Below are 70960 nucleotides of genomic sequence, written 5' to 3'. Positions count from 1 at the left end.
TCCAAAAACCCCTTCTCTCCTGTGAACCCCTAATTTATAATTTCCCTGTGAACCCCTAAATGGTTGTATCCCTGTGTGCCTTCCGTGAACCTCTGAGTCCCTGCAGCTCCCCGTGCATGGAAGGGAACATGGTCAGCACTTGCTGAGCAAGGATTTGGGTTTCCCAGAGCTCAGTACATTTTGTGCACTTCCCTTTTCCACTGTCAATGTGAAGTATATATGTGACACATACTATGGTATTTAAAGGAAGGATGTACAGGGGGGTGCTAACCCAAAAATGGGTTTAGAGGGAAAAAAAGAAAGCAGGAAATAAACCCCCACGGCTGAAGTTTTTGTTTTGATTCTTTTTAGGGGCCATTTCTCAGTTGGTTCCGTTGCTATCACTTTGAAGAGTGTTTTACACACCCTTGTGAGAGGAGTGTTTGTGTCTCTGGGGAGGCAGATAAGGGTGGGTGAGAGGTGGTGGTCTCACCCCTGACCACACAGCCTTTCCCTTTCCTCCTGCTCTTTGGAGGGGACATCTGGGAGGAGGGATAGCCCTCTCCCCATTATCACTAGGCTGCAGAGAAGCTCTCAGCAACATCTGCCTGGGCTTCACTGCCTCTGTTTGTACCTTGTGTTTCCAGCTCTGTTGTTAAGTGACTTTATCAGCTCCTTCAGGGACACAGGGAGTGTCCACCCAGGGGACAATTCTGCAGCATTGTGGGAACCTCCTGCCCTGTGCAGGCAGAAAGGGATGGCCTGGGGTGGGGGTGGTGGGTTGGGGCCAGCAGAATTGCATATTTTTAGGGATTTCTATCAGTACATTTCCAGGAGAGCAGGTTTCCTTCCAGCGCTTTCCTTCATCAGTCAGGGATGTGCCACAAATACCTTTTAGTCCTCCCACCATCCATCTTCAAAAGATTTACCCTCCAAAGAATATCATACACAAAGCTCAGCTTCCCACAGCTGGGATCCAGTGGGAAGAACAACCAGCTCCCACCCTCCCAGGTACCCTGAGCCTTCCAGGGGAGCCAGTTTGGATGGGCAAGCAGCCATCCCATATTCCCAGTGACATGGCTCAGCCCCTCTAATGTGCTAATCCACTCCCCTAAGCCCCTTCTCTTCCCATAACCTTCTACTCCCACTCACAGGTGGGTTACAGGTTTTCCCCTTCTCTCTGAATATTTCTTACTCTGTGTGGTTGTCACTGTCCTTCTACTGGGTCGCTGATTTTATTTCAATTGCATGTATTTTACCTTTCTTAAATATTCCGCCATGGAAATTCTCTTAAATGCCAGTTTTGATTAGAGAAACTGATGCTCTGCTTATTGGTATCAATATCACGTATGCTCCCAATTGCAGCCATTAAGGCACATAATTATCCAAGAGATTTCATGCAGCCCTATTGAGTTCCGCCCAAATTTTTGCATGTTAAGAGAATTTTGTAGGACTAAGTTTTTGTCTGCAGCTGCTTTAGACCAGCAACTGGTTTTTATGGCAGGCTGGTATAATAGTTGTACACCTGAGAGCTGAAGCCTCTGCTGTGATGATTTGTCACAGAATCATAGATAATTATAGATATGAAGAAACTCAGGGAACAAGGGAGGAGTTGAAACATGGTCCAAGTGACAAATTTCACCCAAGACTCTTCCCTGCTGTCTCACAGACCATGGGAAGGGGATCTGTTTTACTAGGTATGTTTACACATAATCACCCTGCACTAGAAAACCTTTTATTTTCTTCTCAGTTTTCCCTCCCAGGAATCTTCCAAGTATTTCCACAACTGAGCAGATATTTAATAGCCAGGGACAAGCCTGGGATTGAAGAAAAGATATTTTCCAAGTAATTTGGGGGAGCCTGACGAGAATCCCTTACTGCTGACTGCTAACTGGGTTTTCTTCCTCTTTTGATAGATCTGGTTGTGTCAAGGAAAGTCTCCATGGACTTGATCTAACAAAGGCATGATGGATCTGACCCTGTGCAATCTTTGCCAATAAAGCTAGAAAAATGTTATATTTTTCCTCTGTTGCTGTCTTGCCAAGTATCATTTTTGCTCCCAGGAAAGACTGGCTTTGTATCATTCTAGGTGCAATGGTTACCCATCTGGGCTTGTATCTTTTATCCAACCATTTTTTTCTCCTTTTTATTGCCAAAGATTTTTGATTTATTGTGGCCCTGCTCTTTCTGAGTTAACACTATTATCTTGAAAGAAGATTTTCCTGAGCAGTTGCCATGATAAACAAAGGTTTAATTTGCAAATCTGCGTTGGGTGACTGTAGGCATTGAGCACACTTTTGGATCCCTGTTGCTCATGATTTATTATGGACCACAGTGTATCTATGGGATGCATGGGTTGCAAATTCAGAAACAGAAAAAGAGCTTCTACCCCAATTAAGCTGGTGAAACTGCCTAGAGGGGAATGGTGAGAAATGCAGAAATAAGGATGTTATTTCTGATACTCTAATGAAGAAGGAGAATCTGTTCAAACAGCTCTCCCAAAAATTCACTGTTCACCTAAAATGTGCCTGCTTTTAGGATCAACCTCCCAGGCTTGCTGGTACTGCTGTTGGTAATCACTGAGTCATCTCTAAAAAAGGTCTTTGAAGGATTTAGATTCTTTGGATAATATAGAAATCCAGGCTAGAAATGAGTGATGTGTCACAAAGCTTTCTGGCTGAACAGATTCATAGACTGGCTTGGGTTGGAAGGGACCTTAAAGATCATCCAGTTCCATGTCCTTGCCATGGGCAGGGACACCTTCCACTAGACCAGGATGGTAGGGGCTCTATCCAGCCTCTCCTTGGACACTTCAGGGATGGGGCAGACACAGCTTCTCTGGGCAACCTGTGCCAGGGCCTCACCACTCTCACAGGGAAGAATTTCTTCCTAACTTTTAACCAAATTTTTTAGCTCAATTTGTCTGTTATTTTTTAACTCCAGCACGGAAAGTTAGCCCAAAATGATTTAAGGATTTAAAGTTAAGAGTATTAGTGCAGTACAAAATATTCTCATGTTTTTCTAGTCAAACTACTAATTTCATAAATAATATTTTATGATTAATGTTTTCCCTACCAAATCACTTATTTCATTCACTCCTGTGTCCCTCTTTGTGATTCCACTGCTGGGACTGCAGTGCAATAGATGCTGCACAAACACAAGTCTGGGATGGATCCTACACAAACAGTTTCCAAGGACAAGGCAGGCAGAAGGTGGTAGGAAGAAAGCAGTATCATTTGACTATGCAAATGGAAAACTTCCAGAGGCAGACGGAGCAGTCTTCCCAAGAACACCCTGGGAACCTCCGGGCACAGCCAAGAGCTGAATTAACATCTCCTGAGTCCTTCAAAGATGATCCTTCCCCCACCCAGCAGTTTATTTTTTCATCCAAAGCAAATGAAAAGAACCCTTTGATTTCAGTGATTTGAGCAGAGTCCCAAATGCTCCCAAAAATTCATTGCTGTTTTCCCAAGCCAGAGGAGAATTTCAACCTCTACTTCTGCCAAGTTATGCCCAGAAGTTCAGGTAAAGGGTGGTGGCTCAGCAGGAGCTCTGCACCCTCACTGGCAGACAGTGCTTTAAGAAAATGGTTTATTTTTGTCACTGCTTTTAATTAACCATGGGATAAGTTGGTACCATCACTCTTTCTTTTTTTAATTTTGCAGTCTGAATACAGACATGGGTTGGTTTTTTTGCTCAGCTCACATCTTGTATTTAAATACTTAAAGGAAAGCCTTTTTCTGACAAACTCCATGATGCTATTCTTGCAAATCCAATATCCAGACTGCAGCTTACTATTATCACACTTGTACCCTCTGGGGTATTATACAGCAGAAAGTTTTGGGGAATTTTGGTGTTGAAACACAACAGCAGAGCTGTCACAGTATCATCAACATCATTCAGGTTTATGGTGTATAAAAACACCCAACCACATGGTCGGACTCTGCAGTGTAAAGCCACTGCCTCCAGTGAAATTGCATCAGCCATAAATTTTGGTCTTTAGTTTCACCTCTTGCAATGAGAGGACTCAGTTATAATTTTGCATTTTTATCATTCCCAGTAACCAGAAACCAGCAGAGGAAGATGTTAGAATTTGTAGCCCCTCTTTCCCAGAAAAGCAAGTGTTCTCTTCCTCTGTTCTATCCCTATTCTAATCCTTGTTCATCTGCAAAGGCTTTAAAGCAAATGTTCCCAAAGCACATTGAAATGCCCATACTGAGTCTTTTTGGCTATCAGCCAATTTATTCCCAGGAGGAAAACCCACACTGGTGAAGTCATCCTGGGTAACACTGCATCCAGAATGATTTTTTTTTTTTTTTGCAAATAACTTGCTGACTGATAAATTTATGTCAAAATTAACTTATGCAAGAATGTTTTCTGTTCAGTGTGTGTTTCAGAGCTGCAGAGGGACTTTGGACAAGGGCATGGAGTGCCAGGATAAGGGGGAATGGCTTCACACTGACAGAGGGTGGGCTCAGATTAGATATTGGGAAGAAATTCTTCCCTGTGAGGGTGGTGAGGCCCTGGCACAGGTTGCTCAGAGAAGCTGTGCCTGCCCCATCCCTGGAAGTGTTCAAGGCCAGGTCGGACAGGGCTTGGAGCAACCTGGTCTAGTGGAAGGTGTCCCTGCCCATGGCAGGGGGATGGAACAAGATGATCTTTAAGGTCCCTTCCAGCCCAAACCATTCCAGGATTCTGTGGAAGTCGACCTGCAGCCCCTGCTCAGCCTGGCAGTGACTGGTGGCTGGTGCTGAAGGGAAGTGGTGAAGGCAGAGCAGGTTACAAGTGGCCTTTTCTTGTCACGCAATGAGCTGCTCTCCTGTCAAATCAAAGGAGAACAAATGATCCAGTTGTTGCTGAGCTGCTGCCCATCTGTGGCTGTGTCTAATCAGAGTTAATTAGGGAGAGCTGAGTCTCTGCAACGCTCCTGGTCCCCAGGCTCCGAAGGACCCACTGCTTTATCCCGTCGCTCCCACTGCCAATTTTGGGAGCTGCCTATTATCAAGAACCAAAAGGTAGAGATTGTCCAGGATCCCTGGCAAGCTACACAAAGTATCCCAGCTTAATACTAAAGCAATGACTAATCAGGGCATCCCAGGAGGAAGCTTTGCAGCAGCTCTTGCAAGGGTAATGAGGACAATCTTCATAGCTATGACACTTTCAGCCAAGCAAAAGGCAACATTATTTTTATTTATTCTTTCCTGGAGCAGCAGGTAATGCAGATCCGAAAGAAAAGGACTTTTCCTGGGAGAAGGATGGCACCAAGGGTTTTGCAGGATGAAGAGCCACGGTTGTTGTTTTATCATAGCAGGACTAATAGCTAAATTCTATTAATTGCTGAAGGCTGTTTTGTTTGGCAAATACAGGAAGCATTTACATGGCTACGCAAGTGCTCTGGTTCCCAGTCCTTCTGAAATGGTATTATTGTAAAGGGATAACACTGATTAAGGACAGTTCCCCGAGGAAGGAGGGCCTTTTGATGACTGAGTCATTTCCTCTCCCTGCTTGACTTCAGTGAGATAGTGCTTCTCTCACCAGAGACACACACCCTTTGTAGCCAGGGACTTCTCCAGCAAGGGGGTCCAAAGCACATGCCTTAGCCTTAGGTGGAAATGCCTGAGTGCATGAGTCCTAAAGAAAGCCTTGTATCACCACAAATAGTCCAGCAGTCCAAGCAGAAACTACTTTTTTTCCCCAAAAAAATATTTTGCTTGCCAGCCCCTTTTCAAAACTCCAGGGTAACGCTGCCTTTGGCTACACCATTCTGCTAGAATAACCTGTCAGCCCTTTAATCTTTGATTTTTGTTCCCACGGACGTTTGGTAAATTAATTTGAAAATAGTGATGGGTTTGTCAAGATAAAAGGCAACAGCACTTCTGCAAACCACTGAAGTGCAGCCTTCTGCTTCTGGATGTGGTCACCTGCCACCATGAGCTGGTCAAGGCCACCAGGTCAATCAACACAGGTCAGACATCAGTAACAGTAAAAATGTTCACTCCTAAACTAGAGCAAATTCAAATTAAGGATCTAGAGGGGAAAGATTCCATGTTCTCTCACAACTGATGTGCACCAACGCAGTCCCAGCTTCCAAACCACACAAGCACCAGGGGATCTGACCATACAGGAACTTGGCAGACAAGAACAACACCCAGTCACTCCTTTCTCTTTGATTTTTTTCATATATTGCCATGGGAGATGCTTGAATGAGCTCAAGCTTAGTAGGAAAATGTCCCTGTTATCACTTTGGAGCTAAAACTGGGTTCCTCTCCACGTTTTCCCTTTTGAGGTACAGTAATTGCTCTCCAATTAGGAAGGAAACTGTACCAGCATTATTGCTCTAAAGGAGTCAGTGTTATCAAAAAACAACACATCAGGGCCTGTCCTCACAGGAAGGGAATCATAAGTAATCAGCAGAGCTATAACACAATTGGCTGCTGCTCCCTCCATGCTGAGTGCAGAAAAAAACATTTTAGGGCACTTTTTTGTAGCCAAAGCGTTTTAAAAGAACCGTGGTTCCTCTTTGACTCCCTGTCTGGCTTCTCCAAACATTGCTGTGTTTCCTCAACACAACGTAAAAAGTCCTCAAGGATACAATGCAGGGGTCCTTCCACCAGTTTGGGAAACTGGTGCCATCCCTTCCCTGAGGGCTCCACCACTTTGCACTGGGAAAACCATCCTCATTGGGTGACTTCCTCAAGGGGAAGAACTGCCTTAGTGCAGAAAAATAATGATCCTTGGGTGACTCATTTCCAAGTCACAGAAGATGCTGAGTTGGAAGGGACCCACAAGGATCATTGAGTTCAACTCCTGGCCCTGCACTGGACCATGCCCAAGAGTCACACCATGTGCCTGAGAGCATTGTCCAAATGCTCCTTGAACTCTGTCTGTTTATTCCCTTTCAGGTTACCTCCCCTGAGAGTTCTTCCTAAAGTGTGTCCCAATGTGTGTGAATAATCCCAGGAGCAGTGATAGGTGTGAAGTTGGTTCTCTTACACAACTAGTTGACATAATGGCCTCTTAACCCTGTCCAAGTGGTAAGAAAACTTAATTTCATCCATCAGGAGGTTCATCAATATCATTTGACTGTTAGATTGACCTCCATCCATCCATCCACGAACAGACTCACCCACACTACAAGCAGAGTACTTGCATCTGCATTATGTAGCAAGACTCAGCCTGAGCTCAGCATATTCTACAAAAGGAAACAGAAATACTGAATTTGGTTAATACACAGAATCTAACTGGAAGAGATGGCCAGGGAGCAGGGAATGGAGTCAAAGGAAGGCTGGTCAGAAAGGGTTTCCCATTTTTCTGGAACACAGGTGGGGACTTCTTTGTCCCACCCAAGTCAGGTGGGTTTGGGGATGTCAGGTGGTGGTGCAGGAAGAGCTGTGAAATCTGTAAAATTTGTGAAAACAAATTCTCCTGAAGGAGAATTTTAACAGCTCTTTCTATTCAACTGAGTCTGCCCTCAGCCCAGGCCTTCTGACAGTCCCTGATGGATCTGGAAAGAAAGGAATAAAACAGAAAACAAAAAGTTCTGTCAATAGACCACTTCAGAATGTTCCAATGTTTTGCTGTTTGGTGAGTTTAACCATGGATAACAAAAAGGAAAGTACATGAGTTTTGAGCTGTCAGAGAAGAGGCTGGAAAATCAGATAATGTCAGGGAGAAAGCTCCCAACGTTTTATGCTTATCATGTGTCCACAGAAATACAAATGTTTGTCCTTCGATCTCTGCTTTTCCTGTCTGTTTTCCCTCCTCTATTCTACATGGAAGTGCTCGTTGGTTAATTGAGCCCCGGATGAGCTTGGTGTCTGTACACAAAGGGATGTGATCACATCCCCCACACAACCTCCCAACCTCCAGGGCTGCCCAGAGTTCACAGATACAAAGTCTAAAAAGCCAAAGTAGGAACATCTGCTTTGCCAGGAGTCACAATTCCCCCGTTTGGTCTGATCCAGGGGTCGTGGTCCTGCAGACCTTAGCAGAAGGTTTTTACCTCAAGGGGTGCTGAGACTACTGAGCTGCTTTTACATCTCAGCTGCTCTCCCCAAAACGACTTTTGTCAGTTTGGTTGTTTGTTTTAGCGGTGATGTTTTTAAACTAAAGCCTCTCTGCCCAGAAGGCACATAAAATAAGAGGCTTTTAAAAGCCAGAGGATAAATAAAACACAACCTTGAATAAACAACAGGCTTTTGTCCTAATTTCCTGCCATTCCTTAATGGATGCTGATAAACTATCTGAATTTCTCAGCGTATTAATGCCACAATGACAGCAACACGAAACCCACAACCTCACAATAGCAACGATTTGACCAAATTGTTACCTTTTAGACAAGCAATTGTTTAATTCAAAGTGGTTTGTAGGCTATCATGGTCTCACCAGGCTCCTTTCTCTGCCCCATCACAGACTATTTGAGTGGGAGGCATTTATCAAGGAAAATGGCTAATTGGATATGTCCACTCTGGGCTAACACATTTCAGAGAAAAAAAAGTCTTGTTTGGTCAGGTAAGACAGTGCACATCATGTTTCGTTACTGATTTTATACTCACTACTCTTACTAACCAACAGTGCTTATTTTCACCCTCACCATCCCCTGCTGGTGTGTCTGCAAAAGTACAGTTGTGCCTGTCAGTGATTCCCACCATGACCACTTTGCCTTTGTTGTTTCTGGTCATTCAGTGCCCACTGGTCCATCCTGGAAGACTGTGGTTAATCCCTCCCTTCACCCAGGTTTGTGTATTTATGTATTTTTCCCTGTGTGTGATGAGGCCCTGGCACAGGTTGCCCAGAGAAGCTGTGGCTGTCCCATCCCTGGAAGTGTCCATGGCCAGGTTGGACTCGGCTCTGAGCAACCTGGTCTGGTTGAAAATGTTCCTGCTTCTTGCAGGAGGGTTTGACTAAAGATGAGCTTTAAGGTGCCTTCCAGCCAGATCTACGAGCAATAACACATAAGCTGTGAGTGCTCAGTAAGTGCCAAGACCTGTATTTAAGCACAAGAACTGCTCCTACACAACCCTCTGCCACTGTTTCACTGTAAATAACAAGGTGCCTTTTTATCATCTCGGTCCATCAGGATCAGAGCCTGAACCCAGGATTTCTGCTTCCAGCAGCTTCGATCCATGAGTCCACTCACCCTATTTGTGCGCTCGACTTTGTACCAAGGCCAAGTCAAAACAGCCTGAACACCCACCCAATGCTTTGTTTTGAGAACATTCCCAGGACACGTCACACCCAATTCATTTTTCTTTCTGAAGGTCTCGAAACAAAACAGGTGATGCTCGATAGCTTAAACACACCCCCCAAACACAGCCTGAAATAGGCAGAAAGCAAAACAAATTTACAGAAAAATACAAGTTTGGGCATGTCTAGACACAAACATTTGTTTGGTGTGTGTAAGCACTTAATTGGTATTGCTTGGCAATGGGCTACATGCTAGAGAAATTGATTTTTGCCTGTGTTGATCCATTCACTTCTCTTTATTTCAGGACATGTCTGATTTTTACCAAAGGGTGGTGATAATTTTCACAATCACATTTAATTTTGCTTCAGAAACAAGCAAAACATTTAAACAGGTCAATTCATAAAAATATACTGAAATATTTGGCATAAAATGACTCCACATACAGGAATGAAAGCTGAGAATTCAATCATTTGTTACAAGAGGAGCAAGTGAGTATCATCCTAAGGAGCAGAAATATTTGTCCACCTATTGTTTTTGTTTTCCTAAAGAATTATTTTCTCATATAAAAAGAAGAGAAGGCAGACCTTGTATCATCAACTGTGAAACAAACTCTCAGGGTATGGATTCAAGTACTGAAAAGAATAATGGGGGCTTCTTAAACTCTCATTCTAGAGAGCAAAAGGCAGACGATCTGAACTTCTGTGCCATAAAACAGGCTGAAAAAAAGAGATTTTTAATTTATAATTAATAGATATTCCAATCACAAAGGCACATTAAAGTTCTCCTGTGCTCAGGATTAACTCAAAACTAAAACAAATGGGAGCTGAGCCTTCCCCTGCCAGTCACAAGCCTTTACTTTTTCAGCCCTGCAAGTATTCTGGGCATCATATCATGCCCTCAGTCCATCCTAGGAAGCTGTCGCAGCTTGGCACAGGAGCAGCTCTGGGAGAACCAAGCCTGGCTGTGTTATGCTGAATTCCCTCAGTTATAATGATTTTGAGAAAAATATTGTTCATGAGCTACATAAACAATTTTAATTGGCTCAGGCGCCCAAAATGTGCTTTTTTTGTTTGGCTGCCAAGGTTGCTTTCTCGCTTGCTAATTATGTTTCTCTTTAGCTTTCAGCAAAAACAGGAAATAAAGAATCCATTACTCGAATGACAACTTTTCAACAAGCCAGCATTTCAACATCCATTGTGTAACTTCCGAGCCAGAGAGGAGCTAAGTGCCTCCACAGCCACATGTCCCCTCTTGCAAGGGCCTTGCCGGCCCCTCAGCTCCAAAATAACAGGGCACAATGTTTGTGTGGCTGAAACAGGCCAGAGAGATTTCTGACTGCCCAAAGAATTCCCCTCATATTCATTTCATGAATCCTGAAGATCATGTCTTTTTCCAAGGTCATGGAGGGATAGGAATGGTTTTAAACTGATAGAGGGTGGGTTTAGATTGGATACTGGGGAGAAATTCTTCCTTGTGAAGGGGATGAGGCCCTGGCAGAGGTTGCCCAGAGAAGCTGTGGCTGCTCCATCCCTGGAAGTGTTCAAGGCCAGCCTGGATGAAGTTCTGACCATCCTGGTCTAGTGGAAGGTGTCCCTGCTTATGGCATGGGATGGAACAAGATGATCTTTAAGGTCCTTTCCAACCCAAACCAGTCTGTTATCCTGTGATTCCATGTGCTGGGCAGCTGTTGGCTTTATTGAGCCACCAGTCCAACTCACCAGTCTTTTCATTTTCATTCCAATCATTCTTTGTGTCCTTAAGAAAAGTTCAAAATAAATGTATTTGCAGCTTCAAAGTACCATCATCCAAGTCAGTGGCCATGGAACTTGGTACAAACAAAGCACCCCCAAAACTGTGGCTACAGATGTAGTTTTTCTTACTTAAACTCTTCAACATAAACATTGAGGATTTACCTGGGATGTTTGAAAATCAAATTGGTGAGATTTTAGAAACAGATTAAAGTATGGTCTCTTCTCCCTTACATGAAAATATGGTGGTCTTAAGCCAGAATAGGGTTGGACTGAGGGGTGTGTGTTTTTTCCTTTTACATCTCTGTTGCTTTAGTGCTGATGTTGATTCTAAGCTCTGATTTGTTGTTGGGGACTTTTTAACAAGTCTTGTGAGTTAGGCTGTTTTTTCCCTCCCTGTCTTTTGTGGTTTGAAAACACACTTTCCAAACCCCCCAGGATGAATGCTTTGGGTACCTTTTCCCAGCTCATCTGTGGAGGAAAAGCTCTTCTTCCTCGTGTTCAGCCAACTGGGGCGCACTTGGCAAAGCAAGCAATAGGTACGTCCGACGTTGTGGGGATGAATGAGGATGCCCTTTAAATTACCTATAAACCCCTTTGACTCAAATTGCTGATGTTGCCATAGGCAATTTGCTAAGCTTATTGATCATCTTCTGTTTAAATTAAAGTTTGATGTCCTGGAACACGCTATTCAGCACAGAGAGCTAATGGGATGGGATGAGATACAGGGAAACATGCACACAGGGGAAATGGATTGTGGTCAAAAAGAAAAAGAAAGAGGGTTATATGCTGAATAGATTCCATGGGTCAGTTAGCAATAAATATTGTGGTGATAAAAGAGTCCAGTGTGGATATTGGAGGTGATGGGTTTTGCTGTGTAATTCAAGGGAAATGGGCAGCTTGTTAGAAAACTAAAGTTTCAGGGAAAGGAGGTGAAAAACTGATTGTTAAGATTTATTACAAGCTTGGTGATTTCTGCTAAATATTCAGGTTCCCCCAGGTTTTTGGTAAGTTGGGTGAGATGTGAGTCAGTACAGGCAAGAGGTGACAGGCTTCAGGTATATATTGGCCAAGGCAAATTGCGAAAGGTTGTCCCTGATAGATGTGTGTCTGTCTCTCCATCTGTCAATCACTCATACAATCATTCCTGCTCAAACAAAATAAAGCTTTGGAATGAAGACAAATCAGACTGTCATAAAGAATGAAATCTTCCTTGCTGGAGCTGTACCCAGCAGGACTGAGGCTTTTTTTACCCATGAAAATCAAGCTTGATTTAATGGGTTTTGAACTAATTATCAAAGTTTTAAATATTTTCGTTACACAACACCACATATGTCATAATGTTAATGAAACATATGCACTTGCAGGAGGGATATCAAGATTAATTCTATTCTATTCTATTCCAAAAGGTGTAACTGAGAGCACCACTAAGCTTTTCCAACCCAGACACTGAATTTTGCCCACACTGTGCTAGAAAGTAATTTGATAACCTCCAAAGCTTATTAAGGCTGAAATAGTGTTGGTAAATAATGGTCCTGTCATATGTTCACAAGCAACCTAAGCGACCTGATCTAGTACAAGGTATTCCTGCCCATGGCATGGGGTTGAGACAAGATGAGCTCTGAGGTCCTTTCCAACCCAAACCATTCCATAATTCAATGAACATCCCCTCAAGATAAGCTGACTGCTGCTGTTGGTTTTGGTAGGAAGGTGTCAGACACTCCCCTATATCTCCAGTATTGTACTGAATATTTAAGCCAATGGATCCATTAAAAAAGAGAGGTTTCAAGATATGGACTTACTCATGAGCAATCTAAGAATCCAGAATTTTTGTTTCTGACTGAGCCCGTGCACTTGGCATCAATTGCAGGACACACGAACAGCTTTAACTTGCTGGATGGGTGGGAGTCTTGTTCCTCTGTGCTAAAAAGTCACTGAAGGGACCTCTAGACTTGGTCTTGCCTCACGTATGCACCATAAATGAAGATGCTCTCAAGCTGCCTCTTTACATTCAGTTCTTATCTGTTTCTGCTGTCTGGCGTGGTCATCCCTGCTGAAACAATTCCTTTGTGATTTGCACTGTGGGTTAAATTCTCTATATCCTCCTGTGCTGCCTGGGATGACATTCTCCTGGGTGTACATTCATAGAATGGTTTAGGTTGGAAGGGACCTTTAGAGGTCACCCAGTCCCACTCCCTTCCACTAGATCAGGTTGCTCAGAGCTCCATCCAGGCTGTCCTTGAACACTTTCAGGGATGGGGCAGCCACAGCTTCTCTGGGCAACCTGTGCCATGGCCTCACCACCCTCACAGGGAAGAATTTCTCCCCAGTATCCCATCTAACCTAGCTCTCTGACAGTGTGAAGCCATTCCCCCTCATCCTGTCACTCCAGGCCCTTGTCCAAAGTCCCTCTGCAGCACTCTTGTACAGTCACACAGTTCATACCCCACCTGTGCTCACACAGCTCTGGAACAAAGCCCTCACTTGCTCCACACCCACAGTATCCCTTCTGTGGAAACAAAGAAAGCAGTGAGGTTTAAATTGCTGTGAGAAGCAGACAAACCCAAAGGCAAATATTTCACCCAATTTCTGATCCAAGTCCAAGGAGCCCAAACAACCCAAGCACAGGCTCAGCCACCGAACCCTCAGAGCTGCTGCGTGTGAGGCGGGACCCGGCCGTGATGCCCGGGAGGAGCTATCGCAGGAACCATCTGTGCACAGGCAGCTCTGCAGGAAACCCAGCCGGCCCAGCACCCATTTTTTATTATTATTTCCCTCCCCTGACAGTTTTCTCCTTGACACTTTCCCGAAACGGCACCGGGGAGGAAGCAAGTTGTCAATTGAAAATCATCACTCGTTATTAGCCCTGGAATGCAAAGTGCTTTAGTTAAGAGCCAATGTGTATTTAGTGCGCATTTATTTCCTGTAGGCACAGTTAGCAGGAAATCTATTTGAAATAGGAATAATTATAAGAGTACAGTGGGTGCTTTTAGAATCATTTAGATTGGAAAAGACCTTTAAGATCATCGAGTCCAACCCTCCAAGTTTTCTTGAGAGGGGTAATTTTTGTCTGGCCAGAAATTCACGCTCAGCATTTTGGTGAATTCTCAAAAACACACAAGGGTTTGAAATAGGAAAAAAAAAAATCAGTTAGTGGCCAAACCCTCATAAAACTTTAAATGAGTCACAGAAAAGCAATAGTGTACAATGTACCTGTAGGATCTCAGTGGATTCTTCTCTAACAAGGCAAAGCCAATCCCACCTTCCAAATTAAAGTTATATTTTTCCCATGGGTAAATAGTGACTGAAATAGCCATTAATTCTAAAAGAATGGCCATTAATTTTAAAAGAATGGCCATTAATTCTAGAAAAGCCACAGAAAATACAGAAAATATTTCTGAGGTTGCAAAATATCTGATTGTTCATATTGTCAATGCAATATTAGGGCAACTATCCCACCTGGAAAAGGTTTTTCCTCTGCCCAGGCCACTGGCTATATAATTATTACATTTCCTATTATGTGAAATAACCAAAGTATGTTTAGAATATTCCCTGAACAATTGATATTGATAAAAATCTTCCTAGATTGAAACTGTAAATCTATAAAACAAATCTAAAATCTAAAAAAAACGGTAAATAAGGTTTATTGATTCAATGAAGACAATGTTATTTTAAGAGTCTGGTCCTATGTCTAAAAAAAGACCATATTTCAGCCTTTCCCCAAATATAAACTTAGAATAAGCATTAAGTATGTAATTTCTGTCAATTCTGCTGTGAAAAAGACCACTGGATTTTGTTTCATTCCAGGAAGGCAGCAAGAAACTCTTCCAGAAGATGCTCCAGAACAGGCTGTCCAGGGCAGTGATGGATTCCCCATCCCTGGGGGATGTAAAAGCCAGGTAAATGTGGGGACATGGTTTAGTGGTGGCCTTGGTAGTGCTGGGAGAACAGTCTTAGGGGGTTTTTCCAGTCTAAACAATTCCATGATTCTGTGCTGAAGCTTCTAGCTATGGCTACACAACCAGTATTTCGCTGGGACGCTTTAACAGCACTGGTAAATATTCCCTATTAAGGTCTCTCCAGAGCTTTCTACTCAGCAGGTAGTAAAGGAAATAGGAAACCAGACCTCAGGAAGGCAGAGAAGAAACCTCTGAGTCTGGAGGAGAATTTCCCAAAGCAGAAGTCCCTGCAGTAAACTGGAAAGTTGGGGATTGTCCTGCCCTGCAGCCCTGCAAATGCAGAGGAACTTGGCGGCAGGGGGGGGGGGGGGGGGGGGCAGAAATTGTGCAATAAGCTCAATCAGCACCAAAATGAGGAAGGAAATAATGTGTTAAATGATTTAATTCTCTGAGTTCTCTTTGTTCCTCACAGATAGACCCAGAACTGGGGCTGATTACAGTGCCTTGTTTTGATTAACAGAGGGAGATCTGAGAGGGAGACATTTCTATCAGTTTCAAAGAGTTGCCACATCTTGTATTTCATTTTCACAGCAGGGTCATGAATTCAAAGAGCATTTATCTTTCATTCTTTATAGCTAAAAAATTATTCTCAACGATGCCAGTTTAGTGCTGGTCAACTCCACTGACCTTATATATTCTGTGCTTCAGTGGAATTACTCCATATTTACACCAGTGGAAATAGGTGGACTTTATCTGATGCTAAATGAATTTATGAGTTTTGAGTACTCTGTGCATACTCGTTCCAGTTCTTGGGGAATTTGATGGAATTTAAGCGTGATCAATTATTTTAGTTGTGTTTTAGCTTTCCATATTCCATCAGTCAGGTTTACCATGTAATGCAGTCAGAATTTGGAAGTTAATGGGCCAAGTGCAGCCTCAGGAGCAGCCTGGAATGCTGTTGAGATCGAGTCCCCCCCCCCCAGACCATCACTCCTTCTGCCAAATCTGAGCTCCTCTGTTCTGCTGCAGGAGATTAAAGCAACATTTCTTTTGTACTGCCCAGTAATCTTTATGTTTGGTGGTAAAGTTAATGTACAGCATTGTCATTCAAGCCATTTCACAGCAAAGAGCCCTTGGAGCATAAAGAGGGGCTGTTGTTACCAGCCCAGAGCAGCTCTGAAACAGCAAAATGGAAGTGAAAGCATCACACACCCACCCATTCCTTGGTTTCAGAGGATGTGGGGAGCAGAGAGTGGACACTATCCCTATCACTGCTAAATGATTCACTAAAAATTGAGAATTCCTGCTGTAACTACTAGAAAGCACCTCCACCCCTCCCGAATCTCCAATTTTCAGGAAATGCAATTTGGTGAAAAGGGAAACGGGGGAGAAATGTATATTAGACAACTCAGTTCTTTAGTGTGTGTGTTCCTTTTCACAAGGAGACAGGCTTGCAGAGCCTATTAGCTGTTCCACATTCACATCCATTGGGAAGGGGAATTAGTTTCTGGCAGGCACACAGCTGCTGGATAACACAAAGGAGAGACTTCTTTAATCTTCAGCAGCAGCATAGCAGTGTCCAGGCTTGTCAGAAGCTGCAGGAGGAGTGATGGCCATGCTGCTGACAGCCTTCTAATTGGGTAGAAGAAAGAAGCTCAAAAGGATGTGTTTGTGCCAACAAGTGTGGCTTGACATCAAGAGGGCTCTGCTGAGCAGTGGAGAGGGGCAGTGTGGCAGTGCTGGACGTGGGCCGAGCCCAGCAGGGCTGGGGTCTCACAACCAGCAGAGCTCAGTGGTACTGAGCTTGGCTGTGGTGGGGAAAGCAGAGAAGACACTGTTTGAGTGGAATCAGAAGCAATCAGAAGTGGTTGGCCTGGCTGCTCTGCCTGTGTCCTCAAGCTCCCAAATTGCCTGGAATCATAGAATCATGGAATGTTTTGGGTTGGAACGGACATGCAAAATCATCTAATTTCATCCCCACACAAGCCATAGAAGATGGGAGGTGCAAGAGCCACAAGCACTGGAAACCATTAGATTTTCCCATAAGTCTTCCTACTGCTCCTCCAGTTCTTTTGCTTTGTACGAGGTAGGCATCAGCGCTCTCAGTTCTACCTGCTGAGATCCATCAGCCTAGATCCTCTGGGATCCAGCAAGAATCCACCAGGACTAGCCCCTGCTTCTCCAAAGGCACTGCAAAGCAGCAACAGAGTTGACAGAAACTTCACACCGAAAAACACAGACAGCTGTCTAATACTGCCTTCACTTAAATATTAACAGGAGATGCTGAATAATTCCACCCTTGGACCTCCATGGAAGGCTGGCTGATACCTCTGTGATAAGAGTTATTACACCTGTCTGTCACTGTGCTCAGGTAACTCCACAACTGAGTCAAAGGGGAATTGAAACCACAAATTAATTTGAGTGCGCTCAGCCCCTGTGGTTGTGGAATTAAATGCCTGCTCTAAATATAAATAAAGGCTGAAGAGCTCGCTGCCTAAAATGTCTGGGAGAGAGCTGTAGTGCAGGCAGGTCGAGAGGCATCTGGCCTGAGGTGCAGGCAGAAAATGCAGGAAAGCATGTGCAGGCTTTGCTGTTGTTCTTGATGACCAGGAAGAGAAGCTGCACCTTCCTGGTGATAATCTGGGTTGTGGCATCAGTGGAAAGGTCCATAAAAGGAAGAGCTCCAGCGAATGGTGCACTCTAGAGCACAATGTCTGTTCTTCTTCTGGGTGTATTTCTACCCGAGAATGGCCTCAATTGTGTTTTCTGTGGTACCAGGTCCATGCAGAGCTTCAGCAGTGGGACAGTGTGAAATTCTCTGCCAGCAAACCTCTCAGCATCCCATCACTCCCCCTTGGGCTCACACCTGACTCCTCCACATCCCGCCAGAGAAAGGAGATGGCTCTGCCAACAGCTGTGCAGGTGCTCCAGAGGTGAGCCAGGCGCTCCAGAGCCATGGCTGGTGCAGAGAGCAAGGAGGCGGGACAAGGCACGGCAGATTCCCTCCTGGATCACACTCTGCAGCCCACTGAAGGCATAAGGATTGCACCAGGATAACTTCAACCCTCATGGACAAGGTCACAAAGGCTCTATATTTTAAAAATGTGTCAGCATTGATGAATACTACAGTAAACAGCTTGATGGGGCCACTGTGAAGAGGAGATGTAGTAACAGCATGGAAAGACACCAATTTTGCTGCAACCAGTGCTGTTTTCTCCCTGGAAATGATACTTATCCACAGATTTGCATGCATGGGGAGAAAGCCAGACAACTCATACCCATGGCATTCAGAGCCAGCTAATAATTTGGTCAGTGATGGAGTGCAGCATGTTCTACTAACATCTGCAGGAACGGGAAATGTACCCGTCCAATTTTCTCCTCTACGCCAGCCACAAAGGGAGACCACTCCAATTATTTTTCAGACAGAATTAAGGCTGATGTTTACCATTATCTCCCTGGTAACCCTCTCCTCATGACTACATTATGCAACATAATTGTAAAGCTGCCTCAGCTCACTGGAGTTGTTATTAAACACACTCTGCTGGCTTTTTTTTTTCCCAAGGTCAAGGTTAGTAATTAGGTGGCTGCTATGCCTGGGACAGAGCCTTGTTAGGTAGGAAAAAAATAAAAAGCAATTTAAAGGATGCATCAGACACTCCCAGGTGATGAAATTTCGTTGGAGCATCAGCAGACCTGCTGAAGGTGGGCCAGTGAAGGGGGTGGATTAGGGAATATAACGTGGTCCAGCACACAGGTCTATGGATGAAGCTTGGACAGACTCCAGTGTGAAGCATCAGACGAATTTCTAACGGGAATGTGGGAAAATAGGTGGTGAGGTTTGAAGCTGAGCTCAAGCTTCTGAAACAGAGGGGTGAATGTGGCTCCTCTATGCTGCAGTTTTAATTTGAGCTGGTGTGACAACAGTGAATTGAGCTGTTTGTTTTATTTCTGACTGTTTGTTTTATTTCTGGCTCTTTTTCCAAAGGTCCACCATCTAGTCCAATAATGCTTGGCCATTATTTGTGTCATGTTATCGCGCATGGCAGGGGATTGGAATGAGATGAACTTTAAAGTCCCTTCCAACCCAAACCATTCCACTGGTTATCCAGTCCCACAGTCCATGTGTTTTTGGGGGTCTGCCTGTGCAATGGAGTGGCACAGCCACTCAGTCTCACTGATTCAGCAGTTGGTGTGAACGAGGTGACACCAGACTTTCTTGTTAGCTCCTAATGTGCTTAATTAGGGAAGATTGCTTTATTTCTTGTTGAAGCCCCAAAAGGAATTAAAAGCAGAAATAACAACATTACAAAGGGGAACAGGAGGACCGCTAGGTTCCTGGAACGATGTCAGACTTCCTAGTAATCTTGCTGATTAGTGCCAAGGTTTCTGCATCTACCTGGTGACTCTCTCAGGAGATAACACAAAGGAGTGTGTTGGCTGGAGCCAGTGGGAATCTGGAAAAGCTACTTTTGTTTGGGAAACAGCTTGGAAAGCAGCAGAAGATTAAACTAGATGACCTGCAAGTCTGTATGTGCCTCTGTGTGTTTACTAACAGACAACAGACACAAATGCATAATTATATACATATAACATAGAAAAACATGTAAAAATGGATCCATATGTATAATTGCATAAACATATAATTATATTTACACATATGTGTGTCTGTATGTATAAACAGGACAGCCTGAGCTACAGTTTCTGGTTGTCTCTGTCTCCCTGTGAAATGTTCCCTGAGGGAATTGCTTTCCCAGTCACCATTTATTTTTCTAAACTGAAAGTATTTGTGGATCCAACTCAAAGCCCATTTCAGTTCAGATATGTCTCTCCTCTGACATGAATGGCTTGGGATGAGATGTTTAACACCAAAGTCCAAACTATCCCCAGTACCCTACCGGGGTCATTCCCATGCACCAGCATAGCAGAGAGTATTTACCATGGAAAAAGGGGAAATTACTTGAAAGGACTGTGCTGTAGAGCAGGAGCCCTATGAAAACCATGACAGGCTAATTGGATATGGCTTATGTGCAAGGCAGCAAGGGCTCGATGGCAGCAAGAGAAATCAATAAAAGAAGAGAGAGGAAATGGGGAGGAGAAACCTTTCACATTTTTGCAGTGAAATATCCCTTCATCTGACTGCCTGTAACTTACTTTTCATCACCCCTGATGTGATCTGCAGTTGGAGATTTCTCTCAGCTATAAACACAGTGAGGGGCTGGGTGTTTTTTTCTCATCTTTGTTGCTCGTGGAAGAAAATAAGGCAAAACAAAACAGAACTTTGTAACTGTTCAAACCTCTTTATGCAGCAGGATCCTTATCTAACGTCTGGACCTCAGAGTCCCAGGGCAAACCTCACCCTGAGTGTGGTTTTTATTGTTCTGGTTTGTTTTCTTCCAGTTCAAAGAAAAGGTTAAGCCCCAAAAAGAGAAGTGTGTCCTTGGTCAGGAGTCTGTAAGCTCTCTGAGTCACACTTTACCGAAAGCCTCCCAAGTGCATTCAAGTCAGTGCATGTGGTCATCGCTCAAGGACAGCTCCTTATCCTTGCTACCCTGTCCCTAGGGAGGTTAGAAAAGGTACTAATTATTAGGATAATGATGAGGAGTTCTTGATATGAAAAAACCAACAACATTGAAACAGCACTTGTGGAGAGCACACAGACCAGACCAGAACTCACTGGCTGAAAAAGAAATTGAGAAAGAAAAAGATACATGAAAAGGGAATAAATACATATTTTTTGCCTTTGAATTATGTAGTGCTTTTCATGCCATTAATATGCCATGGTGGTGATATGAGTAACTATTGATGCAGGTTTGATTCTCCAGTGGCACATTCAAATGTCCTGGTTTATATTCATGGAATCGTGGAATTGCAGAGTGGTTTGGGTTGGAAGGGAATTTGAAGAACATCTAGACCCAACCCCCAATTTTCTCCTCAAATATTCTGTATTCTTTAGCAGAGACCAAGGTCCCAACTTGTTCTGCAAGGTCAAAGTTGTGCTCAAAACACTCAAACCAACCCAAAATTTCCATTTCTCCAGAGTCTTATCTAAAGGGCAGGCATGTCAAGGCTTCAGTCCAGTGTGTAGTGGGAAAGAGGAGGATTTTGCAAATAGGTAAATTGAGGATTGGAGTGGAGCAGTGATTATTCAAACACCACATGGTGGGTCAGCAGCAGAACACAGCCCAAATTACAGAAATCCTTATTCCTTTCTGCCACCTTTCATGTTAATTGTTCACCCTTTAGTCATGGTCCTGAGTTTCTCTCCCCTAAAAAGCATTACCAGAAAATCTAGGCCACCATCACTGAGATTTAATTCTTCTGTCTATGCAGAGACTTCAATCTTCATAAACTGCATTTTTAGGCAACCAGCATTACTGGCTATTGAGGGCAGCAAAGTTAATCTTACTGAACACAGACTTCTCTAAATGAGGCTGACCTGAAATATCTCAGTAATATCCATAAGCCATAGGGGGAATAAAGCTGGGATATGCTAAAGAACAACCTGAGACTGTATGATGATGATGATGATACTATGGCCTTCCAAAACCAAGCTGAAAATACTCAGAGTCCAAGAGGGTCGTGAAACAGGCACACTGGGCTCTTTCTTTAAATTACACCACTCATAGAAATAATGCAGTTTTACATTAAACATTTACATTTACATTTACATTAAACTGTGAGAAACATCTTCAGTGAGAAACATCTAGAAAAGTCCAGCTGACTTCTTTGAGGCACATTATTCCCCTGAATGCTAAATGTAGTTTCTAACAGCAGATTTGACCTCAGCCATGCTCCAATAATTAGCCTATAGCATGATCTTTGTTAATAAAAGTTAATTGAAACCAAAACTCATCCCTTAGGATTTTCAATCAATGAACACACACACACACACACACACACACACACACAAAGCTACACTAAAAACCACTGGAAAATCCAGCTTCACAGAGAACGGGACAATGGAAAGAAAAGCCCTGACTAAAAATAGTGCAAGTCTTTTTGTCCCTGGGCAGGAAATGTCGGCACCACCAATTCCAGGGCTGAATAACGCTTTGTCTTTGTGAACGTTATTCAGCGGGATGCAAAAGTAAATCAACAGCCAATTCTGCTGAGGAAAGTAAACATTTGCAGATGGGAAAATTGAGGCAAAGAGGTATTAGGGGACTTGCTCGAGGTGAAGAAAAGAAGTTGCTCATGATTATTGGTCATCTGTTCTGGTGGGACAGAAAGTCCTCAGCTGGAAATGCCAAATTTCACTGTCCAGAGCAAGAGTTTAGTATATGTAAACCCAATAAATGAAAATGGAATTGTCCCATGTTTTTGTTCCTCAGAACTATTAGAAGATGCAGGTCTTGGTCAGCATTCTGAGGACCTGCTTGCTGGGCTTTTTGCTGCAAATCCAGATTTTTTTTCACTTTTCTTTGCTCGTGACTTTACCTGGTATCTCCCCTTCATAGGACTGAGAGAAAACAAGAAATAATCTCACAGTTTAATTACAATTATTTTAGATGAGGAAACAGGCAGTGCTATCAGGCCCATGGAATGATCCCAGCACTATCACAAGTTCAGTGCTTCAAGATCTGACTTATTCTAGCCAAGTTTGTTCTGGATCTGACTGAAAAAAAATAAAACACATACAAATTCTCCTCTTCAGCTTCTGTATTTCAAGCTGCTCCACTGTTTTTTATACAGAAAAACTTTCTGCAAGTCAAGGGATTAATCTGGCAAAGCAGAGAATGTTCCTGGTCTGTCCAGCAATGCGTGTGCTCAACTAGGAATATGAGAAATATCTCATTAGATTGGAGGTGGTCTGACCAAAGCAAGGAATTGTAAATCCTTAAAAATTGTTTTTTTCCAATAATCACTGGCCACTGTGTATTATAAGTCTTTGTTTTTATGTTATTTTTCTGAGGAATTAAGTAATTCCTTAGGTGTTTTCATCCCTCATCAAAACTTTTGAAGCAGTTGATCTCTTTCAGATACATTAAGGGACAGAGTTCTTAAGTATAATAATTTCCTGTGAATTTTGGAAAAATAAATAGAAGGGAGGCAGCAGGCCAGTATGTCTGTAGTCTGTGCACAACTTACGAAAGCAGAACATTTACTGGCGTCATAGAATTGTTCACATTATTCCATCAGGAGTTATTCAGAATGTGAATACCCCAATCACCAGGAAAATTTTGCTTCAGAGTTTATACTGTATTAAACCTTGAGACACAAAGCAAGAAACCAAGCTCATAGAAATGTCTTCATTTTTTTTTTAATGTTTGATGTCCTTATGGATGTTTTTGAGCCACCTTTAAATTCAATTTCTGATTTTTTTAAACCAAGTAAAGTTCCTGGCAGATTTTTTTGGGCACTTTAAATATTCAGTCTTCTGGAAAGATTTATATTTTACTTTTCTGATCACAGGGTAAATACAGCAGAAATTAAATAGTCATCATATAATTCAATCCCATCTGTGAAAACCTAACAAAAGAGCCTTTTCCTTTAACAGAAATAAGAGTGACTGTCATGTTGTAATAGCTTAAAATACATTGGAGATAATGTGTTTAAAGAATTAGAAAGATGTGTTCTAATGACCAGTGATGGCTCTAAGGTATTGCAAGAGCTTGGTTCAAAGACCCTTGAAAGGAATAACAGTCCTTCTGCTGACATTATTAATCTTTGAATCTGGCTCATTAATAAATTGCAGATATTATATCCCCAGCTGCCAAAAAGCTGAAAAAACCCGAGAATCTAGTCATAAAAATAGACATCAAGTGAATTTCTCTTCTGGGAATTAAAATAGAAGCAAAGTGTTTCTACTACTGCTGTCTAGTGCTTTATTATAGATATTTTCTTACAGTTTTTAAAGGAATTAACAGGGCAAGCAGTTCATCTCATGCAGAAGTCTGCCTCCAGCAAGGGCCAGTATCTAATGCCAAAGAGACTGGGAAAGGCTCGAGTTGCTGTAATAGTTTTCACTCCGACGCTGTAAATCAGTCCTTTCCGGGATGTGCTGTGCTGATGGAGAGGAGGAAGGGTGGGAGGGAAAACAGAGATATCCAGGCAAGACTTTCTCATCTTTAGCTCCTCTGTGATTAATTACAGATCGATACTTCGTACTCACCGGCTTTTATCGCTCATTAACATCAAACGGTGTCAGGGTATAAATTTGTTAAATGAACAAATGAACTGGGGGACGTTACAAGAACTGGGGGATGGCGGGGAGCAAACACCCGCAAACGTTCACTCGAGGGATATAAATGAAACACGACTGAGCTGAGCAGTTTGAACTCTGGGTGGGAAAATAATGCTTAGGGATCTTTACATGTGGATCTCAAAGCACCGTCCAAACACACGCAGGCATGTGCACACACATGTAAGAGAAGGAGAGGGCGAGGAGAGGGATAGTGAGTGTCGCTCTGGTCCTGTGTGGGGCTTGGGAAGGCGGCAGAGCACAGAGCCAGGAGCTTATTTTTTCCCAGCCCTTGGGATGATTTCAGGTTGCCCACCCAGCCAGCGTTAGCAAAGGAATAATAAGGGAGGAGAAAGCCTTGGCGGCCCGCAGCCCCGGCTCCCGAGAGCCCCGTTCTGCCCCTTTAAACAACCCATCGAGCCGCGACGCTGCCGCTCGCCCCGCCGAGCCCCCAGGGGTGCAGTTAAAGAAAACGGGCATCTGTCTCTTTAAAGCGTGATTTCCTCCCATTGTATTTGAACCGCGATCAGGAAAAAGGAAATGAAAGCAGAGCCCCGGGGGCCGAACCGCGCAGTAATAACCCCGCGGGGCTGCGGGTCCCGCCGCCCGCAGCGAGCGCCGGGCGCGGAGCAGCCGCGGTGGCGGCCGCGGCCACCGCCCCCCGCCCGCGGGAGCGGGAGCGGGATCGGGAGCGGCCCCGCCGGCCGGGGCGCGGGGGGAGCGCGGCGGGGATGGGAGGTCAGAGCTGCGGGCGGGGGCAGTGCGGGGATGGGGGTGGAGGGGGGAGAGGAGGGAGGTGCGGGGCCGGAGCGCAGCCCCAGCGCCTGTTTGTGTCTGTGTGTCGGTGCTGCAGGAGGAAATCCTGTGAATGTCATCGCGGGCCGGCGAGGGAGCGCGGCTGGAGACAAGGCTCCGCGGGCAGACACCCTGTGCGCGGCCGGCGGGGGCAGAGCCCACCACCGGCACGCCACAAAGGAACCGGCCCTGCCAATGTCATCGGCCATCGAGAGGAAAAGCCTCGATCCTTCCGAGTAAGTGGCCGCTTTTTCTGACCGGTCCTCCCCCCTCTCCATCTCCGCTGCCGATCCTTCCTCAAGAGGCTCCCGGTGCCACCCCGTCCTCCCCGACGGAGCCGCCACTGGCATTGTGTGCCCGGCAGCCCCCCAGGGCTTCGGCACCAGCCCTCGCTCCTCGCTGCCCCCGCACTGGAACCGCACCGGGATGCCCGGCCCGCGGGGCTGGCGGTGGGGAAAGCCCCCCAAGTTGTGGGAAGGAGCAGCCGGGAGCAGACAGACGCACCCCCCACCCCGGGCAGGGAATGTCCCACCCGCTCATCCCACCCCGGAGTGCTGGAGATGCCGCGCTGGCGACACCGAGCACCGGCGGCCGGGATGCCCCGACCCGCGGGGCTCACGATCTGGGGGAGGTTGGGAAGAGCCCCCCGAGCAGTTGGGAGCAGCCGGGAGCAGGCAAACGCACCCTCCCCCCCGGCCCCGGGCAGGGAATCTCCCACCCGCTCATCCCACCCCGCGGTGCTGGGGATGCTCGGAGGAGCCGCATCGGGGACACCGGGCACCGCGCTCAGGCTGCCCCGACCCGCGAGGCTGGCGGCGTGGGGGAGGTTGAGGAGAGCCCCCCGAGTTGTGGGAAAGAGCAGCAGCGACAGCAGAGAGGCGCAACACACACACACACACGCACACACCCGCCAGGCACCACTCATCCCACTCCGGGGTGCTGGGGATGCTAGGAGAGAGGGAGAGAGGGAGAGCATCCTGCTTCCCAAGCCTGAAGGTTTTTCAGGGAGGGAAGCCTCCCTGCCCCATCCCTAGGGACCCCCTGTGCCCCATCCCTGGTCTGCCCAGCTCGCTGCAGCCCATCAGTGGAAGGTCGGGGCTGTTTTATCTGCGGGTGCCCAACTTCCACGTTTTCATAATGCAACTTTCAAGAGCTCGTAGAAGCTGCTTTGGTGGGGGCTGGGTGTTCTGCTAAGGGCATGGAGAGAGACTTGATGGCCGGGATGTAGGAGTTGAGAATTTCCCTCGCAGGGTTTCCCACTCAGAGAAGGGACTGGCTCCTGTACCCCGATCCAGGCTTTTGGGCTGTGCTCCTGCTGTCCCGTCCCCCCTGCACAACCAGGGATGGGAGCTCAGCACAGACCCAGGGTCACTTCAGCCCTGCACATGCTAATAACTGCGCTTAGGCTTGTTTGGAATCATGATAAGAGGGAAGAAAAAAAAAAAGAATTATAAAATCTTCATTTGCAGATAACGCTTTGAACATCGCTCAGAGTAAATTGAGTCATTCATGGTTTGTTTCCTGTGAGATACTAAAAATGCCATTACTTGGAGCCCAGAGTGAACACATGGGAACTGCTGCTTTTGGGGATTAAATCACTTCACTCCATGTCACATCTGATGTTTTACATGTTACATTTTCTCTTCTTTTATGCTGATTTTTAAGAAATGCTAATCCAAGCTCCTAATGATGTCCAGCTTTCAACTACAAAGTTTTTAAATCTTTATTTATTTACCTGTCTTGTGTTCTAGTGACTTAAGTGCTGGCTTAGGAATCTATGGACATCAAAAAGCTTAATATGTAAACCAGGAATGCTGTTCTGCATAAACATCCGTTGGGCTGTTCTGGAGTTTAGGGCTGTCCAAGAAACCTGGCTTGGGATTCCCAAACACCCCTCAGATGGAATATTTTGGGATGCATCTGAAGTTTCAAATAAAGAATAATAAAGGATAATGATGTGTGTTTCCTATTGGAAGGCTCTCAGGAGTTGCCAGAATGGAGCCCACACATTAGGAAAGGCAGTAATGGAGCCCAAAAGGATAAATTTGGAAAAACCAGGGCCTAATCATGAGTTCCCCATGATTTTTAATGAAAACTCACAGAATAGAGAGTTGGCAGGAGAGGGATATTACCACACAACTTGCAGGGCACAGCAGTTTAAACTTAGAAGAGTGAAAACCAGAGCAGAATATAACCAGATAATATCTCAGGGCTCAGCTTGCCTAAATAAAAACTGCAGGATCACTTTCTCAGCTTAGAAGTTCTTGATCAGAGGTCATTCCTCCCTGCTGAAGAAAGTCATTTTTGCCCAGAAAACTGCTGATCCAGTAAATAAGCAGGAGTAATATAATTTTTTCCTGTTGCCTGTTGGAAACTGTGAGCAGCCAGCTCCTTCTCCATCAGTGTAGGTCTCCTCTGCCCCCACCAGCCCAAGGGAGGACGGACCAGTGACAAACAAATTGCTGAGGGACTCTGTGTTAGAGCAAGAAACCAATAACATGGAAAAATTTGGGGGTCCCCTCTAGTTCCCACAGGTTTGAAATTAAGCAAGTGCTTAGAGGATGGATCTGATAGACTTTTAGTGACTTCCATGGGGTTTGAGTGAAGCCAAAACCTTACAGAACTGAGCTCAGGCACCTCCCTTTGAATTTTTTTGCTGTTCTTTTTTTTTCCTTCTCTTAACTTGTAAAATTACCCAAAAAGACAAAGAAGAGAATCCCTTAAGAAAATAGTTTTGAAGAAAATTCTTGCTTTATCCCCAGGTATTACCAGAACCATCTCAGATTTCAGAGCTTTTTAAAAAAGCAACAGCATAAGGTGCTGCATAGTCAATGCTAACATCACAATAAAGATTTGTGTGTCTAATGTATAATTCCAAGTAATTGCTTGAGTATAGAGACCCATCCCAGTGGATTCATGTCCTTGGCTAAGGCAAAAAAGAAGTCCTGCACTAACATGAGGTAAAATTCTGGCTCTGTTAAAACCAGCAGTGAATCTCAAACCAGTTCGGCACTGGTCTCATCTGTTGCATTTATTCATTTCATGCTGTTCAGGGAAATGACATCCTCAGACTCAGTCTTCAAATTTACATTTCCCAATGGAAAGTGTAAAATCCCTCAGGTGCCTTTTTTAGTCCTTTAGCCCTTGGTGAGATGGAATAAAAACAAGGATATAATCCCTATTCCAACGTGTTTTATTTTGCTTTTCCTTCTCCTCACACAGATGCTTTCAGATCAGAGTTGATTTTCCAACTCCAATGATTCTCTCATTCCCTCAGGGAGCCAGTGGATGAAGTCCTCCAGATCCCCCCTTCTCTGCTGACATGTGGAGGGTGCCAGCAGAACATTGGGGACCGGTATTTCCTGAAGGCCATCGACCAGTACTGGCACGAGGACTGTCTGAGCTGCGACCTCTGTGGCTGCAGGCTCGGCGAGGTTGGGAGACGCCTCTACTACAAACTGGGCAGAAAACTCTGCAGGAGGGACTATCTCAGGTACACAACCCACTCCTCACACCCTCAGCCCTCTCCTTCACATTTCAGCTTTGCTTGTTCATTTAGTGAGTACAGCGAGGAATAAGGAATTGATTTTTAATTGCTCTTAAGGCCCGACAGCAGCCGGGGGTGTGACACAGCTCGAGTTTGAGATGTGGACTCGTACCATACTTGTAGAATCCCAGAACGGTTGGGGTTGGAAGGGATCTTAAAGATCATCTCGTTCCAACCCCCTGCCACGAGCAGGGACACCTTCCACTAGACCAGGTTGCTCCAAGCCCCGTCCAGAACTTCCAGGGATGGGGCAGGCACAGCTTCTCTGGGCATCCTGTGCCAGGGCCTCACCACCCTCACAGGGAAGAATTCCTTGCCAATATTTAATCTAAACCCACCCTCTGTCAGTGTGAAGCCATTCCCCCTTGTCCTGGCACTTCAAGCCCTTGTCCAAAGTCCTTCTCCAGCTCTCTTGGAGCCCCTTTAGGCACTGGTAGGTGTTATAAGGTCTCCCCAGAGCCGTCTCTTCTCCAGGCTGAAACCCCCAGCTCTCTCAGCCTGTCTTCATAATTTTGGGTTTCATGTCCAGATGCTTTATGGTATTGCTGGGATTCTTCAGTAACTTATAGATAAATCCAAAGGTTATCTGTGTTGGTTAGATAAAAAACTTGGAGTTGTTTACAGTTAAGTCTTTAAAATCTTGTTTAAAAAAAGGCATTTTTTAATGGAAACAAAAGCATTGCTACATGTGGTGGATAAATCAGAATTATTTGATAATGTGAAGAACATAGTAAGAGCTCCTAGAACTTGAGGTTGTTGGCATCTTGTGGTCTGCACAGACATAACCCCACAGCTCCAGGTGAACCCCACAGGGTCAGTGTTGTTACTTGTTTGGGTATTTTCGTTGATAACCCTCTGCCTGTCAGTTTTTCCCAAAATTTGTAAGTAGAAGGATTAGTTGGCGATTAAGATATTTCATAAAAATTGGTAACAAAGGATCTTTACATTCTTGAGTACAATTAAAATGTGTTCCATTTCTTCTGGTTGTGTTCCATTTCTTCTAATGGATCCCTAACGTGTCAGGGAACAGAATAATGATATTTAATGGTATTTTTCCAGCTATTTCACTGAAGGCTGATTTACCTGCCAATAAAAACTATACCAGAATCTCAGTGGACTCCCTAATTATGCTGTCCCTGAGCTTTGCTGATGGGAATTTTGCTAAGCTGAAAGTAAGGACTAAGTTCTGCTAATGGGACCACTTGTAAATCCATCAGTGATCCAGTGTTAATTAGACTCCCCGAATACTTTTCATCTTAAAATGGAAGCAACAGGAAGTATGGCAATAAAATTAATGCATTTCCTTGCAGTGAAATTCAATCCATTTATTTAATAATGCAACAGATAATATCTTCCCCCGTTAATGAAAAATTTGGCAACCTTTGTGTAACCTTAGCATTACTTTTGTTGGGCAGAAGCGAACAGTGACATCTCCTGGTAGATGAAAGAAATTATGTTCTTTCCCTTTAATCCTTTCCTTAAACTACAAAGCACAGCTGAAGACAAGCAACATTTATCCATGGAAAGGTAATTTGTCAATTACAGAAGTGGAAGTATTAGCAGGGCACAACTTTGTGCAATATTCTGGGGAACCTCCTCCTGAAGTGCTCAGCAATTCAGGATAAGGTCACTGATTAGAGAAGTAAATTATATTGATAGATTTGAGGAGATTTAGATTGGATATGAGAAGAAATCCTTCCCTGTGAGGGTGGTGAGGCCCTGGCACAGGCTGCCAAGAGAAGCTGTGCCTGCCCCATCCCTGGAAGTGTCCAAGGCCAAGTTGGATAGGGGTTGGAGCAACCTGGTCTAGTGGAAGGTGTCCCTGCCCATGGCAGGGGTTGGAACTGCATGGACTTTACAGTTCCTTCCAACCCAAATCATACTCTGCTTCCATGATACTGAAAGCAGGTGAGGACCTTGGATTTTCTGCTTCAGTTTTTGGTGTTGCAAAGTTTCCAGCTCTGCTCGGCAGCTTTCCTCGTCTTTTCCAAGTTTTTCTAACTCCGCACTGCTATGACTAATGGCTCGAGGCACTGGGGTTGTGTCCTTGTTTTGATTTGGTTTTTCCCACCTCCCAGCAAAGGAACTCTGCTCACTCCTCTGCCGTGTTGTTCCAGGCTTTTTGGCCAGGACGGGCTCTGCGCCTCCTGCGACAAGCGAATCCGGGCCTACGAGATGACCATGAGGGTGAAGGACAAGGTGTATCACCTGGAATGCTTCAAATGCGCTGCCTGCCAGAAACACTTCTGTGTTGGGGACAGATATCTCCTCATCAACTCGGACATAGTGTGTGAACAGGACATCTACGAGTGGACTAAGATCAATGGGATGATCTAGCAAGGACGTGTCTCAGAGTCTGTCACAGACATCTCACGGGCGATGCCGGTGCCCGGCTGCAGTGAGGAGATGACAATGGAGCTGTGGAATTTAAAATGGGGGGAAACACCACAGAGTCGGCCCTTTGCAGGCAGTGCCACGTAGAATGTAAACTACACATAGGTGAAGGAGGGAGAGCAAAGCAATAGTAGATAGACTGACTTGTGGTGACCACATGGACAGTAACTGACATCAGCCACGGGGACAAACACAACTCCATAACCAATTCTCCCAACTGGGAAAGAGTAGGGACTTCTGTAAAGAGATGTTATGATGTCATCACCTGCAGACTAGGATTGTGCAATTAAATTTTCTTTTTGTCTTGTTTTAATTAATTAAGTTTAGACTACAGCTCCCAAATTAGGTGTGAGGAGGAATACTGGAAGAAAAGAACCATCCCTGACGTGGTCATTCCACATGGCCTTCCACTTTGGATGGGAAAGAAAGCAGGAAGAGAGTGGGGGTTATTTTTGCATGGATTTTTTGTTTTTCCTTTGGGAATGAACAGTGCATCCTCTAGTCCCAAACTCTTCTTTTAAAAAATCCTGCTGAATAGTTGTTTTCAGGCACTGCTGTTTTGAGATGAGATGTTCCCCAGATCATTTCTATACAAATATAAATCTAAAGAGTTGTTCAACTATTTTATTAACTTAGATTATATCAATAAAATATTCGTTGTGTGTAGTAAGACTCTGCAGCTTTAATAAAAATAATGGAAGAATTGAGTGTTGTTATTCCTTTTCTTTTTTTTTTTTGAGTTGGGCTGGATTTTTGGTTGTATTATTTATTTTCTTTTTGGGGCTCGGAGCAACCTGGTCTAGTGGAAGGTGTCCCTGCCCATGGCAGGGAGTTGGAACTGGGTGATCTTTGAGGTCCCTTCCAACCCAAACCATTCTACGATTCTGTGGTATCATATTTCCTCCAACTTGTTTTCTCTAGGATAAATAGTCTAAATTCCTTCTTGCATGAAAGCTGTTTCACACCTCTGACAATCTCTGTTTCTCATCTCTTTCTGTTTTTCTGGTTATATGTTACCCTTTTTGAGATAGGTGTCACTAGAACTGCAAGAACTGCTCAAATACACTAAAATTTAAAGCTTTTGACAGAACTGAACAAGTCCCATTCACTTAAAAGACGCTTAGCATGTCCATTCCCCCCATCAGAACTAACACATCAGGAATAACACCCATACCTATGGGTATCAATTTGATTATTTTCAATAAATTTGTCACTTAAGGGATCTCCCATCCAAGTGGCAGCACAGATCAATGACAACACTTTGCATTTTACAATGGATATTCTGAGAGCTCGTTTGATTTTTCTTGATTTTGTTGCCACAACAAGCGTTGGGGACAAAACTCTTAAATCTTATTACTAGTGAAAGTGGAAACTATACATAATGAAATCATTGAAAAGTACAGTTTGAGGACCCTGTGACTGAGCTCTTCTCCAGTGATATGCTGACCTCTGGAGGCCACAGGCAGCTAGTTGGAATTATAATTACCAGCCTAAATTCTTGCCACTAGAGGAAAGAAAGAGATGTGCAGGAGGAAAATTCAGCTATCAGCTCTCTTCATTCACAATGGCTCCTTGCAAATCTTAGATCCAGCTAGAAACAAAGTCTAAACTAATTAATTAATTAATTAATTAACATGGCTTGGTGCATGTACCCAGATGACAGGTTGGCATCTGCTGATAGTACTGACTGGTGAGGGGCAGTGGGAGATAAAATGAGCTTCCCTTCGACAAAGCAAGCCATGATTTGGCTTCTCAGAGTTGCTCTCAAGAGGTTTTGAGCTACATCCTGCTCTCCTGCAGCAAGATGGTACCAGTGACTCTAAAATCAGAGTTACACCAATATAACAACAGCACTGACATGGTCAGAATCAACAGGTATCAGTACAGGTAAGGGTTTTGACACTTTTTCCCTAAACCCTTCCCAGCATCATTTCTAACCTTACTAGGTCATGCTGCAGAGCTGATTTTCATGATTCCACCTCACAAAGAGGTTTAACCAAAAATTTCCTAATGCAAATATGCTCATTTTGTGTAAGGTGTAGTTCAAACAGCAAAATACATTTTTTTAAACCTAAATGAATGTATTTGTAAAGCAAGGATGTTGAAGGGTCCACAGTGCGTATCCTTATTTTGTTATAAGACCACCAGTGTGATGCAGTCTATGTAACCTCAGAAAGCTTAGGCTGAACTGGAAAGAAGAAGAGCCTCCTCTTGAGCAGTAACATTGCTCTGACTGTATAATTATATCTGTCTGCTGGTGGACTTTTCCCTAGCAGGTTCCCAACTCTTGCTCTTCGAATCCAGGAGGAGAGAGAGAGCAGATTTCTCCTGGAATTAGTGTAACCAACGCTTCACCTCTGTCCTCACTTCAGTTATGCTCCTTAGAGTAAGGAACTGGAATCACAAGAAGATAAAATATTCGAAAAACCACAGCAAAAATAAAAGCAAAGATGACTTGAACTCATGAGCAAAAAACACAAAAATCTGACTATGACTTCATTGCTGATATTCAAATGCACCATCCTTCCTGTGTTTTCACTATCAGCAGTATTTTAAAAGGCGTATCATCTGTCAAGATTTCCCTTCTTTGTCCCTATTATTCAATGTCATGGTAGGAAGATGGGAGCATTACCATCCATATCACTTTTTTAATTCCCTGCCCTTGAATAAGGGCAATAAGAGCCCTGTATAATGGAGTTTTCAGGGGAGAGAGTAAATGGGAATTGGTTGTTAATTCAATACAGGATCCAGAAGCTGTCTCTCCCCTCTCTTTTCTCAAGGTAATACTCTGCCTCCAATTGTCATTATACCCAAGAATCAAATTATTTGAATTCTGGACACATCAGCACAAAACCCAAGACTCCCTGCCAATTTTGTAGCTGCCTTGGAAGAGAACATCAGAGAGCATCACTCATTTATACGACTGCCAGCCCCAGACTGTAAATTCAGAAAACAAGAAGGCCTCAGGTGCCGCACTTTAACAGGTCTTTCTGCTCCTGAATCACCCCCACCTTAACACCCCTATCACACACAAGGTAACATTTTATCTCCGAAAGGCAAAGCTTTCAAGCATCTGCCAGGGTGAGCATCCGCTTTGTGTGGCCTGGGTGTGAATTGAAAATGAGACTGTTAAGTTTATTAATTGGTATCAGTGGCTTAAGGCTTTGGAAGGAGATTCATGACATATGGGAAAATAATCTATAAAGATTTTTGTTGCTCTGAAAAGACAGTGCAGCATCAGCTTATTTCACTTGCAGCAGGTTCATCTCTTTTATAGAGCATATACTGCACTGCAGGCAAAGAGAATTTTAATGGGCATTGAAAAAAATTATCTATTCCTCTGTCCCACAACAACTGAAAAAAAAAACATAAAAAGACACAGAACAGAGAGATTGAGATATGATATCACAAAACATTTAAGGAACTATAATTAAATTAGGATTCAGAAGTCTATCAATAGGATGAAGATTAAACTGGCTAAAAGTTGAACAGTGTTTGAAGCAAGTTGTTCCCTCCTGCTGTGGGTCGCTTTGTACCAGGCTAATGAGAAGGCACATCTTGGAAAGGTCTCTAATACATCAGCTGATCTCTGATGGTTAATTAAACATAGTTTGCAGGAGTATACACCATGTTCCATTTTCAAGTGCCTTGCAAGCAGTAATCACTCAACAGCCTCTGCAGACATTTACACTTGAGTGGTAAAAAGTCATGAACTTCTGCTAAAATAAACACATTTGGTGACATCTCTGGTGTATTCTTCACACACAGAGCTTGACCCACCATTTCACTCTGCGTAGAAATACTCAAGCAACTCTTGAAGCCCCTGTGTTCTTCACCCACAGCAAAGGGATGATCAAAAAGCTCCTGTTAAACTGCTTCTCTATTAAAAAGTGAATTTTCAAATATTTAATTTTTTGCAGGGCGAAAAGCAGATAATGCATGAAAAATTTAGATTTTTTGAAAAGATTTTCAGAGTAGAGATATTTCTTTTTTAATGAAAAACTTGAATACACCTTTTGCTAAGTGCTCTGTGATCACCTCTGCTCTCTGTCTGGCATATTCTGGTTATATTTATACATTGATGTAAGACAGCAAAGCTATAACCAAAGGTGAATGGACTGCACTGATTTCTGTTGAGATGCTGGAACTGGAGGGGTAGCAAGAAGGAATGCTGTAACAGGAGTGACTAGAGCGATGGAAAGCTGTTGCTTTGTGGTGTTGAGAGAGGAATAACCTTTTAAAGCCATGACCAAGAGAACTAACCCCTTTTTTTAGTCCAATGTGCCAGCTACCTTTCATATGATTCCTGAGATGTTTCCTCATCACAGGGCTGTAACTTCTTGGCTTGGTTGGTAAAAGCTCACAGAGGTTTGGTTTTCTCCTCTCCTCAGGTGTGTGTCTCATCTCAAACAACTTTACCAATGTATTTCAGGACAGCTGTGAAGTAGTTTTGAGCTAGAGATGCTTTACTTATTTATTTACATTTTAAAGAGACAATCACAATAAAGCTGAAATTCTTCTCCAATAAGACACATAGTCTTCAGTCTGACCATATCCTGACAGCATCTTGACAGCTACCCAAAGCAGTGCTTATCATGTTAATATCTCAATAAAAAAGACCTAAGGCCTGCAATCATCAACCTAAATACGCTTTGTAACACTGAGAAACTCTTGGTCAGTCCAAGATAATGCTCTATCATCACGTGGTTGTGATTTCTTGCAGTCCAGAGCTGTGAGCAAGCTCAAAATGAGCTGTGATGCAGTTGCCCTGGAATTCTTGGAGTTGGACTAGCAGCTTGTTTGACCCACCATGCACGAGAAGCGTGTTGTTCAGCTGATAAGAGAACTGAGAACGTGCATCAGCAAATATGGTTTGTTTATCCCATAACAACTGTTTTTGAGTAGGACGAGCAGAGAGAGGCCAGGTCTGCACTACACAGATAAGAGCTCGGACCAAAAGGACGACCAAAGGTTGCACCAGGCTTCCTGGAAGCTTCAAAAGAGAAACTTTCGGTGGGAATGGATGACTAAGGGAATTGCAAAGGGCTTCTGGAGGCTTTTATCTGTGTGCTGCCTCTTCAAATCCAGCTCAGCACTTCACACATTTGTTGTTGCCATGCTCTGATGAATGAGTGCACTCTGGGTTCAGGTGTTCATAACCAAAAAACCCACCACTGCAGCCTCATCTAGCTGCCCTCCTCGATAACAATCTCAGCTAATGACCTAAAGAGAGTGTGTGGAGCTGAAGAGTGAGCTGCTGTCTGCTTCATACAGATGTGGGTTTTTTTTAGTTCAGGAAGCAGTTTTCTCTGGGCATGCCTCATTATTCTCCATGTTCCTCAGGTAAAGAAACACCTCCTGAGCTCCCATACAAAACAACCAAGGTTTCAGCACTTTCCACAGGATCATGAAATATTCCTCCAACCCTTGCTTTTGCTGGAGTCTTTCAAACATCAGGAATCAGGAATCAGGAATCACACACAGTGAAAATGCTGGAAGTGCATGAAATTAGGAATATTCCTGAGGCTTTATTACTGCCCTTTTGGACCAAGTTAAGATTGAAATTAGCAATCTTGGTCTCCTGTGGATGTTGTCAATGTTAGTCTCTGTCAGTGTTAATCAAGCACACACAACTATGCACAAAACCTGAACACAGGTAGCAGTGCTGCTGACCTTTGATGAAGTACCTCTGATTATCCACTGAGTTACTCTTATACATTATCTGCTTAATTGCATATATTAGCTCTTGGAGGCAAGAATCATGCCTTTCTATGCCATCCATGCTCTGCAAAGTAAATAAACTTTGTTTTTTATACTTTCATAGGTTAATGTTTCCGTTTTTTGTAGTATTTTCTATTTGGTTTATGTGAAAGAGGATGATATGAAAAGCAAACCACCTCCGAGCTAAGCAACCCTGGGAAAGAAAAAAACTTGGCTTTGCCAGTTTGTGTCAACATTGAATCTTTCATCCAAAGAAAAAAGTCCAGTCTATCAACATTCCTCTCTAAGTGGGATTCCAAACTCTCCAAACATATATAAATATTTTAGACCCATTTCAGAGCTAAGAATCTGAGACAAAAATATTTGCTAAGAACAAAAACAAGCCTGAAGTCACAGAGCACTTTGGCTCAGAGCTGGGAGGACCAGAAGAGGTTTCTGACAACCTCAGGCAACTGATGTAGGCAAGAGCATCCATGTAGGGTCATTGGACAATTCCAGACAGAACTGACGACAATTCCAGTTGCTCTGAGTCTTTCACTGTAACCACTAGATGAAGTCCATTGATTGATTCTTGGTGATTGCTTTGACTTTGTTTAACTGTGGAGCTGTCAAGGCTAATTTACCAACCTGTGAGATTCAGGAGGGGGGTGTTTTTGCCTGGGTCCACATGGCAGTAATGAGGAAAGGATTTTTTCATGTGTTGTTTCATTCTGTGAGAAAGCAGCTCAAAGCTGTACCCTGACAGATATCCCATTTGCTACTAAAATGTCTGACAAGCTACTCTGCAATATTTAATTTATTCAGGTACACATTTCCCTGAAGTTCTGGCTCTGATCCCTTTCTCTGCCTCCCTGTCATCTTTCACATCTCATCTGAGATTCACTCCTGTGAAGCCTCAAAAAGCAATTTGTTATCAGTTCATATGTAAATCCCCCACTTTTCAAAGGACTGCTGAACTGTCTTTATGTCTATAAGTGATTCACTGGAGTCACTGGATGACCCTAGAGCTCCCATTTTTAATTTTCTTACCCTACTCCTTCCATGCTCTTTATTACAGCCACTCATTGTGTTCTGGGTAATTTGATATGATCTGATTTCCAAGGAAAGGTCACTGCCTCATTGTTCCTATAAAGCCCCGACCTTATTGCATCTTTGCCACAGTAAAGAACAAACCCAATAATAATAGTATAATAACAATACAAATTTTCTAGACCTCAGCTTCTTTCTTACTACCAATTCCCTAAGCTGCCTACTCCCCTCAAAGTCTCAGTTTTGCCCATTTATTATTGTCCATTTAGAGCACTAAGAAGCTAATGTGAAAAGCAGACCATTCCCTGCCCAAAAACCTTAGCACATTAGTTGAATTTCAAGAGACACTCAGTACCCAGTGGTGAAGATCCCTAGTGTTTAATTTCACTAGGTTTTCTATAAGTAAAAATAAATGAAGGATGCTAAAAGCCTCATCATCCTTCAAAGATTAAACATGGGATGCACGAAGCAATCTGAGAAATTTTCAGCCTGAGGAGCACCTCTGATCTATTTGGCCATTTGGGCTCTATGACTGGTGATAATGGAAGAAAAATTAGGCTCCAATTATTAAAGTGGAAAAGAACCTTTATGTCTAGAGTGAGCTGGAAAAATTCCATGATAACTTACTGGTGTCACTTTGTGCAGCTGTCAGTAACTTAATGGAGAATGCAAAGGCTGATGTGGGTACAAGATCAAAATACGGCAGTTTTAAGTGGTTTTATATTTGCTTTTGGTTTTGTGGGTTTTGGTTGGTTGGTTGTTTTTTGTGAATTTTTTCTTCTGCCTCAGGAACAGGTATTTCTCTTTTACTATGTGTTTTTAGCACTTGTTAGGAGATCCTTTAGGAAAGTAAAATGCTAAACCCTTGACTAACACCTCAGATCTATGCAAGTACTAGAAGCTAAACTCTCCAGGCTTTGGATCAATCTTTTGGCAAAACCTGATGGAGATAAAGAATTATAGACCTTCTCTTGGCTCTGCATTGTTAGATCTTCATGGACCACAAACCCAAGGACAAACACAAGTAATAGCATTTTAGTAACATTTTAATCATGCATTAGAAACAATTCTTTCTCTCAAATCAGAACAAGCTCACTAAAAGTGAGGGACATAAAAAGAATAGCTTCTATTTTTGCTCCAGCTGTCATATATCATGTGATTTGTTTCATATAAAATGTGATCCATATATACCCTTAAGATGCAACATGTTTTTTTTTTATTCGAAGCCATTCCCCCTTGTCCTGTCACTCCAGGCCCTTGTTCAACATCCCTCTCCAGCTTTCTTGGAGCCCCTTTAGGAACTGGAAGGGGTTCTTAAGTTCTCCTGCATGCACAACCCCAACACTTCCTATTAATTCCCATCCCTTTGGTAAACAGAAAACTTCAAAGCAATGGCAAACAGTCTGCTGTTGGAAGCAGGAAGTTCCCCCTCATCTTTCAGGGATCTCCATGGTCTGATCCTACAAGAATATATCCACATGAAAATTCAGTGGTCCAAGTACTCCACTGAACACAGATAATTTTTTCTGTTTCAGGAAAGCAAATTAAGACACTTGATCTCTTAATATTCATTAGAAGGAAAGCACAGCTTTGTGTGCATCTGTTAAGCCCCAGACTGGCAAGCTGGGCTCCTGCCAGTACCCAAACCACAAGAGCCAGACACCATCTGGGATGCTCGAGGATATGGAGACACCTGCCCAGGGTTCACAGATTGGCACAGTCAGCAAGGGCTGAGCAGCACCAGGGCAGAGACCACCAAAACCCTGGTGGTCTGAGCTCCCCACAATGCTGGGGCTCTGTCTGAGTCAAGCATCTCTACAGGACAAAGTTCAACAAAGGCAAGGTCCTACACTGGGTCGTGGCAATCCCAGACACACAGGTTGGGGTGAGAAGGGATTGAGAGCAGCCCTGCGGAGAAGGACTTGGGGGTTATGGCTGATGAAAAACTCAACATGAGCTAGCAGTGTGTGCTCACAGCTTGGAATGCCAATGGCACCCTGGGCTGCACCCAAAGGCCAAATAAGAGGATTTTCCCCCTTTGCTCTGCTCTCATGAGATCTGACCTGGAGAATATTGTCCAGTTCTGGTGTCCCCAACATAAGAAGGACAAAGAACTACTGAAGTGAGTTCAGGAGAGACCATGGAGTTGATAAGAGGGCTTGGAGCACTTTTCCTACTGAGACAGGCTGAGAAAGTTTGGGATATTCAGCCTGGAGAAGTTTGCGTGGAGATCTCAGAGCAACCTTTCAGTATCTGAAGGGGACCTACAGACAAGCCAGGGACAGACTCTTTGTGAGGAACTGTAGTGATAGGACAAGGAGTAATGGGCACAGAATGAAAGAGTGAAAATTTAGGTTACATATTAGGATGAAATTCTTCCCTGTGAGAGTGGTGAGACACTGGCACAGGCTGCCCAGAGAAGCTGTGGATACCTCAACACTATCAGTGTTCAAACCCAGGCTGGACAGACCTTGGAGCAACCTGGTCTCGTGGAAGGTGTCCTCTGCACATGGCAGAGGACAAGATGATCTTTAAAGTCCTTTCCAACCCCTTATAACGCTCTATGATTTTATGACACGTTTAACCACTGAGGCGGCTCGGGGGCTGGAGGCGGCCGCCCTCCGCTGCTCGGCGGGGGTTGCACTGGGGCAGCGTGGGGGACCCTGCCCGCCCCAGAGCCCCGCAGCCGGTCGGATGCCTTTAATCCCGCCGGGGCTGAGGGCTGGGGGCTGAGTTCTGACGGCTGAGGCTGCTGCGGGTGAGGGTGAAGCCCCGCCGCGCCCAGGGGGCGCTGCCTGGGCCGTGCCGCGCGAGGCCGCGATGGGCGGTGCGTCCCCGGGACGTCTCTCAAGATGGCGGCGCCCCCAGACATGGAGTCGCCCGCAGCCCTGAGCCTGGAGCTGCTCCCGACCGACCCGCTGCTCCTCATCCTCAGCTTCCTCGACTACCGGGATCTGGTGAGGTACGGGCGGCTCGCGGGGCTGGCACGGGCACGGCGCTCCCGAGGCTGAGTGGGAAAAGGGTTTGGCTTCCTGCGGCGGACACGGCCTGAGCACCCCTTCCCTTCCAGCAGCTACGGGCTTTCTCCCGTTTTTTCCTTTTTTTTCCTTATTTTTTTTAACAAATCGAGATGTTCCCTTTTACTGAGAGGGTGGTAAGACGCTGGCACAGGTTGCCCAGAGAAGCTGTGGCTACCCCATCCGTGGAAGTGTTCCAGGCCAGGTTGGACGGGGTTTAGAGCAACCTGGGATAGTGGAAGGTGTCCCTGCCCATGGCAGGGTTGGAATTCAACGGTCTTCAAGGTCCCTTCCAACCCAAACCATTCTGCGATTCTGCTTTTATCTCCCCCATTATATGTTGGCTTTTTTTGTACCTAAGCGAACCAATAACTGAATTTGGGAAATAAATAATTTTTTCCCCTAAAACTCTTGTGTATCCATGGGCAGACAAAGGGTGGTCTTGCTGCCAGTAAATATATTCCATCATGAGAATGAGCTTCTGTTTGAAGGAAGACCAAATGAAATTAATCAGGTGACTTTTCGGGGAAGGAAAGTTGCAGGTGCTTCTTGGAAGCGTTGTGACTCACACAGTGAAGATGAGAGTGTGGTTTTAGGTGAAACCTCACCAGTGAACTGCAGGCTCTGGCAGTGATTGAAATCACTGTTCAGTCAAGGAGGGAAGAATAATCATGAATAAAATAGAATATTGCCCAAATATGGGGGTTTGGTTCGGGTTTTTTTCCCCCTCAAAAATATTAGTCAAGAATGATAAAGACATCAGGGAGAACAAAAAAAGAGATTAAGTGTAACAAAAACTCTTAACGGCTGTTATAGATGGTCTGATTGTAGTTGCTAATGGTGTAGTAAAGGCACTACAGTTTTTGTAACGTATTTAAGAAAATAAGATGGGTTTTGCTGTGCAAAGATAGCTAAATACTGTGTCGATGTCTTGTAAATAAGGTCAGTAATGGAATAACTGGCTGTTTGTAACACTCAGAGTGTTAATTGAGGAAATCTCTAGGTTGTTTATATTTACTTAAGTGACATATACACTGTAAGCATTGCAAACACTACAGTTTCCCTCTATTCCACCAGCTGGTAAATCTGGTGGTGGCCCTTAAATATTTGGTCACTTCTCAGCTTTTGCATTGTTTATGTAATTAGTGAGAATGGCTTTAACTGCACTTTTATCACATTTTAAGCCAGGTGATCCTGTGATGCCTCAGTAGCTTCTTTCCTTCCAGAAATTACAGGCTTGATTGAAAAACACCAACACAACAGATTTCTGCAAGGGCTTTGACTTTGGGATATTTCTGTTCCCCACAGCCCATATATAATATAAATATAATAATAAAACATGTAAATATAAAAAAATCCCTGTGTCAAAAATGAAGTTCTTACATATCCAGATGTCAGGGGTTGAAGTGAATGTGTTTGTGTCGTTGAGGATGCAAAGGGTAATTTCAGTACATGCAGAAGAATCACTTTGAGGTTGATTTTGAAATACAATTACAATTCCAGTTTAAACAGCTTACAGTGGATATGAGGGAGGAAAAAAGATGTCTTGAACAGCTAGTATGAATAATTCTGTATTCTTAGTGCAAGATGCTTTGACCAGCTGTGGACTTTGGTTGATTTTACTTATAAAAGTCAAGATTGAGAGTTATCTTTATCTCATTATGTAACTATGTCTTTCTTATATACCAGTTTCTGTTCTACACTGACAAAACCCCAAAAGTAGTAACTGAAAACTTAAGTTTGGTAACCTCTTTTGGGGTATTTAGATGTTAATCACAGCCATTCACACACATTAACTGTTAGAACAAGCTACCAGAGGAAGTGATGTTTCCACATCTAAACTGGTGGAATCTTTTGGGGAGGTTCTTCAAAGTTTAGCTGATAATTCAGCTCAAATTCATCAAACCAGGATCAACTTAAATGATTTCTGAGGGCTGTTTTAGACCTATATACTACGGGGCTTTTAATATTTCATTTGCAGTAGTGCTTTGTAGTGCAGGATGTGATTCTTTTAACTTTCTGAAGCAGCAATGCAATGGCAATAGCTGATATCTGGTTTTCATTAGGGTGACCTTGCAGTATTTATTTCCATGTTATCATCATTTGTCGTTTAAACAACTCTAAGTGGAAAGTAGCTTTGTAACATTCCAACTGTATAGTTTTTGTGGCTTACTGTGGAAAAGATTAGGTAAAGCCTGACAGTCCAGGTAAGAAAGAGATTTAAATCATAGCCAGCCAGTGGTACTGGATTGCTTGCCACTGGAGGAGTGGAGTCATGCTGGAATCCTTCAAGCAGTGTTTATACTGGTGTAGGTCTACAGGATGACCTGCTTTACAAAATCACTTTGTAGAAAAGTAGTTCATGACTTACACAGCTCTACTGAAGACTTTTAATCATTGTAAGCACAGCTCTAAAAGGCCAGCTAACTAACTTTCAAACTCTGCATTTATTTCACTGCTCAGTGAAATAAAACTGTTTGTTTTGCTGCTCTTCTGCAATCAAATGTAATGATTCTATATTTATAGTTGCTGCTATTTAAATCGAAGACTGAATCAACTGTCAAGCCATGATCCATTGTGGAAAAGACACTGCAAGAAATACTGGCTTATTTCAGAGTAAGTAGGGTTGCTTAAAGCCTTTTTTTTCCTCTAAAAATGATTTTCTAAGACATGATAAATTATGTAAAAAAGCTTCATGAACATGTGAGGGTTAAAAAGTTTGAGTGGATAGAGAAGAGTTGATGTGGAGACTTCTCAATTGTTACATTTTTATTTAGGTGTGTGAAGGTGTGCTAAATTTTGTAGCTTCAGCATTGGAGTGAGGAGTTGGAATATATCCTATCAGTGATGCAAGGGCTGCAACAATTTGGAGGCAAACATCCTCTGTCAGATATTAGTCAGTACTTTTTTGACAGCCTGTCTTCCCGTAGCCTGCGAGGAAAATGGAATATACAGGAATTCCCTAAGAATGTGCACTGATCTGAAAAGTCACTGAGTTCTCATTTAACTCTCTGGTTTGCTCCTTAATCCTTCTTAGTGAGTGAATAAAGGAGTTTGTGACTAATGCAGTAGATAAAAAGTGTGTGTGTGAAATGTGCTGTGAATTAGCTATTCACCAGTTCCAGAATTCACTATTATACAGAATCTGTTTATAAGGCACTCTGTGTAAAGGAGCATTGTTTCCAAATTTTCCCCTAAGTACCCCAAATGTTTCCTAATTTGGTTCCAGCTTGCTGTTGAATAGATGCTGGAATTAATTGAGTTTGTGTAGCTTCACGTGGCACAAAGTGTTCCTGGGTTAATATTCCTGCCAAATAACAAATCCCAACTCCTTGAGTTTAGAACGCGAGCTTTTCAGGCTGGTATTGAACTTATTTCCTTTGTGTCCACTTAGAGAGGAGAAAAGCCGACGGAATGAGAGCTGGAAATCCATCTTCATCAGCACCTACTCCGACCTGGGGAGGTACATCCGCTACTATGCCACCCTGAAAAAGGCCTGGGATGACCTGGTGAAATACCTGGGACAGTGGTGTCCCCGCATGATCGGCTCTTTGAAAGGTACTGTCACACCTGCCTGGCTCACCCAACTTTGTCTTTGGTTGACTGATTTTTTGTTTGTTTGTTAATATCTTTTAGTGTAGTAATCCCATTACTCACAATATTACTCTGATTTTATGTGTGAAGTTTTCTTAAGACCTAATTAAAACACAGTCACGTGAAAACAGGCATTTTAATTTGAAGCCAAACAAAAAGGAAGTGGTTTTTTTTTTCCCTGTGGTCAAACAGTTGGTTTTCCCTTTTTTTTTTTCCCCACTTAAGATTCTATTTTCAATTTCAGTTTGTGTTTTAAGACTTGAAGTACATCTAGTGTTCTGGCTCATGAATCTTACACAGCTACAGTTGAGTTTGAGCTTTTCTGATATAAGGACATAAAATACTCTTAAATTTTCAACTGCTCGGTTTTCTGTATGAAGTTGACTTTTAGCCCAAGATGTTTCATATAACCTGATCTGAGAAATTAAAAGACAAATTATCTCTTTCCTACTTAAATCTTGAATTTTCTTGGCTTGTTGGATAGTGCTGGATTCCTAAGTTTTGCTAAGTATTTGTGATAATAGAATATGGTTAGAACTTAATGTTTTCTTTACATTTTTGTGGAGGTGTAGCTTGAGGCTTCACTCAGGTATTCAGAACCTCTGAATTGTCAGTCAGATATTTGGTTACTAAAATAGAAAGTTGGGGGTGTTGAACAGATTTTATCACAGTTTTACTTCCAAAATCCCTCGTAAGCAGTTGGTGCAATGAAGCTTCTCTTTGTCTACAGAAAGTCAAAAATAAATTAAAATTATCAATTTCCACACTTGTAGAGCAGTGGCAGGTTTTAGATAAGACCTTTGTAGATAAACCTTTTAGATAAAATCTTTTTAATACCCTTTGTAAGCGATATTGTTTCAAACCTTTTTAATACCTTTTGTAAGGCATATTGTTTCAATGAATTGTTAAATTATGTCCTATAAATGAAACAGGTAATGAATACAAAAAGGGTTTCAAAGGATTGCCTAACAAACCTTGATTGGAACAGACCATACAGGCCACCCAGTTGAATTTTGCTAGAAGTGAGGATGTGGAAACCTGCATGTGCAGGTGTAAGAATAGTTACTCTCCGTCCCTTTCTGTTGTTGATATGAAAATCCCCTTGTTAAAACTCATTTATTGCTTCAAATTCCAAGTGAATGGTGGCTGCAGCTAACGTATCTGTGTTACTGATTGAACTGGAAACTGAGAGAGAATGATAAAAGAGTAAAGTCAATATTGCCTGAAAGCTGTAACTGGGACTCAGCTCATGACAAATTCTGGGGAAAAGGTTGATTTCACTTGATAAATACTTTGTGCTGAAGTCAGGCCTGTTGAGGTTTCACTGGTTGGAGATTGGTGCTGTCTTAAATAATCAGTTCATGTCATCATCTCCCTTCCAAATCTATGTCATATTCATTCTGTGCCACCCAGCACACAGTAAAGTCACCAGATACTGACTTGAGTCTGTGTTCTTTTGATCAAGGCATTTACAAATTCCATGCTTTGTGTTGGAAATACTTGAAATAGCATTTCTTTTGTCCCCAGAGAGTGTGAGGGAGGAAGACCTGGATGCTGTGGAAGCACAAATACGTTGCAAACTCCCGGATGATTATCGGTGTTCATTCCGCATCCACAATGGGCAGAAGTTGGTTGTGCCTGGGTAAGGAGAGAAAACTACTCACCAAGTTATTAATTCCTGTTGTATTTCTTGGACACCTTATTTATTAATGATGTAAAATGTCTCCTTAACAGGATAAATGAAGCATTTAAATGGATTGTCACTGAGTCACCACTTGAGTGACATTTCTAGAAATGGCTGCCTTCTAATCTTGGAAGTAATTGAAAACACAGGATAGATTTCTAATTGCTCCAATTACTCTTAAACTTCCCTGTTTCCTAGTGAAAACCTTTTTGATTTTTTGCAGTAACTCAAACTTCCAGCTGTTACGCTTTTAATCATCCCACTGCAAGTTGCTTCCCTGAAGTTTTGCTTTGTATTACAGAAGTAAATTAGCCTCTTGCACTCCTCAGACTTCATTCTTTAATACCTTTCTTTTTCTTTAAAATGGTTAGGGAATAACTTTCAAATCAGTCATATTAAGTAGAATGAAAATGTCAGTTCTGCAAATTAAGTTTTCTCAGTAGATTTTACAATTTTATGCAGTTTCAGCATAAATCAGAAATGGAAGCCATTGTCATTGTCAGGTGCTCCAGGTTTCTGTGTTTGGATGTTGGCAGGATGTGCTAATTCCAGGCATGACTTCGTAAGGAGAAAGAGGAATGGAACCTGTTGCCCAAGATGGAATCAGCCTATGGCACACTGACATGTGGCAGCTTGCACCTGAGTCACTGCTTTCATAACACCACTGAAAGCTCAACATCTGCAGGAGTTTGCATCTAATTTACCTTTCCCTGGTGTTCTCAGCAAGGAGTGTGGGTGTGGAGCTATACACTGCAGACCTGCGTACTCTTCTTTTGCCAAGTGCACTGCCCTTGGGAGTTATCAGTTAGATCATGTTACCTTTTTTGATCATTCTTACATTGAGTGTATGTTGCTTGGGTTTTTTATTTTCACTTTGGCTCTCATCTAGCCCAACATTCCTATCAACATTAACCTTAGCTTCCAATGCTCACCTCCATTCCTAATCTCTACAGCTTTCCGATTAGCACTACTTTTTTCCAAATGCTTATTTTCGTCTTTTATATATGAGAAGAGAGACTGCTTTTACTGCTTCAACATCACTTTCTTACTGTCAAAACCAAATAAAAAATCCCATCCTTTGCTGCGATGCTTACACAAAGCTAGTTAAAAATTAGACAGTTGATGACCTTTCTATGTCATGTTGATGAATCTTGTCTCATTCCTGCCTTGTATGTCTGTTTATTTGTGTCTGCATGCCTTAGTTTTATACTAAAATTATAATCTCTCTGACTCAGTGGTTATTTTGCTTCTCAGCCTTTTCCCTGAAGCACAGACCACCTTGCTCAGTGTAATTTTGATCACTGACTGTCCCTGTAGCAGCTTGGTATTGTTTATTCCATGGAAACATCATGGATGCTTTGATAGTATTGAAATGAACTTGTACAAAACTGGAGATACAGATCACTGGCTATTTTTGTATTTCCCGTAAGTTCACAACTTTGCCTTGTGGATTTATCTTTCCTGGTTTTGCTGTTTCCAGTCTGATGGGAAGCATGGCCCTGTCCAACCACTACCGCTCCGAGGATCTGCTGGACATCGACACAGCAGCTGGAGGGTTCCAGCAGAGGCTGGGGCTGAAGCAGTGCCTGCCCCTCACTTTCTGCATCCATACTGGCCTGAGCCAATACATGGCCCTGGAGAAGGTGGAGGGACGGAATAAATACGAGATCTTCTACCAGTGTCCAGTAAGGAACATATGTCTATACTTGCCAATGTACTTTGCTAATGATTGATGGTGCCCCTTTGCATGTTATTGGATGTCTGAAATACTTTATGTAGCAGAAAGTGAACACTAAGAGATGATTATTAGTTTGCCCCTGAGTTATCATCTGCTTATCATTGACATAAAGCAATTTCTATAGGTCATGATGGTGGACAAGATTCATTCTTATTGGAAGGTATCAATTTAATTTGCTCAGTTTATGGCAGGTGTGTGTATATATATGTACACACTCCCTGTTTCTGTAAGGAAGAAAAGACCTGGTGGCTTCCCTTCCACCATCCATTCGCCTCAAAAACCAGTGGGATGTATAAAGGATGGTTCTTGTAAAAAAGATGGGGATCTTCATCCTGCTGTCGAGTTTGTAGCAGTTTGTTTTCAAAGCAGGTAGCAATGACATTTCTAGGGATTGTTTGATAATGGATCACTTGAAGAATGTTAAGATTCTCCTTTGTATTATGCCAAGTATTTAAATCTTCTGGTGCTGCTTGGGAACTTGGAATGTTCCTCAAACACTTTTATTTTGGTTCATCTGTGGACAGCCCTGCTGTGTTAAGCAGCCGGATGTAGGTTTAGTGAATATTGGGAAAGTGTTCCCATTGTTATATTTCAGGTGTTGAATTTGAACCTTGTAAGTCCAATGCTCTCTTTCTAATACACCTTAAACTTTCCCTTTTAGGACCAAATGGCTCGAAATCCATCTGCTATTGTTATGTTCATTACAGGTAACAATTGAGATAAAATATTTTCTATTAAAACTTGCCCTTCTGTGTGTCTTTGGTACAAATCAGTCACTTTCTAACCTGTCTAACGAGGTGAGCAAAACCTCTGTTAGCTGTCATGGGGTGATGTCAGTGCTTATTAAATACAACACCCAAGTGGACAGAAAGATTTTATTTTCTTTTATTTTTCTCCAGTAGTTTCTGCAACCATGTGAGAGGTTGAAAAAATGTGGTGTTTGTGGTTATGTCAAATTTAATTCCTTTCAGTGGCAAAGAAGACATGTAGCAAGTGTCACCAAAATGAATACTAAAATTTAGCCTCTTACATTTCTTATTACAGTGAGAAGCCACACTGGGCAATGCTATACCTTGGGTAGAAGGTAGTCAAACTCTTAGCCACGTCAATTTGAGGAAACCTTTTTAGGTGTTGCTGCTTGTGGGACGGTCCATCTTATTTCAAAGTATTCCACTTGGCTGGAAGGGTTAATCTTGGCTTACCACAGGGTAGAGGAGAAGCTTCACACACAGCAATTCTCTTGAAGGTGGCAGGTAAATTGATCCAATTTCTCCATCTGGAGTTACTTTACACAAGGTTTACATTTTGTAGGTTAGTGGTAGAAAGGAGGATAATAGACGTGGAGTCCCTTAGACTTACAAAAGGGCAAAGGACAGCACACAGAGCTCGTGCTCAAAGGAAGAAGTGGTAAGTACACTTAATCTAACAGGAGTGGGAGCACTTGATAACACATCAGTGAAGGTGAGGATAATAATTTCTCAGTATTTCAGCTTAAATCCAGTTTTGAATCACAAATATTGACAAACAGTTGAACTCTTCTATAGAGCTCTGTATTGCAATGCTTGGAAGATTTATGGCTGAGAAATTCCGTGTATGAAACTCTGAGAGTTAAATGTGACATCTTGAGTGTCTGCTTAGCAATCAGGCTGTTCCAAAAGAATGGCTGTGGGTGTATGAGAAGCTGTTCTCAGACAATGGCTCCAATTGTATGAAAATCCCAGGCTCTTTGGAATGACACACAGCCTTAGTCTTCTGGGATTGTAGCAGGAATGTGGAGGGTGTCGGACTTACCACTCTTTTTAAGGAGAGGAAATTCTGCACCTTGCTGGCATGTTTTTTAGAAACTATTCATATGGAAACCAAATAGTGAGACCATGATCGTAATGTGAAAGTGTTATAGTTAGGGGATTCTTTGTTGGCTGTGTGATTTCTGGAGTATGCACTCTTAACTCCTAATTCTTGGTTGGTTCCTGCAAATTCTCCTTGTTGGTAGGATGAACTGGAATATTGACTGACTCATCTAAGGAGAAGTGAGAGTTTGTTATAAAAATATTCAAAGCTTTAAACTTTTTCCTTGAGGTATTTAGTGTAACGTGCTCAGTGGTACACTTGCCTGTCCTTAAGAATGCTTTTTTTTCTTTGGTATGTAGGTACATCCTACTTGGAATGGTTTACATCCTATGTAAACAAAGTTGTAACTGGAGGTTATCCCATCATCAGAGACCAGATTTTCAGGTATCGTGCTTGGCATTTATAACCTCAGTGCAAGGTTTTGATGCTGCTTCTAGAGTTCTGACCTCTTTCCAAGTAGTTTTTGGTATCTGAGACAAAAGCTGATGGTGGAGAGAGGAAAAAGCACATGAAACTTCCTGAAAATAAAGCTGTAAAATAGCAACCTCATTTTTTTAACCAGAAGTTTCAGAGCTTATAACTTTGCATTAATGGGACTAGAATTTTGCATTATAGGTGATCTGAAGTTTAGTGAACAGCAAGATGTTTATTCTGTGTGCCATGAATGTGTTGCTGTTACAGGACTGTTCTGAGTTATTAAAAAACCAATTGTTTCAGCAAATTGGTCTTAAAATGACACTTGAGTATGCAATAAACAGGACTTGATCTGGTGTTTGAATCTTCTTGCACTTGCAATTTCTTCTAAATACAATCAAGAACCTTAATTCTATCTAACTGGGATGCTGTAGAACCAAGTTCTTGATCTGTAAATTAATTTGCTGTTAGAATTTTTAGGTTTTATTCTTTGAATAGCAGAACAACACAAGCTTATTAAACAAGTGTGTTTTCATTGACTTCAGATCAAACAATGCACCTAACTTGGTGCAAGTGTTAATGGAGTTCCAAAGAGAGGCACAGCTTCTTAGGTGATGAGGAATTACACATCATGAAGACACTGCACACGCCCATCCTTTATTTTACTGCTTAATGAAAGGTTAAAAATTACATTTAACTTAGCATCAGAGTGTTCTTATTAGTAATTAACTAATTACTTTCCATGTCTGTTTTTCTGTATTGAATATGCAGAGCTGTTTGCAGAGTTAATGTTTTCCTCTCTGTAGGTATGTGCATGATAAAGAATGTGTTGCTACCACAGAAGATATTACTGTGTCTGTGTCCACCTCTTTTCTGCCTGAACTCAGTTCTGTACATCCACCACATTATTTCTTCACTTACAGAATCAGGTAAAAATTGAATAAAATTGAATTATTTCTTTTAGCACAGGATAGATCTATGGAATCTCTAAAGCATCAGTTGTTGCAAATTTATGCCCAGCATTCAAAACAGTTGTAAAATGAATAGGATGTGCCCAACATGCTGTACTTTAATATAAAACACACTAAATTATTACCTGGTCAGGTGGTAATTGGAAAAGCGCAGTGGGGTAAGGGGGAAAGAAATTACAAGCAGCTCTTGTGATTTAGAAAGGGGTAAATAACAGAGTGAAGCAGGGGCATGGAGATGTATCCTGCCAACTGAGTTAGGTTACTTTACCTTAATGGGGTTTTTCCCAGCTTACTTTGAGATCCCGAGGGCACTTAAAGAATTTCTGAAGTGTGGGAAAGTAGTTTTGTAACCATTGTGTCGTTTGGCTTCTAGAATTGAAATGTCCAAAGATGCTCTTCCTGAGAAGACGTGTCAGCTGGACAGTCGATACTGGAGAATAACAAATGCCAAAGGGGATGTGGACGAAGTCCAAGGTCCTGGAGTAGTTGGTAAGTGAAAGATTGCTTTTCCTAACCTAATAGAGAGAATATTTAATGTATTTATTATGAAAATTCTGTTATTAGTTGTTGGTCAGGGTAGTCGTTTTATGGTTTGTATCAAAATCATTTTGTTGCTTGAGAGAAAAAGATATGCATCCATCTGTTTTGGCTTTAAAGTTGGTTTGTAAGGGATATCTGAACATCCTGCTACTTAACTGCTCTTCAGACAGTTTTGGTTGGTTTTTTTTTTGAATATCAATAATTGCTGAAAGTCATTTATGCATCCCCTGGAATATAAAATGAGCTGCCTCATTATGTTGTGGAGTGCAAGTGCTTTAGCAAACTGCTAAATTGTAGTTCTACTTCAGTCCTTACCATTTTGATTTAATATTTTACCAACAGGGGAGTTTCCAATTATCAGTCCAGGGAGAGTCTATGAATACACCAGCTGTACTACGTTTTCCACAACATCTGGATACATGGAGGGCTATTACACCTTCCATTGCCTCTACTACAAGGACAGATTCTTTAATGTCACAATTCCCAGATTTCATATGGTGTGTCCAACATTCAAGGTGTCTACAGCATGAATGGTAAGTGGAGATGCAGTTTTCAAAACAGCTCCAGACAGACCATGAGTGATATTTCAGATATTTTGCCTACAAAGATTATATTGCAGGAGCTGTTTGGATTTCAAAGTTCTTTAAGAGGTTCTTTCTTGAAAGGCTCTTTGAAGTGTGGTCTGTATGACGACGCTCATCTGTTTCAGCTTTAATAACGTGTCTGCTTTTTTCAGACAAGTTCCAGTTAATGGCAGCTTAAAAGCTGTACAGTCTGTGTGATGTTCATTAGTTCTTGCTGAAAGTGTATTTCATAAAGCGACTTTGCAAATCACCAAGATGATTCACTTGCTGTTAATTATAATGTAATTTTAGTTTGGAAATTGCAAGTTAATTGTATCATTTCTCCCTTTTCTTTGGCACATTTAGAGAAGAATCCTTGATGTATTTTATTCCTAGTTTTTGTGCAAGCACTGAGTCTTTCCTCAGGGGTAGGCATTGTGCGCTTTCTCAGGTTTATCCCAGGGTTTGAGACACTCATTCCCAGTGACTCTAACAGGAGGTGCCAGCAGATGTCATGCTTCTAATAGAAAGTGACATCTCTTAGCTCTTGCTCACAGTTTTGGGAGCTGAAACCTGCTTCCCTTCAGCTGACTGTAAAAATAATTTGCTTTTCTCTGTTGCTTTACCTCTATTTTAAAGGTAGCAATGATCCTTTTGTTTTTAAAATAAATAAAAGACAACCTAAGCCACCAAGAAAATGAGTAGAGCTGAGATACTGAATTGGGGCTTACATAGTGGTAGGTATGGAATGATGAAACCTAATGGAGATTTACTGAGTTAAAGGTCAAGTAACTTGGTAAAATGATCTCTTTTGCAAATTAAACTCAGTAATTGTAAGGTTTCAGGACGTGGATCTCAATGTTTGCTTCAGTTCATCGACATGATAATGCAGATCAGATTTTTCTAGGCAGTTGTTGGTGCTTTCTTATAACTGAAGAGGAGGTTTTAATTAAACCATGGGTGTGTTTCGTGTTAGGAAACAAATCCTAATGAGCCTGCAGTGGATGAAGACGAAGATTCCACAGCCACAGATGACACTAAAGATCGACCCAGGGTGTTGGACATTCCTGAGCCCTCTGGGTGCTGCCCACATCATACCTGATGGGATTTCTCCCAGTCTGTTTCTGGAAAGCTTCTGGAGCTGAACTCTTTGGGGCTAGTGCATAAGAATATTTCTGACAATTGTAAATGAACTCTTTGTTGCACATCAGGGCAACTAGCATGAATGTTGGTGCCAGTTCCAAGATCCATTAGAGTATAACTTTTTTTTCCCCTGGTTTGGAAATGGGAGTAGAGGGAGGGGACAGAGGGAGGGAAAGGAAGAGAAAGGTGTTTGGGCTTTGTCCACTTTTTTCTGAAGTGTGAAACAGTTTGATAGTCCAAGGTAATCATAGCTTACATTTTTAAACTATCGCCTATTTATGATCATACTGGAAATAGGGTGTGTGAGGGTTGTTTTTGTACAAGCATTTAAAATTAGCATTTAAAATCAGCAATAGACAAGATGGCAAAAAAGGCGTATCCTATTGTCCTTGCTCATGAGTTTCTGCTCTGAATAACTAAGAATGAAACTTGCAGTTTGGTCTGTATATCCTATTTGGGTGAGTTTAGGTGCTCTTATGCTATTTATTTTTAAATCAACACAGGAATAGCAGAAAATTCTGGTCATCAAATGCATAAATTAGGAGTGAAACTGGCCTTATTTTTAGACAATCTGTTTGTCAGCTTAATTTTATGCTAAGTGACTCTGGTTGGATAATGCCTCTGGGAATGTAGTGTCCATGCATAAATCTGCCACTTGTTGACCAAGAAACTTCTCACTGACTACAAAGGATGGATTTGTAAATATATTTTGAGGGTTTTTTTCTTTATACGATGTTTGCTGTTGTCATAGGTGACCAATTTAAGTATATTTCCCTAAATCCTCCGGATTTTTGTAACTACAAAATAAAAATAAAAAAGAAAAAAAGAAAAGGAAAAAAAAAAGACAGGAGCCTGACAGAACACTAGATGACTAGAAACTTTATATTTAAAGAAGTATCTGTTTGCTTTATCAGTTTTACTTTGTTTCTGTTGTCATTAATAAACAATTTAACTGCCTCCTTCGCTCTCAAGGTCTACATGGGACTGTTCTTGCCAAGACTTGGGTAATAATTATGTGACAGCACTGCTGGAGTAATTTCTTTTTGACAGGCAGAATTAGTAGCTCCTATGAGGGGGGAAAAAATATTTTGGTTCCAGCTCAAAGTTTCCATTATTGACTAATTGCAGCTTTTTTTAACAAGTCCAGGTATTGGACTCTCCATGTGCTCAGCTTTCTGAAGTGCCACACAGCACTTCCACAAGGTAGATATTGAGTATGATCCCTACAGCAGGCATTCAGGTGGAACATCTAGAGAGGCAAAACCAACTTCTGTTGTCCCTCACAGGAGTGAGAATTGCTGGAGTGGTTCCAAAACGTTGCCATTGTGAGTATGCTCTGTATTAGCTGGGAGGGGAAGATGTGGTCTAATGCCTTTTCACAGAAATTTCATCAAGGATCAGTGAAAAAAGGTTTTAGTGGAACTAGAACTTTCTCCAGGGCTGTCAGTCTGTTGTGTCTTTTTAAGGACAAGATAACCCTCATCGTTGGAGGCCTTTCCTGGCAGGATTCCTACCAGGATCTGTATGTTCTAGTTCAGTGGAATCAGCATGAGACTCTGCACAACCCTTGGCAATTTCACTTTTTTTTTTTTTTTTTTTTTTTAGGGAGTGGTTCTCCTTGGGTTGTTAAAGATGAGCTGTAATAATTGCTGTCTGTGGGAGAAGTCACAGTACAGGACAGTGCTGTTCTCTCAGCTGCAGTGGGGGGGTGTGAGGCCTCTGCTGGTGGCCATGGGTGTCAGTGGAGTGAGGAGGGAAGAAGGGAAGTGACAGGTTGCTGTTACTGCTCCAAACAGTTTGTGTTTGTGACAGGGAGGTTATTTCTTTGCTCCAGGCAGCTATTTTAGCAGAGGGCATATTCGCCCGGAGCTGCCAAAAGCGTTGTAGTTCTTTAGGATGTGCATTTGAGGTGGGGCTGAAGGCAGTGGCTCTCCCCACCCCACCCAAAACTGAAGGTAATGCCAGGGAGGTGTGAATCACAGAATCCCAGGATCGATGTGAAGTGAAAAAGAGCAGCCAAGACCGTTGAGGAAAACAAGGAGTTGGTGATTTTCCTCAGCACTGCTGGGCTGTCAGAATCTTCATGGAGCAGCAGGAGAGAATTGAGTGAGATCCTGCAGGTTTTGGGCAGGTGTAACACCCACCACACAGTGCATCCAGCTGCCAAATTCTTCCTGTGGTCACTGTAATCCAAGATCCGTAATCAGATTATAACACTCAATACAGGAATGCCCTTCACTTCCTTCGGCCGCCATTCTGCAGGTGGAGCCTGAAGTTCTGCCACCTGGCTCAGATCTGACTCTAATACTGGTGCTCGGTTAGGACTTCACCTGGCAAGGTAAAACCAGCCCTGTTAACCCTGGCACATCCAACACAAATATGAAACTAATCACATCCTTTTTCTGTCCATGGGAGAGCCCTACACTGACAGTCTCTTTATAACTGTAAGATTCCTTCAGCATTTTTGTGGGATTTTGCTGGTTGAATGATTTAATGGAGAGGACCTTTGGCCATGATTTCCTTGCTATGACTCCATCACATGAGAGAAAAACAAGTGCTGTGCTGGACAGTTGGAAAAAAAAAAACCAAACAAAAGTTGCTATGCAAGTTATTCCAGGGCTAGTTTTAATTTTTCCTGACATTGTTTAATCCCTCAGAGTTTATGCAAAGAATGTAAGATGAAAAATTCAGCTGGAGTTGGAAATACCATTTATCTGTGATGATACAGATGTGTGCTCTGTTGGAGGGACTAGTGACAGATTTTGGGAAGGAAAAACAGGTAAATGTTCAGCTTTGGCTGAAGTTCCTTGTTCCCAGTTCCTCATTTAACTGAATTTATAAGGGATTTTTTCCTATCAAGTATTAATTGGGTGGATTCTCACTTAATAAATTGCACCCAATAACCCACAAGTATCTTAGCCTTATATAATTTTGCTTTTATTTATGGCTTAAACAGAGGTAAAATCTTTTAGACATTTATAAGATCATAATCTCAGGTGACCGATAATCATCTTACCACATCAACAGAATCTAATATAACTTTTGAGTGATTTGGGGTTTGCTTTAGGTTTAGCAAATAAATTGGCAGTTTTGGTGCGGTAACAAAAATAAATCCAAGATTCCTTTTGAAATACAACTGGTTTACATGTGTTTAATATTGTACTCAAGTCAGCACTCAACTTTTTTTTTTTTCTAAATAGCACTGATCTAAGTCAATGTACCAAAAACCCCCTTTTGGTGTCCTCAACTACATTTCTGTTGCTCTTCTTCAGTGTTTTTCTAGGTTGTGGATGTTTAGCTCTATATTCAGCTGCCTCTGAAGGAAACTGCCACTTTCCATTCCTGGTTTGTTCCTTTGGGTGTTCTAAAAGTCTTGTTTACCCTAATGTATTAATTCCCACCATAAGGCCTGGGGGAGACCTTAGAGCACCTTCTAGTGCCTAAAGGGGCTCCCAGGGAGCTGGAGAGGGACTTTGGGCAAAGGCTTTGAGTGATAGGACAACAGGAACCCATTGCCAGAGGGTGGGTTTAGACTGAATATTGGGGAGAAATTCTTGGCTGAGAGGATGGTGAGGCCCTGGCACAGGTTGCCCAGATAAGCTGTGGCTGCCCCATTCCTTGGAAATATTCCAGGACAGGTTGGACAGCTCTTGGAGCAACCTGGACTAGTGGAAGGTGTCGGAGTTGGAAAGAGATTACCCTTAAGGTCCCTTCCACTCCAAACCATTCTAGGGCTTGACCACGAGTGGCGACGCATGACAGGCTTCGGGAAGAACGCGCCTGAGGGCAATAGCCGCGTTCCCAAAAACCCTTCTCGGCCTGTGGAAGCAGCGACTGCGCAGCTACCGCCCGTTCCCGCTCCCTTGGGATCGCTTCTCCCGCCCTCGGCGGCCCGTCACCGGGAACTCGGCGCTCCGCCCCGCCCCGGGGGTGGCACAGGCGGGCCGGGCAGCGCCGCAGCCCCCGCTCCGCTCACACCGAGCGGCGGCAGGTGCCGGGCAAGGTGAGCGGCAGCGGGGCCCGGCGGGCAGCGGCGGTGTGGGGAGAGGAGTGTGGGGGGGAGGGAAGGCTTTTCCCGGGAACTGCGGAGGTTTGGCTTGGCAATGTGTGTTTACGCCGGTTTTAAGGTGGTGGTGTTTTGCCCGTGCCCGGAGCTGTCCTGAGTCACGGCGGCGGAGCGGCCGCACCGCACTGCGCTAACGCGGGGCGGCCGCGGGGCCGGGGCGCTGCGGGCACCCCTCGAGCGGCCCCGGAGAGCCGGGGAAGGGAGTCGGGGGCACCTGCGGGGGGTCTGGGCACGGGAACGAGTGACCTGGGCAACTGTGCAGCCCGCTGCTCCCCGCAGGCGTGGGGCTCGTGGTGCTGTTCCCTGGTCGCCGCAGGAATGGGGCTTTGTGGTGATGTTTCCTGGTTCCCACAGGGACGGGGCTCTTGGTGCTGTTTTCCTGGTTCCCGCAGAGATGGAGTTTGTGATCCTGTTCCTTGGTCCCCCCAGGGATGGTGTTTTTGGTTCTGCTCCCTGGTCTCCATAGGGATGGGGCTTGTTGGTCCTATTCCCTGGTCCCCGCAGGGATGGGATTTGTGGTCCTATTTTCTGGTCACCGTAGGGATGGGATTTGTGGTCCTGTTCTCCCGTTCTCTCGTCCCTATGGGGATAGGGTTCGTGGTCCTGTTCTCTGGTCCCTGCAGGAATGGGGCTTGTGGTGCTGTTTACCCCATTCTCTGGTCCCCACAGGGATGGGGCTCCTGGTCCCTTGCAGGGATGAGACTCATGGCCCTGTTCCCCTTCTCTGATCCCCGCAAGGATGGGACTTGTGGTCCTTGTCCCCCTGGACATCCTGTAGGAATGGGGTTTGTGGTCCTGATCCCTGCAGGGATTGGGGCTTGTGGTGCTGTTCCCTTTTTCTTACCCCTTTCTGTCATAAATTGTGATTTATGGTGGCAGTAGCAGCAGGTTTGTCCGCCTGCCCTCTCCCAAGTGGGACTGCAGAGAAATTCTGTTTCACAAGGACGCACTGAGCCTTTCATTGCAGTTGTTGTTTCTTGTCATTGAGGTGGGTTGGATGCTTGGGTTAAAAAAGCAATTTAGAAAATTCAGTCTAGGAAATGTTTTTGGCTTTATTTCTTTTAAGCCATGATGTGAATTGCTGTCTCTATGTATTATTTTATTTTTTTAAGCTAAAGTTTTCCTGTTTTTAACCTAAAGTTTTCTTCCCTGTCATTCTGGAGTACAGAAACAATTAGTCATTTCACAAAAACAGACTGGTTGAATTACTACTGGCCCTGATGATTTTTATTCATTTGCCTTATATTTATTCTGGTCATGACTTGGTTTTGCTAAAAGGCGAGACTGTTTTCCCGTGCTGACACATTGGGTGACTGAGGACTCCTGGAAGATGGAGAGATTCCCAGGGAGGTTCTGTTTGCTGTCCAGAATGGCTCTTGCAGTAACCACCAGACCAACAGCCCTTCTGCAGATTCACGTCACTGTGGGATGAGCCTGTGGCCTTGAAGGGTTTCTTTTGCAGAGTTGTTTACCCCAGAAAAATCAACTCATCTTGCACATTATGGTTATGTTTTTCTTAGTTTTCCTGCTCTGCAGTGGGTCATACAGACAGGAAAAAAAAGGTAGTAGCCCTTTTTTTATTGTTGCATTTTTTATTTTGTTAGACACGGGTTTTTTGTTGTTGTTGAATGGGATTTTTTTTTTGTCAGTAGGAAAATTAAAAAGGGTTGAGAAGCATTTAAATATTGTTTTGCTATGAAACCATCTTTTCAGTCTTCTGGGAGAAAAAACCTCTAGCCTAGCATGGTTATGGCTGCATGTAGAAATAGCTTCAAGCAGAATTAACAGGGTCAAGAGCAGTGATGTGATGATTTTATCATGTGTAAAACTTGTTTTCTGAATACCTTTAATATTCTGGGACTTTCAGTCCCTCTTGGGCTTTGAAGACAAACATAAAATCATGCCCTCCTAGGCCTCCTCTCCCCTCTGTGCCTGCTTGATGCCTTCTCTGAATATCCTACTCTGCAATAGCAGAGATTTTTTAGTGGGAGCTCTGATTACAGTTCAGACTCTGTGCAGAAATCTGTCTAATAACTCCTGCTTTGGAGCTGCCTGTGTTCAAACGAAATCCTGCCCTTCCCATCTTCCTGCTGCCCATGGATTGCAGCGGTCATGGAGAACTGAGCCATCGCTGCAGGCACTTGGTGGGTTATTGAATATGTCAGTCCCTCAGGGAGAGGTCGAAATTTTGGGAGAGGACATGCAAAAAAGCTCCTTTAGAACAGCCAAACCTCTTGCAACACAGTCTGGCTCCAGGGTTATTGGGGAATTGCTGTGAAAGAAAAAGCATTTGAGACATAAATGGCCTTTTTGTTGTTGTTGTTAGGTGTGTTTGTAGCTGTGAGGAATAGGGAGACCTGTTGAATGGTGTAATCAGAAAGGAGAAATGAGACCCATCTGAGCCTGTCAGGGCTCAAATATCAATTCTCAGAATAAAAATCCCGTTCTCAGAATAAAAATCCTCTCTTGGAAAGTGAAGTAATTTTTCTCTCATCTCTTCCTGTTTCTCCGGGCCAATGCTTCTAGTTCCATACTGAAGTCTTGAAGTCTGGATTCCTCACTGGGGATTTTGCTAGTTCCATGTGGCTTTTAAATATAATTAACATGTAACATCTCTTTATGCCTTCAAACTAGGGAGGAAGCATGACCAAGATGAACTTCATCCTGTTAACCGCCTGCATTGTTCTGGTTGCTTTTTGTAGTTTTGGTGAGTAGAAGGGAGGGACCTTCCTATGTAATGTTGTGACAGGGGCTGAGAAAGTCATGGCAAAAACACCAGAGAAGGAAAAATAGCCTGGATTATTTCATACCACTTTGGGGAATGACAGTGACCTTTGAAGCAGGGCTTAGTTTCTCTCTTAGTTTCTGATTGTCTTGGGTCAGAAGAGAGAATCAGAATGTGATGCTGCTTAAAACAGCAACAGGCTGTGGTGGCTTGCTGCTGGAAGACTGGGTGATTTGGAAACCAGTTTGTAGTATGAGAGAGAGATATGAAATAAAATAGGGATAGAATAAAATTGTGCTGAAAGTGTCATTGCCTGTCCTATCCTGCCTGGAAAAGGCAGTCTTTTAAGAGCAGATAAAAGAAGCAAAAATTTAATACCTTGTTCTGCAGGCATATAATGGTGCTTTTAAAAATGACATGAGTACATGCTTCAAAATCTGCCTTTCAGAATTGCCAGTCTTGATTTGTACAACTGACATAAGCTCGATTTTAGCTGAAGTCTTGAGTTTAATAATTTTAGCTTGAGTTTAATAACCAGGCATTTGCTTTGTGACAGTTAGATGCAGACAGTGATTATTTTTTTTTTCATTTTTAATGCTGCTGCTGTCCCAGTGCTTGATTATTCAGTAAAGATAAACCCTTGCTTTCTTAGGTTCTACCCTAAGATGTTACCACTGCGAGAACAGCCCTTCCTTGTGCAGGTCCAACAGCACTTGCTTAACGAATGAAGATACTTGCTTGCAGATGAAATTTGGTATGTATGGTGTCCCACAAACCTAAAATAAACACAACTTGTATCAGTTTTCATCACCTGTGCATCTCTAATCTGGCCTTAGTATGCATTTCTAAGCCTCACTCAAAAGAAGGTTGCAAATCCTTTTGAAGGTCATGCTTATATCCAAGCAACTGATAATGTAATGATGATTTAGGCAGTTGATTTATAGTTGTACAAGCATATATACAGATGTCTGTATATCTAGATTTAAGAAACAAACAAACAAAGAAACAAACAAAAACCCACTCAAAGGAGCTGGAAAAAAATAGGAGACAGCGCTGACTTTAAAATACAAACTCTTTGCCCTGAATTTGTTGTGCTTTAAGAACAGATAAAGAATGTGCAGCCCACAAAATACACCTAAAGATGAAGACTCTGTTGTTTATGAATTGTCACTACTAAAATAAATTCACTTTTCCTGAGGGTGAAGGAATCGTCAAATCGCAGAATGGTTTGGGTTGGAAGGGACATTTAAAGATCATCTAGTCCCACCCCCCTGCAATGAGCAGGGACATTCTCAACTAGAGCAGGTTGCTCAAAGCTCTGTCCAAGCTGGCCTTCAATGTTTCCAGGGAAGGACCATCCACCACCCCTCTGGACAACCTCTGCCAATGTTTCACCACCCTTATGTGCTCTTCAAGCTCTGTCTCCTGCATATTCTTCCCTGAAAGGGCTGTCAAGCCCTGCCACAGGCTGCCCAGGGCGGTGGTGGAGTCACCATCCCTGGGGGGATTTAAAAGCACGATTTATTGAATCCAACATCTGCATTTCTCTTGGATTGCTGGTGATAAATGCAGGAACTGATGATAAATACAGGAACTGTGGAGTAGCTCCATGGAGCGCTAACAACACTGTTGCAATCACAAGCTTAATATCCCAGATCACCACTCAGCATAGCTGAGGGTGCAAGACTTAGCAAAAAGTGTCCCTTCTGTGGAGTGTGAGGGGGACAAACCCACTCACCAGTCCCTGCAATTTCATGTCTCATCCCCCAGTTATTTTCTGTGCATTTTACACCTTATTAACCACTGTTGTGCAAAGTGCTGTGGTGGGAGTGTGGTCAAACTTTCCCTGCCTTTGTGGGCACGTGGTAAGGGTTATTTCTTGGTAGGAGGTGAACAAAACATTTGTGGGTATCAGGTATAAGTGAGGCTGCAGAGATTCCACCTCACTCCACATTCATCCCCGATGCCATGGCAACACAGACCACTCCATCCAGTTACTGTGTTTACACCATGTCACATATTGAGCTTTGCATTTTCTCCAGTGTTTTGTGCTTCCAACACCAGGCAGTGCTTTTCTCTTTGTACCAACAATGGTATTACTGTCAATATGCTCTTAATCTGTTTAATTTTTTTTTTTTTTCATAGGTAAATTGAGAACTTTCTCCTGCTGGAAGTCTTCCCAGTGCAACATGAATGAAATTGCCGAATTCTTCCAGCTGGATAATTTTGAATTCTTCTGCTGCCAACACGACCTGTGCAATGAGGGGGCCATTACTGGGGTTAACAAAGCAGCCTTCAGTGTTGCCTCTGTAATGGCCATGTTATGGATGCTCCTGTAATAATCCTGATTCCTATGCTGTACTTCCAAGCTGGAATTACACAAAACCATTAACTCTTTTCTATATTGTACTTCTCACATTTTCAGTTCCTATCTGTGGGCAGAAACATCATCTTTCCATTCTAAATTCTGTTTCCTGAGGTGTTATCTGTTAGATCACTGTCTCCAGTCATGGGAAGGAGATGTGTGCTGTTACCAGTTACTGAGGTGTTTTATCTATCCCCATATTCATAGGGAAGAGAACTTATTAGGAAGTAGTGTTATTATGTGGAGAATTGGGGCAAACTCCAGTGGGTGGTGTGAAAGAGAAGAAACACTACAGTTTTTCTGCTGGAAACCATCATATTTTTACTGTCCCATAAACTGTAATTATTGGGTGGCATTTCTGTGGGGTTTGGTTTGTTTTTCTTTGGATTTGCGCTCACCACAAGAACTGTTGGCTCATAAGTATGACCTTGCTGCAGGCTTCTGAGGATGGAAATATTCAGTTTAAAGTAATGTAGACTCTTTGTTTCCATCACTGTAACTTTTTTTTTTTAAACAAGCCAATGATATAACCTTGTTATTTTGAGAGAAAGCATCTACATTTCTTAAGCCAAAACCAAAATAATGCTGTAAGTGAAGAACACTTTTCCCTCTTTTTTTTCTTATATATATTTCTGTGAGCATGTAGACAACATGTGCTGGCTTCTTTTTTTATTTTCTTCATACATTATCCATGCCTAGGATTTTAACTGAGCATGTGCTTTGCACTGAGTATTTATTGGCATACTGAAAATTGATTATAAAATGCTAAAGAATTGAAATGGCACATCTAGTTTACTTTCTCACCTAGTTGGGTTTTGGTGAAAACAGTGACATGTAAACTTAACCTTTCAAGCTTCCACCTAAGAGTATTAAAATCTTGCAGAACTTTATTTTTTTGACTTTTATGCAACTCTATAAATGCCAATGCACAGTATAAGTGTGTTTATATAGCATGAATAGAAGCTGCTCAGTTTGGATGTGTAAGAGGTCTGGAGCTGGAGTAGTCCATGGTGGCCTTTGATACATCTCTGGTACCTGGGTGTCGGAGGACAGAAATTGTGTGAACAATTTCTATTGCATTTCTGAGACCTTCACCTTGGCATGGCTTGGTGCAGACATTAAAAAGATACTGCGCCACTGGTATGGCTGCAGGCCTTGTGCCAAGGTGAAGGAGGAGTTGTTCTGTCAGGAAAACAAGTTTTATGGACACCTACTGTTATCCAATTAGTACTGTACACCACAGTACGTTTTCCTTATGTATCCAATGTAACCTGGGGAAGAATCACATGTCTCTGTGCCACAGGCAGCATATAAGCTGCCTTTCCTCTAATAAAGGGGACATTTTTGCCAATCATATTGATTCGTGTGCAAGTCTGTCCGAGCCTCTCCGCCGATATCTGGCGCCCGTTTAACAGGGAGTCCTACTTCGCCGAGTTCTGCAGGGACATAAGGCAGACGAAGGAGCTGAGGGAAGCGGTCGTGAAGGCAGCGCTGTCCCCGGCGCTGTAGTAAAGGCCGTGCGCACGGCACCGAGGAAATCTTACCCTGGCCCGGTGAGTCGACCGAGGGAGAGAGCATGGGGCCCGCGGCATCCAAAGGGGATGAGGCCGTGGAAACGCTCCTCCGATATATATTCTCTCTAGGAGAGCCTGTTTCTGATGAAAAAGCCCCTAAGGGGTTAATGGACTGGGTGAGAGCGAGGAATCTACTTCCCACTGCTCACACCGCCTTTCAGGTGTCCACAAGGGACACTATAAAGGAATTGTTTTGGGACAAGATCTCTGCGGGATCAGGAGACGCTCGAAGGTGTACTATGGTTGGGCGTCTGGCAGTTGGGTCACTACGAGACTTAAGTTCTGAGCGACGGGACCTCATAAATGTTCAAACAGCTCTGTCGGGAGACGGCGGGACTACGGTAAGTCCCTGCCCCGGTCGGTCCGTTGTAGGGGAGATCCCCGTGCCTGCGGCTGCGAAGTTGCGAATGCTAGGAAGCTTAACAGCAGCGGGATCACCTCTGTTTAGCACCGTGTATGTAGCAGCAGGACGTGTAGAGGCTGCAGGGATATCGGTAGCGGCAGAGACTAAAGTTGGAGCCGTGCCAGCGGCACCGCTCTCTACTGCGGCTGCGCAGTCGGCGGTGTCACTCTTCACTGTGTCTGCTACTGCGCATGTGTCACCTGGAACGACGCTGCTAGGAGCCTCCGCGTCGCTAGATGGCGCTGCATCGCTGGCGCCTGAGGCCTCCATGAAACCCGGAAGGCAGCCACTGTGGCTCGCTGCCTTGGCAACGGACGCTGTTTTCGGAAAAAAAAAAAAAAAAAAAAGGACACGCGTTTCCAGGATTATTCAAACAGCTGCCAGAGTCCGGCGTGCCGGCGCTGGCAGCCACAGCAAGAGGTGACTGAGGCACCTCAGCGACAGAGGCAACGCCGACAGCTACTTCTGCAGAGCCAGCCAGACTTCTGCGAGGATCCCCGGGAGCTGCACGGCGTGAGGGGCGGCCCGGGGAACAGCAGCTCGGCGGTGACTGGCTTGCGGGGGAGTAGCCCTGGAGACTCCGGACATGACAGTAATTGAGAACAGAAAGCAGAATCTCTCTCTTTAGTCCTTCTACTCACTTGTAGATGACTTAAATTTAAAAGATTGTGTTTTACTAAAAGTTAGCATGCAAGAAATTTTAAGAGTTTCCCAGGGAATGAATCTTTATATAAAAGCTTTAGTGAATTGCCTTGTTTTTAGTTACATTTTACCCCTGTAAAAACCTTCTGCCCAAATCTCGTGTTCAGCCTTAGCAGGAGGAGACAAAAGGTTCACACAATAGAGATCATTTGTTGCTTAGCACCTGGGTGGGACTCAAACCACCTCCAGCAGTTTCTCAGATTTAGGGAGAGAGTAGAAATTACCTTACAAAAACTACAAATCTGCAAGTAGGATGAGTGGAAAGCTAGCAGGCTGGGGATTTCCTTAATTCTTAGGTAAAATATCTCTCTAGATCCCTGAATCTACTACTCCGGAGTTGGGGAAATCTCTGTCACCAACAAGGTGTTTCCACTTATTCCTTTTGTATGTGGTATTATATTGCTAGCAAGCAAGGATCAGAGTTGGACTCACAACTTGCATTTTTCTCCAGCATAGAAAGTTATAATATGATTATATTTGTATTATGGATTTAGCCAAGATTTGGAGACAAACTTTCCTGAATTGTGTGCTGCCAAGTTGTTCTTGCAGCAGTGTTAAAGGTAAAAGCTAAAACTAAGCCCTGTCTTCAAGACTAGCCCTGTCTGACTAGCCATATGATCAGGACTGAAGTTAAATAAGAGATTCTTACACAAATTTGGTGTTCTATTTCAACCTTGTTTCAGAGGCTCATAGAGGTTAAATCTCAGGTGGAGCCTTTCCCCCGGTGCTGTTCCTTTTTCATGTGTCATGCTGTCCATGGGCTGTAGCTGTGTGGGCTGTGCAGGAGGCAGGGTCGTTTGAACTTTTCTGTGTTTTCCAGAGTTTAAATCAAGGTTTGTCGATGTTGCTGCCCTGCTTGATCAGCCTGTTGTGGGGGGGCCCTGCAGACTGTCAGGGCCATCCTGCGTCCTTTCTCAGAAGCATCAACAGCGCTACAGATAGTGTGTCTCCAGGCCTCCTGACTGGAGACCAGAGTGCACCAGTTACGTTGATCAGTGTGGCCAGGGCTGCGATGTCGTTTCAGGGAGTCCTTGTGTCTTCTTTTCGGGGCTTCTTTCATACAGCAGCTGGTGGCAATATTCATCGTGAAACATTTGGGGATTCTACATCAGACATTGATTATCTTGCGGTGCTGGTCTTTGTATGTGTTTCGTCCCAGTGGTGTTACAGTGGGTAGCAAGGTTTATTTGGAATCGGCATATGACAGAAACCTTTTGGGTTACGAGTCTACCTAAAATTGTATGTGATTGTGACATACCAATTTTTGAGGTAAAATTCTATATCGTATCCAAACTAGAAAAACTTTAAAAGGGTGAATTACTTGTATACTTTGAAAACTACTACCAAATTGCCAGGCAGTACTATGTCTTTGGTATAGAGGTCAGTGATTTAAGAATTTGTACAACACTTTTGCAAGACAGAAACGGGGAAAGAACAGGTGGCAGCCCCCTCAGTTCATTTGCAAAAGTTGTTTCATATGTTAAGGTTTTTTTTGTACACAGGTGTTCGTAGCTGCCTGCATGATGAATGAAACCTTGGAAAGAAAACAAGGTTGATGTTGTTTTCTGCAGGCAACAATGGTAACATCAGGAGCTGTTGTGGCTAACAGTTTCCTCAATTTTGTTAGAACATAGTTTTTGGAGCACAGTTCTTTTTAGTATTATAAGCACAGTTTTTCTTAGTTATATACACCTTTTAGTATATTTTTTAAGCACATGACATTAAGGATTCAAGAGAGTGTATTGTACGAACTTTAAAGTAAGTATTACAAGAGCACAGTTTTTCAGCATTATGTGCACATTTTAGTGTTGTTAAGGCACAGTATTTTTAGTTTTGCTGGAGCACAATTTGTCAGTATGTTTAAGCATATAATTATAGAAGGTAAAGATCTTAGATTATTCACTGAGTACTGGTGGAGGAAAGTTTTCCTGTTTGATGGAGAAGCCTTCACACCAAAAGATACCAGAGAATTAGTATGGTCTCGTACTTCATGAGACACAGTGAAATGAGATTAAAAAGTATGTTTGTGTGAAATGTGTTTGAATGATGGTGGCCACCATGTGAAAGTGAACGAATGAAAATGTATGCATGTATATGTGTGAATATTCACTTACACATACATAAATGTTTTGAATAAACAAATACACCGATACTTTTACATAAAATGGCAAAAAATCCTGAAACACACTCTCCAGGCTGCAATAGAATGGTATGCAAAGAGTGCAACAGAAACAGAAGATCCAGTGTTAATATATGATTATGTCATTGTGTTGTTTAAGGGCAAAGGTGTGAAAAAGAATAATAGAAGACATATGGCCCAGAGTTTAATGGAGTTCCATTTCCAAGGATTTTCTGGCCGGAGTGGAAGTTTTAAGAATCAACCCTCACTTTTAGGCACACTTTCAGAATACACATCTTGGGGTCAATAGGTTAAGTTTAGTAATGACAGTAGTGTTATTGTATGTCTGCGTTGATTCAAATGTTATGGGTACAATAAGGAATGTTACAGAAATGCAATTTAAATTGTTCAAACTCCAACAGGGCATTTGTCGGAGGACAGAAATTGTGTGAACAATTTCTATTGCATTTCTGAGACCTTCACCTTGGCATGGCTGGGTGCAGACAGTAAAAAGATACTGCACCACTGGTATGGCTGCAGGCCTTGTGCCAAGGTGAAGGAGGAGTTGTTCTGTCGGGAAAACAAGTTTTATGGACACCTACTGTTATCCAATTAGTACTGTACACCACAGTATGTTTTCCTTATGTATCCAATGTAACCTGGGGAAGAGTCACATGTCTCTGTGCCACAGGCAGCATATAAGCTGCCTTTCCTCTAATAAAGGGGACATTTTTGCCAATCATATTGATTCGTGTGCAAGTCTGTCCGAGCCTCTCCGCCGATACCTGGGGACCGTCTTGATCAGGTGTGATGCCAAATTCTCCTTTTTCTCTTCTGGAGCTGTTGATATGTCCCTCCCAGAGTTGAGGTCCACTGCCAATGGAATATCCTCTTCTTGAGGACCCTCTGCAGGGTGCTGGTGATGCCAGTTCACCCAGGCAGGACAAGGGTGTTGCTCCATATCCATGGTGTGCTCTGCGACATGTCTTTTGGTTAAGCTTATCATAGCTGTGAGAGTATCCTGGGATCTGTCCTATCACTCCAAATATGGAAGTCATTCTGTCTTTGATTAATAAAAATGTCAAAAAAGAATATGTGGAGTGAGCGTGTGGTGATTTATCAGCCTGATATTTACAGTTGGATACAACTCCAGTCCTTTCCACGAGAGGTGCATCCAGACTTCCCATCCAGAGACTCTCAGCAAGTTGCAGGTAGACTTCTCTTCTTCCTTCTTATTTCCCACCTGATTAACAAAAACAGACACTAGAAGATAGTAATTTCTGCACAGCGACCAAACTCAGGCTCGTTTTAGGTGAAAAAGTATTAAAGCACTGACTCAGTGTAAGGGGGAAAGGTTTGTAGCAGATTGGTGTCTTTTGTTGGACCACCTGATGGTTCCTTATGCTTAAATCATCTTGGTTGCAGCATTTTTTCTCTGCTGTATAGTCAACACCTCTCTTGATGGTGGCACTTTTTAACTTGTTTTATTGCTGTATGGTCTGCATATATAAAATATTCTGCTTTTTTGATAAGTGCAAACAGTAGCTCTGTATTTTGTCTGAGTTCAAACAATCATTTTTAATATTTTGTTTATAGCCTTGAACACTTTTTGTGTCTAATTGATCATATTTCTCCTTCCTTCCTCTTTTAGAAGCAGTTTTGAGCAGTAGAAGGCCACTTTTTTTGTTAAGATGAACAGCAACATTGTTTAATTCCTATTAGGTTTGCATTTTCTGAGCCTGCAATGGCCTGCCTGATGAGCTCTCCTACAGACTGTGGAACAGTGACTGCTCCTTGAATTTTGGCTCTTCTGCCACTGCTGCTGTGTCACGTCCAGATTTCATAGCCAGTCCTCAAAGATGGGTGACCAGAGCCGTTAAAATCTTAGATGGAATACTGGAATTTGATCTAAAATTCCATTTAGTTATGGTAAGACAGTCTAGTGGAAAAGCAGCAGGACTCCCAAGTCCTCTTCTGCCAACTGGTTAGCTCCCAGCACCTGCTGGTGCCTGGGGTTATTCCCAGTCTTTGGGGTGGGTCTCACAAAATGGAGCTTGAACCCCAGGGACTCCTAACTTTAGGCCACCCTCAGTGGGAAGTGCAGCTGCCAGGTATTTAAGACACAGGATAATGCAAGAGAAGTTCAGGGTGACCTTCTGTATCACTGTGCAAAGGTGTCTCTTGCCCTCTGCAGTGAGTGCTGGGTAACTTGCCACTATTGTCTGGGTTGTTTTGGTTTCATTTTGTAATTATCTAAATGGTTTGCTCTGCTTTGAATTAGAGGCATAATTCAAACCTCAGCCTTAGCCATTTACCTCTGAGTGTGCTTTTTATGTCAATACACATCATTTATATACTAATGGCCCTCTAATCATCAAATCTAATAATCAGAAGATGATTAGATGATCCCTGCATCTACTTCTCAATATTCATTGCTGTCATAACCAGTAGTCCCTGGTTATTTTGGGTCACAGGTTACACAGGAACAAGAAGAAGGAGGTAACAAATGGAAGGGGTAGCAGCAGCAGAAATTCATTCCTGTGACCTGTCTTTACCATTAATTCCTCTCTCTAGTCCTCATCCTGCTTTCTGCCTTCTGCATAGTGGTAACCAGCTGTCTTTGACTTGAACTTGGGCATGGAGAGCTTGGAATTTTCATGGTACTGGTAGGAATGTGGGGCTGATATACTTGGTTGATAGGAATTTGGCTTCATCCTGTGTGAAGTCCTACTCTGGTTTTACCAGCCCTCATCAAAGATGAGGTGGGATGTCTCCATGTTATTTCAGGATGCAGGATACTGTGGAAAGGAGCAGATGTGTGGGAGAGAGTAGACAGGTAGAGCAAGCAATTTCCTCCCACTGCTATTTGGAGTGAGAGGAAAGAGGAGGCTGACCAGTGAGCAGCTTTATTTTGTAAAAAGGGAGAGGAACTGTTAAGATAATAAAATAGTTCCAGTAGAGAACTGCACATTAAGTAACTCACTGTTGCACTAACTGAGGCATCTGGATACTGCTGTTATATAAATATTAAATGCATTTAATAACAATGGTGTTCCTCCAGCTGGAAGAAAGTTTAACGTGTCTCTGAGGGGCTGGGATCTCTCCGCTAAATACAGTCAGTTCCAGGGTTGGCATCAGAGCAAGGGAGTTTGGCTGTGCCTAAACATCCAAGAGAGCATTGTCTGCAAGATCTCCATCTTCTGTTCAGGCAGAAACAAGCACTTTCTGACGTGACACAATGTTAATACTGCACTAATTAGGGCGCTGCTAACACTATTCTGCATTTGTCTGTGGGGTCCCTGAAAGAAGGACCTTGTAATTTCTACTCCCATCTTCCCAAGAATAATTTATATACTGGGATGAAATCAAGACCCGCAGATGATATTATCTTTATGGGTTTATATTCTGTGTTGATCATTACAGTATGACAACTTACTGCATAGGAAAAACTGTCCTGGAGCCCAGAAAAGGGCCTGCCTTAAAAATGCTTTTGGTTTCTTTCTTGTAAATTGAATGAATAAAAAAAAAAAAGTATTTGGAGCAAAGTTTCCCTCCTGATTAACAAAATCTCTGCATGTTATGCAATGTTGGCTCTATTTAAGTGTTTAGGAGTCTTGCATTGATTTAGATGCTCCCAAATCCAGATCCCAGCCCTGTTCCGAGTCTGAGTTATTCATGGCACACTACTGTTGTTCAGGAATAACAATTTAATTCCTCACTGAACAGGGTTGGCTTGATGCTTAATACAATTGAAACCAGCCACTTACACCATTTTGATGGCTAAAGATGAGAGTGAAACATGTGCACTCCCATTTTCTCCTATTTCAGCTATTTGGAGATGCTGCTTTGGGGCAGCTTTGGAAAAAGATGGTGCTATGGAGGTACTGCAGGATGGGGATAAAATTACAAAGGTTACAGGTTGAATAGATGGATGTTGTGGTCAGATTCACTTTGGAATTTGTCTGGGAGGCTGCTGTGAATGAAATTAATTGGAGCAGGAAATAGTGCAAA

General features: G+C 43.1%; 3 protein-coding genes across 3 annotated transcripts; all 3 read left to right on the top strand.

Moving 5' to 3' along the window:
- The first annotated feature begins 24686 nt into the window (after positions 1–24686).
- LMO2 (LIM domain only 2) lies at positions 24687–31435 on the top strand. The gene is made up of 4 exons (XM_027667422.1): positions 24687–24732; positions 24848–25025; positions 28067–28282; positions 30454–31435. The coding sequence occupies exons 1-4, from the start codon at positions 24726–24728 to the stop codon at positions 30671–30673; spliced, it is 621 nt and encodes a 206-aa protein (XP_027523223.1). The 5' UTR covers positions 24687–24725; the 3' UTR covers positions 30674–31435.
- Positions 31436–40291: 8856 nt separating this feature from the next.
- On the top strand, positions 40292–53859 carry FBXO3 (F-box protein 3). Its single transcript, XM_027667412.1, has 11 exons — positions 40292–40442; positions 43024–43113; positions 43892–44055; positions 45619–45733; positions 47256–47460; positions 48175–48220; positions 49664–49748; positions 50585–50707; positions 51123–51238; positions 51632–51822; positions 52829–53859. The coding sequence occupies exons 1-10, from the start codon at positions 40333–40335 to the stop codon at positions 51817–51819; spliced, it is 1242 nt and encodes a 413-aa protein (XP_027523213.1). The 5' UTR covers positions 40292–40332; the 3' UTR covers positions 51820–51822; positions 52829–53859.
- A 3054-nt stretch (positions 53860–56913) lies between these two features.
- Positions 56914–63041, top strand: CD59 (CD59 molecule (CD59 blood group)). The gene is made up of 4 exons (XM_027667420.1): positions 56914–56998; positions 59696–59768; positions 60439–60540; positions 61932–63041. Exons 2-4 carry the CDS (start codon positions 59705–59707, stop codon positions 62123–62125), a joined length of 360 nt encoding a protein of 119 aa, XP_027523221.1. The 5' UTR covers positions 56914–56998; positions 59696–59704; the 3' UTR covers positions 62126–63041.
- The last annotated feature ends 7919 nt before the right edge of the window (positions 63042–70960 follow it).

Source organism: Corapipo altera, unplaced genomic scaffold (genome assembly GCF_003945725.1).
Source record: "Corapipo altera isolate COAL_440 unplaced genomic scaffold, ASM394572v1 114, whole genome shotgun sequence".
In the NCBI taxonomy this organism is placed as follows: Eukaryota; Metazoa; Chordata; class Aves; order Passeriformes; family Pipridae; genus Corapipo; species Corapipo altera.
Note: the sequence above shows the minus strand (reverse complement) of the source record. Positions and strands in the feature narration are given on the sequence as shown.

Bases quoted from the DNA above. Each gene is read 5' to 3' on its own strand.
- FBXO3 (XM_027667412.1), top strand. From the start codon at position 40,333: ATGGCGGCGCCCCCAGACATGGAGTCGCCCGCAGCCCTGAGCCTGGAG. The intron at 40,443-43,023 runs GTACGGGCGGCT...CTATATTTATAG, and splicing joins GACTACCGGGATCTGGTGAG to TTGCTGCTATTTAAATCGAA. The intron at 51,239-51,631 runs GTAAGTGAAAGA...TTTTACCAACAG, and splicing joins CCAAGGTCCTGGAGTAGTTG to GGGAGTTTCCAATTATCAGT.
- LMO2 (XM_027667422.1), top strand. The intron at 25,026-28,066 runs GTAAGTGGCCGC...TCATTCCCTCAG, and splicing joins AAAAGCCTCGATCCTTCCGA to GGAGCCAGTGGATGAAGTCC. The intron at 28,283-30,453 runs GTACACAACCCA...GTGTTGTTCCAG, and splicing joins TGCAGGAGGGACTATCTCAG to GCTTTTTGGCCAGGACGGGC.
- CD59 (XM_027667420.1), top strand. From the start codon at position 59,705: ATGACCAAGATGAACTTCATCCTGTTAACCGCCTGCATTGTTCTGGTT. The intron at 59,769-60,438 runs GTGAGTAGAAGG...TTGCTTTCTTAG, and splicing joins GGTTGCTTTTTGTAGTTTTG to GTTCTACCCTAAGATGTTAC. The intron at 60,541-61,931 runs GTATGTATGGTG...TTTTTTTCATAG, and splicing joins TTGCTTGCAGATGAAATTTG to GTAAATTGAGAACTTTCTCC.